The 72089-nt window shown below is 46.7% G+C and overlaps 1 protein-coding gene across 2 annotated transcripts; it reads right to left on the bottom strand.

The window, feature by feature from the left end:
- Positions 1–12391: 12391 nt before the first annotated feature.
- CFAP161 (cilia and flagella associated protein 161) lies at positions 12392–71399 on the bottom strand. Of its 2 annotated transcripts, XM_063925818.1 has the most exons (7): positions 71220–71394; positions 70990–71079; positions 61757–61995; positions 49872–49953; positions 43661–43819; positions 29856–29929; positions 12392–12673 (listed from the first exon to the last, which is right to left on the bottom strand). In XM_063925818.1, the coding sequence occupies exons 1-7, from the start codon at positions 71286–71288 to the stop codon at positions 12496–12498; spliced, it is 891 nt and encodes a 296-aa protein (XP_063781888.1). In that variant the 5' UTR covers positions 71289–71394; the 3' UTR covers positions 12392–12495. The 2 variants fall into 2 exon arrangements, with proteins under 2 accessions (XP_063781888.1, XP_063781889.1); XM_063925819.1 differs by lacking the exon at positions 29856–29929 and having other exon boundaries at positions 12560–12673; positions 71220–71399.
- Positions 71400–72089: the final 690 nt, after the last annotated feature.

Below are 72089 nucleotides of genomic sequence, written 5' to 3'. Positions count from 1 at the left end.
TGTAGGATGCAGCCATTTATTTTCCCTGCAGAATGTCAAAATCTTTTATACACAGCTGTAAACTACAGGGCTGTTTCTAGCCAATTTGGCTCCCAGTGCGAGATTTAAAAATGCGCCCCCCCATGACATAAAAAAAATGTGCCCCCTCCCCCCACACACCTAGATTTAAAAAAAACTTGCGCGCGCACCCGACAAGGGGGCGTGGCCTCATCTAAATGGGTGTGGCCTCATTTAAATGGGCATGGCCTCGTCTGAAAAGACTAACTCACAATCCAGTTTTTGACCCTGCTCCAACAGATCACAACCACCACAGGAAAAAAAAATTCTACCATATTAAGCCCCACACAGTAATGCCCCCTGCACCATATTATGCCACACACCGCAATGCCCTTGATACATTAAATCCCCACACTACGGCAGGCAAGAGTCCCCATTTCACACATTACGGCAGGTGTCCCCATTTTACACATTGAGAGAGAGAATACTTACAGAGGCGATTACCGCTCTTCGGGCCGACTCACCAGTCGCTCCTCGCGCCGGCCTTTCCCTCTTCCTAACTTGGATCCCCCTCTGTACTCCGCTCGAGGGGAGTGAGTTTCACGGAGTGATGGGGTTGCGTCGTGACGTAACGACGCAACCGCGTCATTCCGTGAAACTCCGCCCCCCGAGCGGGTTACTCGGGGAGAAATAGGAGGGGGAAGCAGGGAGTCATAGTTAGTGCCGCGGCGGGCGCCCAGTGCGGTTGCACTGCTCGCCTGCCCCAAGAAACGGCCCTGGTAAACTACTATGTATTTATAGTGTAAGATAAGCTACAGCTGACTTAAAAATATTTCTTTTTTTCTGCATTTTACCAGTACTCTCTTCATACCTCAGTCAAATGTGGTTTTCAAGGTTCCAAACACAGAATACCGTGAAAGTGTGACCAAGACTTAGGGAAAGCAGATGTTTTTTTAGGGCATAGTGAAGAAAACTGGAGCAGAGCTTTCTGCAAGCCTTGTGGAAATAACTGAATTGCATCATACATCCTGTTAACTCCTGTTTCAATTGGGAAAATGTGAATCCCTGATTTCAGAGGAAGTTGTGCATTTGACAATAATAATATGATTTTACTGTCAGGATATAGGGCTAATAAGAAAAGTATTGTCTCTAATTGTTGTTATTAAATGATTTATATAGTAGACACATATTACAGTGCTCTTTACAGAGAATGGTCATTCATGTAAGTCCCTGTCCCAGTATAATGTACAATCTATGGTGGATTTTTCTAAAACGGCTGCAGAGTCAGTGGAGGATTTCCCACTAGGCATGTGAGGCACCTGCCTAGGGGTGACACTTGCTGGGGGGCGGCACAGCAACCTCACATGCATAAGAGCCATGCTAGTCCCATGGCCAGGTGAGGCCAGGTGCTTCTTTGTTTTTGTCATTACAACTTATTTTATTTTGTAACTGTTGAGAGAGGAGGGGGCAATGGTCAGTGGAGGACGGGGGTGACATTGGTGCTGCTTTGGCAGTTGGGAGGCCCCAACATGAAGGGGGCAGTAACATGATGGGGGAGGTGACCGATAATGTTGTGCCTAGGAGCAGCCTGACCCCTAAATTCGTGCCTGTGCAGAGATGACCCCTCAGTAAAAATCCACCACTACCATTGAGCCCCCAGTGTTTGCAGTGGCTTCCCACTGGAAACACTATCTGCTAATCACATGCTGGACAGGCTGTCTGGACTGCAATTAGCAGACAGTGGTTACAATGGGAAGCCACACCCCTGCCTTTCTGCCAGCTCTACAATATACAGAGCTTTAGGGGCTGCCGCCAATGCAGTCCATAGAAGCCAAGTGCTTGTGCGTATGTTCAAGAACTGTTTCTTTCCTCCCCTTACAGTGCTCTTGCTTAGGTGGTCTTTGGGCAGCAGCAGCCCAACCTTAAAGCAGGAGGTAGGATCTGCCACTGCTCCTTACCACAGTAACAGAATAAGGTTATTTTTTCAGATATCAGTTAACCCACCATTATGTTTTTGAAGTGTGGGAGGAAAACCACGCACACATGGGAAGAACATATAAACTCAGCACTGAGGTCATGAGTTCAATTCCTTGGAGGTGGTAATAATAACCACTACACTAACATGCTGCCCTTATTTTATACAGACCCAGTAGAAAAAAAAATATTTTTGGGGATTTCAAGATATATTTTGCATTTTTTCTTATTGTGTTTGCTGATGTGGAATTATTTTTAATAGTCACAGGAATTTTAAGCAAAGCAATTAATGGAAATATAGTTTATTTTTTGTTTGTTTTTTATAACCAACAATTTTCCAAAATAAGAACTTATTTTTGGCCATCATGTTTCTGGCCATTTTGACTATGACTGGTAGACTACAGTTTACCCTAAAGTCTAAGGCTAGGCCCAGAGAACTCAACTTTCATTGCTATTACCAGATGTATTTGGCAGCTGGTCCTACTCTTCAACCAACATTACTGTGTCCATATTTGTACAGCTGCCCACTGAACTCAACAGTGATTTTGGTTGCCATGTGTTTGACCAAAGGACCTGCTGAGGCCAACTGTCATCATCCTGATCAAGTCAATGCTGCAGAAACGGCTTACTCTATCAACCCCATCCTGGGGAAGTAATGTAGCCTCGGCCTCTTAAAATCACTTGCACAACTTGGATCAATTGTTCCTCCCCTCCAGAGTCGGACTGGCCCACAGGGGAACAGGGGACACCACCGGTGGGCCCCACTTCTTGTGGGCCCACCCCTTCCTTAGGGATCAGGTTCCAGATTGTGCACTTGAACTGTATATTATACATATGTTACATTATACTGCACAGGACTATGGTGTAATTCCTACAGTGCATTGCTGTTAATCAATCTGGTACATTATCATGCAGGCACTAGCAGTATTTGCTATACTGTATATTATGCACTCGCCAATGGTTAGCTAAGCCTCTAAACATGGGCCCTTACCACTGCATCCCCCCAGTGGGCCCTTCATACCCCAGTCCGACACTGCTACCCTCTCTATCTTTACCTACCCTACACATTTATCCACATCTCTCACATATCCACCATGACCTACTGAACTGACTTACTCTCTCCATTACACTGGTGACATCTCACAAAACTCCCACACACTCCCCACAATCTTCTCACATGCCTCAACTTACCTAAAAACTTTCAGTCTACCTAATTTCTCCAGTACCTTCAATCTTATACTGTAGCTCCACTCCCCTTCCCTTTTTTCTATACACTTTGGAATACAAGATCTGTTTTCATACAAAAAAAGAAGAGAACAACTGGATTTATTTTATTTTTACATATATGTAAATATAATGCAGTATAGATGCTACCACTGGGTGAAATAATCAGGCGTTATGGCCTGGTCTACCACTGCTATGCAGATGATACACGATACCTGTTCTTTGCTCTAGCTACTAAGAACCCAATAACAACCCTAAATGTCTGTCTATCTGAGTTCCAGGAGTGGATGAGTGCCAGCTAGCTGCGAGTGAATGCTGATAAAACAGAGGTCATAGTGATAGGACCTCAACATCAAAGGACAAAACTGCAGCATAGCTAACCAACTGGACTTACACTTGGGGGTTCAGAATTACAAAACAGTGATCATGTACGGAAACTTGGTGGTGGGTTGACACTTAAACATCAGATATCAGCCACAACGGGCCTAGTGGTTAGTATTACTGTCTCACAGTCCTAAGGTCATGAGTTGATTTCCCGGTAATGTGCCATCGGTGTAGAATGTGTATGTTCTCCAGGTGTTTGCATGGGTTTCCTCAGGATGCTCTGGTTGATTCACAAAGTCCAAAAACCAGCTGGTAGGTTAACTGGCTTCTGATAAAAATTAACCTTAATTTGTGTGTCCATGTGGTAGAGACCATAGATTGTAAGCTCCAATGGGCAGGGACTGAAATATCCTTTGTATAGCACTGCAGAATATGTGTGTGCTACATGAGGTGGAGGACTGGAGCATGAAAGGACCATAGAGGAATAGAATAATAAAGGCCCACAAAGGATTGTGGCCAGTCACTGGAGGTCGTGTGGACAACTAGACTCTGAAAAAAGTATTGGTATAACCTATGACCCATATATATATATATATATATATATATATATACACACACTAAAAATAGAATAATTTAAAACTCAATTTCAGATGCTGCATATGTACAGTACTGTGCATAGGTTTTAGGCAGGTGTGGAAAAAATGCTGCAAAGTTAGAATGCTTTCAAAAATAGAGTACTAATAGTTTATTTTTATCGATTAACAATATGCAAAAGGAATGAACAGAAGAGACACCTAAATCAAATCAATATTTGGTGTGACCACCCTTTGCCTTCAAAACAACATCAATTCTTCTAGGTACACTTGCACATAGGGGGTCATTCCGAGTTGTTCGCTCGTTATTTTTTTTTCGCAACGGAGCGATTAGTCGCGAATGCGCATGCGCAATGTCCGCAGTGCGACTGCGCCAAGTAAATTTGCTATGCAGTTAGGAATTTTACTCACGGTATTTTCTTCGTTCTGGTGATCGTAATGTGATTGACAGGAAGTGGGTGTTTCTGGGCGGAAACTGGCCGTTTTATGGGTGTGTGCGAAAAAACGCTACCGTTTCTGGGAAAAACGCGGGAGTGGCTGAAGAAACGGAGGAGTGTCTGGGCGAACGCTGGGTGTGTTTGTGACGTCAAACCAGGAACGACAAGCACTGAACTGATCGCAGATGCCGAGTAAGTTTGAAGCTACTCAGAAACTGCTATGAGGTGTGTAATCACAATTTTGAGAATTTTTCATTCGCAATTTTACTATGCTAAGATTCACTCCCAGTAGGCGGCGGCTTAGCGTGTGCAAAGCTGCTAAAAGCAGCTTGCGAGCGAACAACTCGGAATGACCCCCAATGTTTTTGAAGGAACTCGGCAGGGAGGTTGTTCCAAAAATCTTGGAGAACCAGAGATCTTCTGTGGATGTAGGCTTGCTCAAATCCTTCTGTCTCTTCATGTAATTCCAGGCAGACAGGATGATGTTGAGATCAAGGCTCTGTGGGGGGAATATCACCACTTCCAGGACTCCTTGTTCTTCTTTATGCTGAAGATAATTCTTAATGACATTGGGGCTAATTCAGATCTGATAGCATCAGCAAATTTGTTAGCTAATGGGCAAAACCATGTGCACTGCAGGGGGGGCAGATATAACACGTACAGAGATAGTTAGATTTGGGTGGGGTGCTCAAACTGAAATCTAAATTGCAGTGAAAAAATAAAGCAGCCAGTATTTACCCTGCACAGAAACAATATAACCCACCCAAATCTAACTCTCTCTGAACATGTTATATTTGCCCCCCCCTTCCCTGCAGTGCACATAGTTTTGCCCATTAGCTAACAAATTTGCTGCGATCAGATCTGAATTAGGCCCATTGGCTGTATGTTTGGGGTCATTGTTCTGCTGCAGAATAAATTTGGAGCCAATCAGACGCCTCCCTGATGGTTTTGCATGATGCAAATGATAAGTTCCTGCCTGTATTTCTCAGCATTGAAGCAAAAAGAAACAGGCAACGTTGAGGACCACAGACACAGTGGTCAGCCAAGAAAATTTAGTGCATCAGATGAAAGATGGCATGCTTACTTCTCTACAAAATTGGAAGATGCCCAGCAGTGCCATCAGCTCAGAAATGGCAGAAACCAGTGGGCAAGCAGGACGATCTCCCGGGGTGCTGCGGTCTGAGGGCGCGGCCGCAGTCACCCCGCCAGTGCAGTCTAATCTGACGGCTCTTGCCTGCCGCTATTATCGTTATAAACTGTAAGCCTGGCCATGGCAATTAGGAGTTGCTGCTGCTGTGGTCAACAAATGTTAAATAGATTCAACCGTGCTGCCAGGTAGCAGGTCATGTGATCAACCCGGAAGCTGCGTTGAGTTTGTAAATGCCGGCTGGAGACTGGTTGATCACGTGACCCGTTACCCAGAAGCTGCGACTCCTGATTGTCCTGGCTCTCTGCCCTCAGTGCCCGGAGAGGTGAGTGACATAGCTAATGTGGTAAGTGCCTTGGCGGTCAGACGGTACAGTGTGTGGGGGTCTGGGCTGCAGCGGTGCCGGATAGATGGACACACACCTGGAACTGGCTGGGCACCAGGGGAGGTACCAGAAGGAAGGGCTATGGACCAGGTGGGCACAGGGTACGGCAGTAGAGAGGCCCTAGATTTGGCATTTTTCCAGCATGTTGTTACCCCTAGCAACTGGCATTCAATTAGACCATCCTGCCTGCTAAGTATTATTTTCACTTGCATTTGCACTTTATGGACTGTGAAAGCTGGAAATGCCGTGCACTTTGTGACTTTTTTCTAATATGATTAAGTAAACTGACCTTTTGGACTATTCAGTATATACCACATACATATACCCCGTACTGTATATACCACATACATATAACCCTAACTCTTCCCTCCCGCAGTCTAACCCCAACCTCTCCTGCCATCACAAAGCCACATCAACTCATAAACCCAGACCCCCTTTTTTGGAACACACATGCCCTTCTTGTTTTTTGGGGTTTGTAAGGGTGGGTTGGTGCCAATGGAAACTTTTGCCCTGAGCTTCACAAGGTCTAAAACCGGCCCTGACTAAACTATATATGTAATGTTACCTCACATGGTTTATGAACTCCAGGATACAAGGGTAGCCCAGCCCTGTGTAGTGTGCAGGGAAGAAATTGGTATTTATATATACCGTATATACTCGAGTATAAGCCGACTTTTTCAGCACTTTTTTTTGTGCTGAAAAAGCCACCTCGGCTTATACTCGAGTCAGCATTAGGAGGGACACGGAGAGCACAGCGCGCTGCTCTCCTGTGTCCTTCCTGCATCTCCGGCGGCAGCTGCGTGTGTGTGTTAAAGGAAGTGCACGAACCGGCACTTCCTTTACCACACGTCGTTGCCGTCGGAGACGCAGGAGGGACATAGGAGAGCCGCGCGCTGCGCTCTCCGTGTCCATCCTTCAGAAGACAGCGCGGGAGCGACGGAGGGTAAGTATCTAGCACTGTGGGGCATATCTGGCACATCTAGCACTGTGGGGCATATCTGGCACTGTGGGGCATATCTGGCACTGTGGGGCACATCTGGCACTGTGGGGCATATCGGGCACTGTGGGGCATATCTGGCACTGTGGGGCATATCTGGCACCATGAGGTCTGTGTACGGCTAGAGCTGCATTTCCCACCCTAGGCTTATACTCGAGTCAATAAGTTTTCCCAGGTTTTTGTGGTAAAATTAGGTGCCTCGGCTTATATTCGGGTCGACTTATACTCGAGTATATACGGTATGTTATTTTTATGCAGGAAGAGGGGGGGGGGGTGCAAATTAAATGTTCATCCTTAACTCTGCAAAAAAGTCTAGAACCGGCCCTGCGTCTGTACACCATACGACGGGAGATTTTATTCGATGTTGCCTGATTTCAAATCGACCTTAATCGATGTTGGGCTTCCAGGGTTAAAACACACATTTACGAGAAGATGATTTTTTTTTATAGAGGTTGAGTATCCCTTATCTAAAATTCAAAATCCCCAATTTCTGGGTCCCCTACTGAGATAATGACATATATATTATGTATATAACATATATATATATATATATATATATATAAAGTCCAAAAAGAACAGCACTGGAGGCAAAGACCTAAAAATTGGGGATTTTGAATTTTGGATAAGGGATACTCAACCTGTATACATTTTTAAATATTAGTAAATGTGTTTTAACCCTGGAAGTCCAACATCGATTAAGATCAATCTGTAATCGACCAAAATCAACCAAAATTGACCTTTATGCCAAAAAATTTGTCTCTAATGTCAAATACGTTTAAGCTATCTGCATACAAGATATGGGTAGAAGCGGAATTGCAGACATTTGAGTGGTCATTTATAATTACTGAAAACAATATTGGTTCTAAAACAGAGCACTGAATGAGTACACATTTGGTCGTCTAGAATCGGAGCCAGAGACTAACATAACTTGGGATCTTGGGGGGATTGGACTGCACATCCTATTTTTAAACATAATGAAAGCTGCTACCATGCTGAGGCTTCTAGTACTATACAAGATAAAGAAAAATGCTGATAAGAACTAAGAATACTAATAGTCAAAATTATTTGGTCGGCTAGAATTGGAGTTAGAAACTGACATAACTTGAGATCTTCTTTACAAGTAAGAGGAAATACTTTAGTACATACGTTCCAATAACTTACTGTAGTTTGCTCAAAAGTATAGTGTTATCTGCAGTGTCAAAAGCTTTTGCAAAAACTAGCAATATAGCCCCAGTCAACTGTCCATTTTCCATTGCACAGTGAACTTTACTGCAGATTGTTAATATAGTTTGTTGTGGAATATTTTTGCTGAATGAATTAAAGGGTGGGGAATTGTTTCTGACTGTAGTTGAACTAAGAAATCATTTAACCAACTTCAAAAGGAGAAAAAAAACATATATAAAAGACAAAACAGTAAAAGACTGGACTGTAAGGTTGTTGGAAAAGAGTAATCAATATATGTGTCTACTAGGTCATTCAACCTAAGGCCCAAGGTGGTCATTCCGAGTTGTTCGCTCGTTGCCGATTTTCGCTATGCTGCGATTTGTTGCTAAATGCGCATGCGCATGGTACGCAGAGCGCATGCGCTTAGCTATTTAAACTAAAACTTAGCAGTTTTGCTATTGTACGTGTGGCGCTTTTCAGTCACACTGCTGATCGGTGAAAGATTGACAGGAAAGGGGCGTTTGTGGGTGGTAACTGTGCATTTTCCGGGAGTGTGCTAAAAAACGCAGGCGTGTCAGGGAAAAACGCGGGAGTGTCTGGTGAAACGGGGGAGTGGCTGGACGAACGCAGGGCGTGTTTGTGACATCAAACCAGGAACTAAACGGACTGAGGTGATCGCAATCTGTGAGTAGGTCTGGAGCTACTCAAAAACTGCTAAGAATTATTTATTAGCAGTTCTGCTAATCTTTCGTTCGCTATTCTGCTAAGCTAAGATACACTCCCAGAGGGCGGGGGCCTAGCGTGTGCAATGCTGCTAAAAGCAGCTAGCGAGCGAACAACTCGGAATGACTACCTCTGTGCGTCAGTGGATGCTTGTTAGCTTTGGGGTAATTGTGGTAGATGCTCTATCTTCATGGCGTTTTCCTTATGCTTTGTATTTTCTGCTCTAACCATCCCAGCAATTTATATTGCTGGTTTTATTTGTGTCTTCTCCGTGTCCAGTCCTGCTTTAAAAATGTGTTGCTGATCTTGCAATATAATGTATCATGGTCTTGTCTCAGCTCATTGTTTGTTATTCTTATTGTCCTTGTTTCCTAGTTTTTCTTGCCCTGTCACCTTCTGTTTGCCACACTTGTCTTGAGCACAGACCTCAGTAGAATGGCGGCTGCTATAGGCACAAATGGTTACTATTATGTAGTACTGATATGGACGCAGCACACCAAACAAAGTATTAATATAATATGCTGGTTAATATATCTACGACGACAAATTTTCCTTTTTTTCTCATCTTTGTCATCCCTGATTCTGGTGATCAGATAGAAAATATTTTAGGTTCTAAGAAAGTTCATTATAATCTATAGTTTATCATCCAATGAAAAAGCTGTAGTCCTGAGGAATGATCATTAAACATTCACATATGGAATGCTTAACTATACATTTCCAATAAAAACATAAAGATAAGGGTCTCTGGGAAGAGGGCACTACAGTGTTAATGAATTACTATTGTCAATCTTCACCTTGTTCTGACCAGCATTCCTCATAATAATTTTAGGCCCAGATTTATCAAGTCTTGGAGAGTGATACATTGCACGGTGATAAAGTACCAGCCAATCAGCTACTAACTGCCATGTCACAGGCTGTGTTTGAAAAATGACAGTTAGGACGTGATTGGTTGGCACTTTATCACCGTGCAATTTATCAGTCCCCAAGGCTTGATAAATCTGCCTTGATTCTTGCTGGCTTTATACCACTCCTATTCATGTGTGTGTTACATTGCCCACCTGACCTCTCTCACCTCTGCTAGTTGCAGACATATTGGGGGTAATTCCAAGTTGATCGCAGCAGGAAATTTTTTTAGCAGTTGGGCAAAACCATGTGCACTGCAGGGGAGGCAGATATAACATGTGCAGGGAGAGTTAGATTTGGGTGGTTATTTTGTTTCTGTGCAAGGTAAATACTGGCTGCTTTATTTTTACACTGCAATTTAGATTGCAGATTGAACACACCACACCCAAATCTAACTCTCTCTGCACATGTTATATCTGCCTCCCCTGCAGTGCACATGGTTTTGCCCAACTGCTAACAAAGTTCCTGCTGCGATCAACTCAGAATTACCCCCATTGGTCAGCGACTATAGCTATATGTACAAGATTAATAAACTACTGAGTACTTGTAAACAATACTAGGGTAATTAGGGCTGCTACAGATAAATTTAGTGCTATACTGACTGACCTACTGCCATAAATGGTGACCATCACAGTATCATAAATTACAATACAATTAAAAGAAATTGTGTTATGAAGTTGACTCAACCAAGGCAGGATTAAGAGAGGGTAGACAGGGGCGCCCACACAATAGGGGATCCCACACACCGGTGTCTGAACTGGAGTAGTACCCCTCCATCAGCTGATCTGTTCATCACCAGTGGCCGCCGAGGAAGTTGTCTGCATTCATTTAGTACTGTACCACAGAGCCCTGTGCTGAGCAATTCCATTGGCGTTGGGCATAAAAGGCGGCAGGCGCTTCTGGTGCAGCAGCTACTCTTTGATCGTCCCTGTATCCACCATACCGTGTGAGTCACATCCTTTCACAACTGCCCCCCCCCCCCCCCCCCGTATTACTATTTCATCCTCCCCCGGGCGACCCGGACCCCTCTCTCCTTCCCATATTGCCGGCTTCACTGCTATCGTAGCGTCAATCTGTGTTCCTTACTGTCCTCTGCTCCATCACTCTGTGCTCTCTAATCTCTCATCCTCCCATCTCCTTCCCCCACTGCCTTTCCCACTGGTATCGCAGCTCCGGTCTGTGTCTCTCCTAATTCGTTGCTCCCTCTCTCTCCCTGCATTCTCCCCCTACTCTCTTTGCCCCAGGCATTCCACTTCCCATCTACTGACTGCCTACTTAACACTACACCTACTTCCAACACTGCCTCTGCCTTGCCACCTTCCCTCGCCTATCTTTTTCCTTTCTGTCTGCAGATCTATCTCTTCTTTTTCATTCCCTTTCTACCTGTTCTAGGAACCTCCCTCTATCTGTCCAAACACTTTAACTACTGATCTCATCTTTATCCGTGCATTTAAAAAAAAAATTATAATTTATTATAATTATTATTTTTTTTATATTTTTTAATTATTATATTAATTTTGTACTTATATTTTTATTGTCTCTTTTTTTTTTTTTTTCAAACAGAGGGGTGTTGAGGTGATGATGTGTGGTATAATCAGTATAAGGTCACTACTAATGTGTTTATAATATTGTGTAAGGGGCATTACTGTGGTATAGTTTGTAAAACAGACACGAATAATGTATGGTATAATGTGTAAGGGAATAAAGTGTAAGAGGCATTACTGTGTGACATTACATATATAAAGGACATTACTACTGTGTGGCATTATGTTTATAAGGAGCACTACTGTGTGGCATAACGTGAATAAGGTACTACTGTGTAGAGTAATGTGTATAAGGAGTACTACTGTGTGGTGTAACGTGTATAAGGGACACTACTATGCAGTGTAATGTGAGTAAGGGTCATTACTGAGCGGAATAAATAGGATTTTAATACCTACCGGTAAATCCTTTTCTCTTAGTCCGTAGAGGATGCTGGGGTCACTTCAAGAACCATGGGGTATAGACGGGATCCGCAGGAGACATGGGCACTTTAAGACTTTCAAAAGGGTGTGAACTGGCTCCTCCCTCTATGCCCCTCCTCCAGACTCCAGTTATAGGAACTGTGCCCAGGGAGACGGACATTTAGAGGAAAAGGATTTATTGTTAAACTAAGGTGAGATACATACCAGCTCACACCTCAAGCACGCCGTACAACATAGAATTCAACACAACGCAAGTCAACGGCATGAACAACATCAGCAACAGGCTGACTATAAACCAATGCACTACTTGGCACAGGGCACCTACATCTAGTTCTGGCACTGTGTGTGTGTATGTTACACATGGGAAGGAGTGAGGTATGTGGTGTTTATGAGCAATGTTACTACTGGGGGACCCACAGCTTTGCTGTCCCTGGGCCCCCAGCAGCCTTAATCCGGCCCTAGACTTAACAGAGGTGGTATGGTCACAACAAACCTTGGGGTGCCCACATCTGGCCCAGTTGCTGCTAGTTGGACATCTGATAATAGACTCTACAGTATATTTTGGATTATGGGCTTTTATTGAATGGCTACAGACTCAGGTAAGAAACCCTCCAATGAAGCAAAAGGTATTGCCAATGTAGAATGTTGTGCCTCTGCATAAACCTAATGAGCTTTACTTTCAGTCATGTCTTCACTGGGTGGTTTGGGTCTGTCAAACATAGTGTTTATGTCATCACTCGGGTTTCCAGTAACAATAATCCAATGATTTTCATTCTCTTCAACTTTGTGCCCATTTAAATATGTGTGTGCAGTCATTTCACATTCCTTGCCAAACAATGTCCTGAAATGCAAAGAGAACAGAATAAATGTGAGGCACTGAGAATTGCTGGAACCATTGTGACTGTGTCAGTCTTGTTTTCCATATAGTCCTGGGATCAGAAGTCCCGTACAGATGTGCCCTCATACACCTTGCCTCATTACGCCACGTAGTGGGAGATGCCTTGCATGAGTGAGCTGACAGGTCCCGTGCAACTCTGTCAGCATTGGGCGTTTTTAGACAAAAATGCGTCTTATTTGCATCGCTATGTAAATAAGATGGACAAACAGAATTAAAATTAAATGCTGATTACCTATATTCTGGGTGTGACCGCCCCTGTATCTGCATACAAACTGCTATGAAAAACATTGTAGAGTAGCATTTCATATACAGATACAGATACAGCCACAGTCGCACACAGAATATAGGCATGCCGCATATCATGTTTTGTGAATAAGATGCATTTTAATGAAAAAGGTCGCACAAGAAGGCGCTCGGTGCTACAAAGTCACACCACGTCATGGCATAGGCGCCGATTCCGTGGGTGCTCCCGGGCCCGAGCACCCACAGAAAATGATGAGCACCCACGGGGCCAGCCCTATGCAGGTCCTTACAGTCACCACCTGCGCTCACCACGCTGGTGGCTCATGTGGTGAATGTCAGCCTCCAGTTACCCCCAGCATTCACCACATGAGCCGCCAGCGGGGTGAGCGCAGCATAGTCTCGCTGAATACGAAAGAGACCAGGAGGCTGACTGTGAGGTGGAGGTGGAGCCGCGGCTCCCCCCCCAGCTCACAATCAGCCTCCTGGTCTCTTGCATGTGCCGCTGTGGCGTGACGTGATTACATCATCTGGTACTGCGACACCCACCAGCACAAAGAAGAATTGGCGCCCCTGTGTCATGGTATAACTAGAATGGCTGTTTAACGTGCAGGGAGGCCAGATGTAGGTGGACACATCTGATAGCTATTTGAGTGTAAAAAAAATAGGCCAGGGTCCGAGGCTTTAAACCTCAACACAGACGGTGTAATGGTTAGCATTACTGCCTCACAGCACTGAGGTCATGGGTTTGATTCCCACCATGACCCTAACTGTGTGGAGTTTGTATATTCTCCTTGTGCTTGCATGGGTTTCCTCCAGGTACTCCGGTTTCCTCCCACAATCCGAAATATACTGGCAGGTTAATCAGCTCCCTACAAATTAACCTTAGCGTGAATGTATGTGTGTGTACATGCGGTAGGGAATATAGATTGTAAGCTCCACTGGGGCAGGGACTGATGTGCATGGGCAAATACTCTCTGTAAAGTGCTGCGGAATATGTGTGCGCTATATAAATAACTGATAATAATAAGAATTTACTTACCGATAATTCTATTTCTCATAGTCCGTAGTGGATGCTGGGGACTCCGTAAGGACCATGGGGAATAGCGGCTCCGCAGGAGACTGGGCACATCTAAAGAAAGCTTTAGGACTATCTGGTGTGCACTGGCTCCTCCCCCTATGACCCTCCTCCAAGCCTCAGTTAGGATACTGTGCCCGGACGAGCGTACACAATAAGGAAGGATTTTGAATCCCGGGTAAGACTCAAACCAGCCACACCAATCACACCGTATAACCTGTGATCTGAACCCAGTTAACAGCATGATAACAGAGGAGCCTCTGAAAGATGGCTCACAACAATAATAACCCGATTTTTGTAACAATAACTATGTACAAGTATTGCAGACAATCCGCACTTGGGATGGGCGCCCAGCATCCACTACGGACTATGAGAAATAGAATTATCGGTAAGTAAATTCTTATTTTCTCTAACGTCCTAAGTGGATGCTGGGGACTCCGTAAGGACCATGGGGATTATACCAAAGCTCCCAAACGGGCGGGAGAGTGCGGATGACTCTGCAGCACCAAATGAGAGAACTCCAGGTCCTCCTCAGCCAGGATATCAATTTTGTATAATTTTACAAACGCATTTGCTCCTGACCAAGTAGCTGCTCGGCAAAGTTGTAAAGCCGAGACCCCTCGGGCAGCCGCCCAAGATGAGCCCACCTTCCTTGTGGAGTGGGCATTTACAGATTTTTGGCTGTGGCAGGCCTGCCACAGAATGTGCAAGCTGAATTGTACTACAAATCCAACGAGCAATAGTCTGCTTAGAAGCAGGAGCACCCAGCTTGTTGGGTGCATACAGGATAAACAGCGAGTCAGATTTCCTGACTCCAGCCCTCCTGGAAACATATATTTTCAGGGCCCTGACAACGTCTAGCAACTTGGAGTCCTCCAAGTCCCTAGTAGCCGCAGGCACCACCAATAGGTTGGTTCAGGTGAAACGCTGAAACCACCTTAGGGAGAAACTGAGGACGAGTCCTCAATTCCGCCCTGTCCGAATGGAACATCAGATAAGGGCTTTTTTAGGATAAAGCCGCCAATTCTGACACGCGCCTGGCCCAGGCCAGGGCCAACAGCATGACCGCTTTCCATGTGAGATATTTTAAGTCCACAGATTTAAGTGGTTCAAACCAATGTGACTTTTGGAACCCAAAACTACATTGAGATCCCAAAGTGCCACTGGAGGCACAAAAGGAGGCTGTATATGCAGTACCCCTTTTACAAACGTCTGAACTTCAGGGACTGAAGCTAGTTCTTTTTGGAAGAAAATTGACAGGGCCGAAATTTGAACCTTAATGGACCCCAATTTCAGGCCCATAGACACTCCTGTTTGCAGAAAATGTAGGAATCGACCCAGTTGAATTTCCACCGTCGGGCCTTACTGGCCTCGCACCACGCAACATATTTTCGACAATTGCGGTGATAATGTTTTTGCGGTTACATCCTTCCTGGCTTTGATCAGGATAGGGATGACTTCATCCGGAATGCCTTTTTTTTCCTTCAGGATCCGGCGTTCAACCGCCATGCCGTCAAACGCAGCCGCGGTAAGTCTTGGAACAGACAGGGTCCTTGCTGGAGCAGGTCCCTTCTTAGAGGTAGAGGCCACGGATCCTCCGTGAGCATCTCTTGAAGTTCCGGTTACCAAATCCTTCTTGGCCAATCCGGAGCCACGAATATAGTGCTTACTCCTCTCCATCTTACCAATCTCAGTACCTTGGGTATGAGAGGCAGAGGAGGGAACACATACCCTGACTGGTACACCCACGGTGTTACCAGAGCGTCTACAGCTATTGCCTGAGGGTCCCTGTACCTGGCGCAATACCTGTCGAGTTTTTCCCAACGGTTTATAATCATGTGGAAGACTTCTGGGTGAAGTCCCCACTCTCCCGGGTGGAGGTCGTGCTGAGGAAGTCTGCTTCCCAGTTGTCCACTCCCGGAATGAATACTGCTGACAGTGCTATCACATGATTTTCCGCCCAGCGAAGAATCCTTGCAGCTTCTGCCATTGCCCTCCTGCTTCTTGTGCCACCCTGTCTGTTTACGTGGGTGACTGCAGTGATGTTGTCCGACTGGATCAACACCGGCTGACCTTGAAGCAGAGGTTGCTAAGCTTAGAGCATTGTAAATGTCCCTTAGCTTCAGGATATTTATGTGAAGTGATGTCTCCAGGCTTGACCATAAGTCCTGGATATTCCTTCCCTGTGTGACTGCTCCCCAGCCTCGCAGGCTGGCATCCGTGGTCACCAGGACCCAGTCCTGAATGCCGAATCTGCGGCCCTCTAGAAGATGAGCACTCTGCAACCACCACAGGAGGGACACCCTTGTCCCTGGTGACAGGGTTATCCGCTGATGCATCTGAAGATGCGACCCGGACCATTTGTCCAGCAGGTCCCACTGGAAAGTTCTTGCGTGGAATCTGCCGAATGGGATTGCTTCGTAGGAAGCCACCATTTTTACCCAGAACCCTTGTGCATTGATGCACTCTTGGTTCGGTTTTAGGAGGTTCCTGACTAGCTCGGATAACTCCCTGGCTTTCTCCTCCGGGAGAAACACCTTCTTTCTGGACTATGTCCAGGATCATCCCTAGGAACAGAAGACAAGTCGTCGGAACCAGCTGCGATTTTGGAATATTGAGAATCCAATCGTGCTGCCGCAACACTACCTGAGATAGTGCTACACCGATCTCCAGCTGTTCCCTGGATCTTACCCTTATCAGGGAATCGTCCAAGTAAAGGATAACTAAAATTCCCTTCCTTCGAAGGAATATCATAATTTCGGTCATTACTTCAGTAAAGACCCGGGGTGCCGTGGCCCATCCCTACGGCAGCGTCTGAACTGATAGTGACAGTTCTGTACCATAACCTGAGATACCCTTGGTGAGAAGGGTAAATTTTGACATGAAGGTAAGCATCCTTGATGTCCCGAGACTTCATGTAGTCCCCTTCTTCCAGGTTTGCAATCACTGCTCTGAGTGACTCAATTTTGAATTTGAACCTCTGTATGTAAGTGTTCAAAGATTTTAGATTTTAGATTTTAAAATCGGTCTCACCGAGCCGTCTGGCTTCGGTACCACAATAGTGTGGAATAATACCCCGTTCCCTGTTGGAGGAGGGGTACCTTAATTATCACCTGCTGGGAATACAGCTTGTGAATGGCTTCCAAAACTGCCTCCCTGTCAGCGGGAGACGTCGGTAAAACAGACTTTTGGAAACGGCGAGGGGAATATGTCTCGAATTCCAATTTGTACCCCTGAAAATATTACCTGAAGGATCCAGGGGTCTACTTGCGAGTGAGCCCACTGCGCACTGAAATTCATTGAGAACGGTGAACTTGTAAAGCCCTAGCGACATACTGAGGGCTTTGCAGAGGCAGAAAAGGGTTTCTGTTCCTGGGAACTGGCTAATCTCTGCAGCCATTTTCCTCTCCCTCTGTCACGTGCAGAAAAGAGGAACCCTTTTGTCCGCTTGCCAACGAGGACTGCGCCTGATAATACGGCGTCTTATTTTGAGAGGCGACCAGGGGTACATCCCCTTTTTTTTTTTGTAAGGCAATACTTCCAAATGCCGTTTGGAATCCGCATCACCTGACCATTTTACTGGTAGAATTGGACAACGCACTTATACTTGATGCCAGTCGGCAAACATTCCGCTGTGCATCATGCATTTTTTAATTGCTCTATAGGCAATAATATACTGTCCTTATCTAGGATATCAATATTTCCAGTCAGGGAATCCGACCACGCCAACCCAGCACTGCACATCCAGGCTGAGGCGATTGCTGGTCGCAGTATAACACCAGTATGTGTGTAAATACATTTTAGGATACCCTCCTGCTTTCTATCAGCAGGATCCTTAAGGGCGGCCATCTCAGGAGAGGATAGAGCCCTTGTTCTTACAAGCGTGTGAGCGCCTTATCCCCCCTAAGGGGTGTTTCCCAACGCACCCTAACCTCTGGCGGGAAAAGGTATACTTCCAATAACTTTTTAGAAATTATCAATTGTTATCGTGGGGAAACCCACGCATCATCACACACCTCATTTTATTTCTCAGATTCAGGAAAACTACAGGAAGTTTTTCCTCACCAAACATAATACTCCTTTTTTTGGTGGTATTCATATTATCAGAAAAGTGTAAACATTTTCCATTGCCTCAATCATGCAATGTGTGGCCCTATTGGAAATCACGGTTGTCTCTTCACCGTCGACACAGGAGTCAGTATCCGTGTCGGCGTCTGTATCTGAGGTAACGGGTGCTTTAGAGCCCCTGTATGAGACGTCTGGACATGCACAAGCTGAGTAGCCGGCTGTCTCATGTCAACCACTGTCTTTAATACAAAGTTGACACTGTCACGCAATTTCAACAGTACATCCACTCAGGTGTCGACCCCCTAGGGGGTGACAACACTATTACAGACACTCTACTCCGTCTCCACATCATTTTTCTCCTCATACATGTCGACACAAACGTACCGACACACAGCACACACACAGGGAATGCTCTGATAGAGGACAGGACCCCACTAGCCCTTTGGGGAGACAGAGGGAGAGTTTGCCAGCACACACCAGAGCGCTATATATATACAGGGATAACCTTATATACCGTATATACTCGAGTATAAGCCGACTTTTTCAGCACATTTTTCTATGCTGAAAAAGCCCCCCTCGGCTTATACTCGAGTCAATGGCTGCAGCAGACGCCGTGGGCTGTGTGGGCGTCCGCTGCAGCCGGCTCCAGGACAGACACTAGAGGTCATTATTGACCTCTAGTGTCTGTGCGCGTTGCTATGGGAGAGACGTCATGACGTCTCTCCCATAGAGATGATCGGGTGCCGGGGAGCGGGCGGCCGGACGGTGCGGCGGCCGGACGGAGCGAGCGAGCGGACGGACGGAGCGGAGCAGCGCAGCAGCAGAAGATGCGGTCGGGAAGCAGGAGCGGGGCAGTGGTAAGTATTGTTTTTGTGTGTGTTTGTGTGTTTGTAAGCGGCGACGGGGGCACTGCAACAGGGGGCAAAGAAAGAAGGGGGCACTGCAACAGGGGGCAAAGAAAGAAGGGGGCACTGCAACAGGGGGCAAAGAAAGAAGGGGGCACTGCAACAGGGGGCAAAGAAAGAAGGAGGCACAACTACTGGGGGCAATGAAAGGGGGCACAACTACTGGGGGCAATGAAAGGGGGCACAACTACTGGGGGCAATGAAAGGGGGCACAACTACTGGGGGCAATGAAAGAGGGGGCACAACTACTGGGGGCAAAGAAGGGGCATAACTACTGGGGGCAAAGCAACGGCGGCATGTTTTTATCTGGCACTGTGGGGGGATATCTGTTACTGGGGGTATATGTGGCACTGGGGGCACAACCCTAGCAACAAGCATTACCCCCTGGCAACAAGCATAACACCTACCGCATGAAACCCCTGGCAACGAGCATGACACCCTGAGCATGAAAACCCCTGGCACCGTACATTTCCCACCCTAGGCTTATACTCGAGTCAGTAATTTTTCCCAGTTTTTTGTGGTAAAATTAGGTATCTCGGCTTATATTCGGGTCGACTTATACTCGAGTATATACGGTAAGTGTTTTTTCCCTTTATAGCTGCTGTATTGTTTATACTGCGCCTAATTTGTGCCCCCCTCTCTTTTTTAACCCCTTTCTGTAGTGTAGTGACTGCAGGGGAGAGCCAGGGAGCTTCCCTCCAACTGAGCTGTGAGGGAAAATGGCGCCAGTGTGCTGAGGAGATAGGCTCCGCCCCTTTCTCGGCGTCCTTATCATCCGTTTTTCTGTATGTTTTGGCAGGGGTTAAATGCATCCATATAGCCCAGGAGTTATATGTGATGCATTTATTTTAGCCATATAAGGTTTTTATCGATTTATTGCGTCTCAGGGCGCTGCCCCCCCAGCGCCCTGCACCCTCAGTGACCGGAGTGTGAAGTGTGCTGAGAGCAATGGCGCACAGCTGCGGTGCTGTGCGCTACCTTATCTGAAGACAGGATCGTCTTCTGCCGCCGATTTTCCGGACCTCTTCGCTCTTCTGGCTCTGTAAGGGGGCCGGCGGCGCGGCTCCGGGACCCATCCAGGCTGAACCTGTGATCGTCCCTCTGGAGCTAATGTCCAGTAGCCTAAGAAACCCAATCCACTCTGCACGCAGGTGAGTTCGTTTCTTCTCCCCTTAGTCCCTCGATGCAGTGAGCCTGTTGCCAGCAGGTCTCACTGAAAATAATAAACCTAAACTAAAACTTTCACAAAGAGCTCAGGAGAGCCCCTAGTGTGCACCCTTCTCGTCGGGCACAGAAATCTAACTGGGGCTTGGAGGAGGGTCATAGGGGGAGGAGCTAGTGCACACCAGATAGTCCTAAAGCTTTCTTTAGATGTGCCCAGTCTCCTGCGGAGCCGCTATTCCCCATGGTCCTTACGGAGTCCCCAGCATCCACTTAGGACGTTAGAGAAAAATAAATAATATTAAAGCTTTTTCTTAGATTCCATTAAATGTCAAAGAAAAACCTAAAAAAGTTAATTAAAACATGATAATACCCACAACTCAGTAGACTGAATGCAAAAAAAATTATTCTGACAAAAACTGAAAAGAGCTAGTTATAAATATTGATCCTTTTTATGTTCCATATAGTTACAATCGTCAGATCAAGGCATCTATATCAAATAATGTTTATACATTCACATTAGTTAATTAGGGGTCAAGGATCTGCGTGGCAAATCCCAAACTACCTGAGAAAATCTATATTGCTATTGTGAGGAGGGGTGTGGTATGGAAGGTAGATAGTAACTAGGTCGACAGTGTCTAGGTCGACCACAATTGGTCGACAGTAACTAGGTCGACAGGGTCTCTAGGTTGACAGGGTCTTTAGGTCGACAGGGTCTAGGTCGACAGGTCAAAATTAGTAATTAGTGCACCGCTCGGCACAGGTTAGCGTTCCCAATCGTAATCCACGTGGATCGTTAAGTATGAAAAGGTCGAACTTTTGACCTGTCGAGCTAGAACATGTCGACCTAGAAACCCTGTCAACCTAGTTAATGTTGACCAATAGTGGTCGACCTAGATAGTGTCAACCTAGTTACTGTCGACCTAGAGACCGGATTCCGTGAGGAGACAGATACTCTAAAAAGGGTTGGGTACAGGATACAGGCAGTGAGGATGCCGGTGGCCAGAATAACCCTAACCCTCCCCCTGCAACCTAACTCTAGCTTCACCCGCAGCCTAACCCTAACCCTCCCTGGCATACTTACATTCGGGATTCCACCTGTCAGGATTCCGGCATCGACATTCTGACAAGTGTCAGGATTCCGGCACCGATCTTCATCCCGTCCATTGGGATGCCAACTACATACATCTAAAAAGCAGCTGTGCCCATATGCCCTATTACTTATGCCGCTAATTGGTAACAGTGACAGTTTACACTGCTCAGTTTGATCTACCATTGTTACTGCGCCTAAGTGAATTGAGTACATCCCAATGTGCATTGTAGGCACAAAAAAATGTTTTCTGTGTCCATAATTGAAGGTCTCACTGTCTATAGGTGGTCATTCCGAGTTGTTCGCTCGCAAGCTGCTTTTAGCAGCTTTGCACACGCTAAGCCGCCGCCTACTGGGAGTGAATCTTAGCTTCTCAAAATAGCGAACGAAAGATTAGCAGAATTGCGAATAGACACTTCTTAGCAGTTTCTGAGTAGCTCGAAACTTACTCTTCCAGTGCGATCAGTTCAGTGCTTGTCGTTCCTGGTTTGACGTCACAAACACACCCAGCGTTCGCCCAGACACTCCTCCGTTTCTCCAGCCACTCCCGCGTTTTTCCCAGAAACGGTAGCGTTTTTTCACACACTCCCATAAAACGGCCAGTTTCCGCCCAGAAACACCCACTTCCTGTCAATCACATTACGATCACCAGAACGAAGAAAAAACCTCGTAATGACGTGAGTAAAAAACCTAACTACATAGCAAATTTACTTGGCGCAGTCGCACTGCGGACATTGCGCATGCGCATTAGCGACTAATCGCTCCGTTGCGAGAAAAAAATAACGAGCGAACAACTCGGAATGACCCCCATAGTCTCTCACACACATTCTCACAATTAAGATGCTCATATAAATTTATATTGGACTGTGGAAGGAAGTCAGAGTAACAGGAGGACACCATGCACAAACACGAGATTAACACACATGGGGTGGTCATTCCGAGTTGATCGCTCGCTACCGGTTTTTGCAGCGAACAGGTTACTACTGCGCATGCGTATGCACCACAATGTGCACACGCGTCGTACGGGTACAAAGCGGAACGTTGCTGAGCGATAGATTTAACGAAGAATCCATTCGCACAGCCGATCGCAAGGAGATTGACAGGAAGAGGGCATTTATGGGTGTCAACTGACCGTTTTCAGGGAGTGTTTAGAAAAACGCAGGCGTGTCCAGGCGTTTGTAGGGCAGGTGTCTAACGCCAATTCCGGGACCAAAAAGACTGAAGTGATCGCAAGGGCTGAATAAGTCCAGAGCTACTCAGAAACTGCAAAAAAAAAAAATTTGTCCCGCTCGGCTGCACACGCGTTCGCACACTTGCAAAGCGAAAACACACTCCCCCGTGGGCGGCGACTATGCGTTTGCATGGCTGCTAAAAGTAGCTAGCGAGCGATCAACCAGAATGACCCCCATAGGGCCTAATTCAGATCTGATCGCAGCAGCAAATTTGTTTGCAGTTGGGCAAAACCATGTTTACTGCAGGGGGGGGGGGGCAGATATAACGTGCAGAGCGAGTTAGATTTGGGTGTGGTGTGTTCAATATGAAATCTAAATTACAGTGTAAAAATAAAGCAGCAAGTATTTACCCTGCACAGAAAATAACCCACCCAAATCTAACTCTCTCTGCACATGTTATATCTGCCACACCTGCAGTGCAATGGTTTTGCCCAACTGCTAACAAATTTGCTGCTGTGATCAGATCTGAATTATCCCCATAGCTCCTTAACTAAATTGCAAAATGGATAATTGAGAGAGAGTATCCCGCACCAGAACTAATAATAATAGATTTTGATGTAAGGGATTATACGTTAGATTTTAATATGCATACATTCACATACATTCAAACGTTGGTGCTACCCCCTGATCAAAAAATACATATAGAAAAAAAAAATTGTGGCAGAGATCAGTTTGTTTGGGTGCACTCTATCCCCTTCATAAATAAAACATTATTTTATTGAGATAAAGGTGTATTACATTTAGAACATTATACAATATACTATTCGTATATAGGTACAATTATACACTATGGGTGTCATTCCGAGTTGTTCGCTCATTAGTTTGTTTCGCTACGGAGCGAATAGTCGCAAACTGCGCAATGTTTGCAGTGCGCCTGCGCCAAGTAAATTAGCACAAAAGTTTGGTATTTTACTCACGGCCTAACGAAGATTTTTCATCGTTCTGGTGATCGGAGTGTGATTGACAGGAAGTGGGTGTTTCTGGGCGGAAACTTGCCGTTTTATGGGAGCGTGCGGAAAAACGTTGGCGTTTCTGGGAAAAACGCAGGAGTGTCTGAAGAAACGGGGGAGTGTCTGGGCGTGTTTGTGACGTCAAACCAGGAACGAAACTGACTGAACTTATTGCAGTGTAGGAGTAGGTCTGGAGCTACTCAGAAACTGCTAAGAAATTTCTATTCGCAATTCTGCTAATCTTTCGTTCGCAATTCTGCTAAGCTAAGATACACTCCCAGGGGGCGGCGGCTTAGCGTGTGCAATGCTGCTAAAAGCAGCTAGCGAGCGAACAACTCGGAATGAGGGCCTATGTACAAAAATATATGGCAATGAGAATAATATATTAACATTCATAAGAAATATATATATAAACAATTGGAGCTTAGAACATCTATACTCATAAGAGTACAATAGATATACAAGAAATAATAGGCGGCACACAATCTGGTTTTATTTTTATACACAAGACAGAAATCTGTCTAATAAAAACAGGATTTTAATACCTACCGGTAAATCCTTTTCTCCTAGTCCGTAGAGGATGCTGGGGTCCACTTCATGACCATGGGGTGTAGACGGTTCCGCAGGAGCCAAGGGCACTCTTAAGACTTTTCAATGGGTGTGAACTGGCTCCTCCCTCTATGCCCCTCCTCCAGACCTCAGTTATAGGAACTGTGCCCAGGGAGACGGACATTTCGAGGAAAGGATTTACTTTAATACTAATGGTGTGAAACATACCAGCTCACACCTCAACCATGCTGCACAACATGGCATTCAACATAACACACGCCAACAGGCATGAACCAATTACAGCAAACATGCTGAAACTAATAAAATACAACATGTGTAACTCTAATAAACAAAACTGCAGGTAAAGTACGCACTGGGACGGGCACCCAGCATCCTCTACGGACTAGGAGAAAAGGATTTACCGGTAGGTATTAAAATCCTGTTTTCTCATACGTCCTAGAGGATGCTGGGGTCCACTTCATGACCATGGGGTTTATACCAAAGCTCCAGTACGGGCGGGAGAGTGCGATGACCCTGCAGCACCGATTGACCGAACTTGAGGTCTTCATCGGCCAAGGTGTCAAACTTGTAGAACTTAGCAAATGTGTTTGACCCTGACCAAGTAGCTGCTCGGTAAAGTTGTAATGCCGAGACCCCCCGGTCAGCCGCCCAGGAGGAGGCCACCTTCCTAGTAGAATGGGCATTCACCGACGTAGGTAACGGCAATCCAGCCGTAGAATGTGCATGCTGAATAATACCTCTGATCCAGCGCTCAATAGTCTGCTTGGAAGCAGGACACCCAATCTTGTTGGGAGCATACAGGACAAACAGAGCCTCTGTTTTCCGTATCCTAGCTGTTCTAGTGACATAAATCTTCAAAGCCCTAACCACATCTAGAGACTGACTAAGTGAATGTGTCAGTAACTACTGGCACTACAATAGGTTGGTTTATGTGGAAAGATGAAACCAAGTGAGAAATTTCAACTCTATCTCTTGTAGAGGCTCAAACCAATCCGACTGAAGGAACTGCAACACCACATTAAGGTCCCATGGTGCCACTGGAGGCACAAATGGAGGCTGGATGTGCAGAACCCCTTTCACGAAGGTCTGAACCTCTGGAAGAGTGGCCAATTGTTTTTGGAAGAAAATTGACAAGGCCGAAATCTGGACCTTGATTGACCCCAATCGAAGGCCCGCCTCCACACCAGCCTGCAGAAAATGGAGAAAACGACCCAACTGAAACTCTTCCGTAGGAGCCTTCTTGGATTCACACCAAGACACATATTTTCTCCAAATACAGTGGTAATGTTTTGACGTTACTCCTTTCCTGGCCTGAATAAGTGTGGGAATGACTTCCTTTGGAATACCCTTTCGGGCTAGGATCCAGCGCTCAACAGCCATGCCGTCAAACGTAGCCGCGGTAAGTCTTGATACATGCATGGCCCCTGCTGCAGCAGGTCCTCGCGAAGAGGAAGAGGCCGAGGATCTTTTAAGAGCAACTCCTGAAGATCTGGGTACCAAGCCCTCCTTGGCCAGGCTGGGGCAATGAAGATTGCTCGAACCCTTGTTCTTCTTATGATCCTGAGAACTTCTGGGATCAGCGGAAGTGGAGGGAAGACATACACTGACCGGAATACCCACTGGGTCACTAGCGCATCCACTGCTATTGCTTGAGGGTCTCTTGACCTGAAACAATATTTCTGAAGCTTCTTGTTGCGATGAGATGCCATCATGTCTACTTGAGGAACTCCCCAAAGACTTGTCACCTCTGTGAAGACTTCTTGGTGTAGGCCCCACTCTCCTGGATGGAGATCGTGTCTGCTGAGGAAGTCTGCTTCCCAGTTGTCTACTCCCGGAATGAAAATTGCCGACAGAGCCGTTACATGTCTTTCTGCCCAGAGGAGGATCTTTGTCTCCTCTGCCATCGCCGCTCTGCTTTTCGTTCCGCCCTGCCTGTTTATGTACACGACTGCTGTTACATTGTCCGACTGGATCTGCACGAGATGATCTTGAAGAAGATGTACCGCTTGTTGAAGGCCGTTGTAAATGGCTCTCAATTCTAGCACGTTTATGTGAAGGCAGGTTTTTTCCTTGGAAGCTTTCCCCCTGAGTGACAGCTCCCCAGCCTCGGATACTTGCATCCGTGGTTACCAAGACCTAGTCCTGAATCCCGAACCTGCGTCCCTCTAGTAGGTGCGAGCTGTGTAGCCACCACAGGAGCGAAATCCTGGCCTTTGACGACAGGACTATCTTCCGGTGCATGTGTAGGTGGGATCCCAACCACTTGTCCATCAGGTCCCACTGGAATACTCTGGCATGGAACCTGCCAAACTGTATGGCCTCGTAGGCCGCCACCATCTTCCCCAACAACCGAATGCACTGATGGATTGACACACTTAATGGTTTCAATATCTGTTTTACCATTTTCTGGATTTCCAGAGCCTTTTCCACCGGAAGAAATACTCTCTGAATTTCTGTGTCCAGAATCATCCCGAGAAAAGACAATCTCGTCGTCGGTTCCAACTGTGACTTTGGAAAATTTATGATCCGTGTTGTTGGAGTATGGACAGGGAGAGCGTGATGTTCTGTAGCAACTGCTCCCTGGATCTTGCCTTTATCAGGAGATCGTCCAGATAAGGAATTATATTGACTCCTTTTTGACGAAGGAGGACCATCATCTCCGCCATCACCTTGGTGAATACCCTAGGCGCCGTGGAGAGACCGAAAGGCAACGTCTGGAACTGGTAATGGCAATCCTGAACCGCGAATCTCAGATAAGCCTGGTGAAGAGGATAGATGGGAACATGCAGGTAAACATCCTTTATGTCTACTGACACCATGTAATCCCCCTCCGCCAGACTGAAAATCACTGCCCTGAGTGATTCCATCTTGAACTTGAACCGTTTCAAGTAGAGATTCAATTTTTTTAGGTTTAGGATCGGTCTGACCGAGCCGTCCGGCTTCGGAACTACAAAGAGGCTTGAATTGTTGTGACAAAGGTACCAGGTCCACGACCTGATCCTGACATAATTTTTGAATTGCCGCTGTTACTGCCTCTCGGTCTGGAAGAGAAGCTGGCAAGGTCGATTTGAAAAATCGGCATGGGGGAACGTCTTGAAACTCCAGCTTGTACCCCTGGGATACTATCTGCAAAACCCAGGGGTCCAGGCCAGACTGAACCCAACTTTGGCTGAACAGTTTGAGACGTGCCCCCACCCGAGCGGCCTCCCGCAAGGGAGCTCAAGCGTCATGCTGTAGATTTGGCAGAAGTAGGGGTTGACTTCTGCTCCTGGGATCCTGAAGTCGTGGAGGACTTCTTTCCCTTTCCCCTTCCCCTACCTGCAAAGAAGGGAGAACCTTTGGCCTTTTTGTATTTATTGGGCCGAAAGGACTGCATGTGAGATTGATATGTCTTTTTTGCTGGTGCAGGAGCAGAAGGCAAAAAAGTCGACTTACCTGCGGTAGCCGCTGAGACTAACGCATCCAGTACATCACCAAATAAGGCCTCACCTTTATACAGGAGAGCCTCCATATTCTTTTTGGAATCTGCATCCGCGTTCCACTGGCGAATCCACAATGCCCGCCGAGCCGATACTGCCATGGTAGCGGCTGTTGAACCCAAGAGTCCAATATCTTTCATCGCCTCTAGCATGTATGCGGCAGCATCTTTGATATTCCCTAACTTAAAGAGTATCTCATCTTTATCAATCGTGTCAATTTCTGATGACAAGCTTTCTGACAATTTTTCAATAGCGCGACTCACCCACGCGCAAGCAATTGTGGGCCTGAGCAGCGTACCATTGGCAACATAAATGGATTTTAACGTAGTCTCCATTTTGCAGTCTGCCGGCTCCTTTAGTGAAGCCGTCCCAGGTGCAGGGAGAATTACTTTCTTTGTCAACCTGGACAGTGCACTGTCTAACACCGGGGGTGACTCCCACTTTTTCCTGTCCTCTGTAGGGAAAGGATAAGCCATCTGAATCCTCTTGCGAATACGAAATTTCTTTTCGGGATTCACCCACACCCCTTCAAAGAGAGTATTAAGCTCGTGGGAAGGAGGGAAAGTAACCTTAGATTTCTTTTTTTTATAGAAATAGGCCTTCTCCTGAGGTACAGGAGTGGATTCAGTAACCGCCAGAACTTCTCTTATAGCCACAATCATATATTGTATATTTTTCTCCAATTTATGATCTATTTCCCTGGAGTCACTATCGTCGACACAAGAATCAGTGTCCGTGTCGGTATCAGTATTTACAATATTTGCAAACGGTCTCTTATGTGACCCAGAGGAGTCGCCTGCGGATGGAAGAACAGAACCCTGAAAAATCACATCTTTCACAGACTTTCTCCAGCATTCTGCATGAGATTCAGACTTATCTAACCTCCTATTGATATGAGGCATACTATCACGTATTTCTTTCACCCATGCAGGCTCTTGGTGTGCCGGTAGCGCCACCACATTACAAGTCTGTGTCCCTAAAATGGCTTCCTCCGGGGAGGAACTCCCTGCCTCTGACATGTCTTACACACATGCACAACACACACACAGACACACTGGGATTTATAGGGGACAGACCCACAGTAAAATCTGTCAGAGGGACACAGTTTAGGAGCAGCCAGTTCACAACCCCAGCGCCAGTATATAATGCCTGTGAACACAAAATGCCCACTGACATGCAGCGCTGTTTTACACAGTAAACACACTTGTAAAGCACCAAATTCACTTGTCGTCCCCCCCCCTGTTTTGCACCCTGATACTTGTAGTCAGAAGTGGAGGAGGACCAGCGATGTCTCTGCAGCCTGAGGAGAGAGAAAATGGCGCTGAGCAGTGTGCTGGCTGCCTGAGGAAGAAGCTCCGCCCCCGCAATGGCGCATTTTTACCTCAGAGAGTTTTTATAATATTTATACTGGCAGGGGTAGGGCTGTGCCTGGGCATCTTATGCCCCCTTTTAGCCAGTTGATATAGGTATTTTGCTGCCCAGGGCGCGCCCCCCCCCCCCCCCCTGCAGTGCCTGTGTGTGTGGGCAGCAATGGCGCGCTGTGTTCCCGCCGGTACCTCAGCCATCACTTTACTTGATTGAAGATCTATCTTCTTACACTCACCTGTCTTCTGACTTCTGGCTCTGTGAGGGGGGTGACGGCGTGCTGTGGGAGTGAGCATCTAGACACGGCTAGCGTTCAGTACCCTTCAGGAGCTAATGGTGTCCTGTCAGCCAGAAGCAGAGCCATGAAACTCTTCAGGAAGTTGGTTCCTACTTCTGCCCCCTCAGTCCCACAAAGCAGGGAGACTGTTGCCAGCAGTTCTCCCTGAAAATAAAAAACATAAGTCTTTTCAGAGAAGCTCAGTAGAGCTCCCCTGGAGTGCATCCAGTCTGCCTGGGCACATTTCTAAAACTGAGGTCTGGAGGAGGGGCATAGAGGGAGGAGCCAGTTCACACCCATTGAAAAGTCTTAAGAGTGCCCATGGCTCCTGCGGAACCGTCTATACCCCATGGTCATGAAGTGGACCCCAGCATCCTCTAGGACGTATGAGAAAATTTCTTCTTTTCACGTTTTTCTATTTCTATATAAAAAATGTTTTAATATTTTGCTTTCTATGGTCTAATACTTAGGCCATAATAATACCGCATGGGAGATTATGAATGAAGGATAATATTCCATGTGGGTATTGGTATTTCATGTTTGAAAAGATTTATCTAATAATAAATTAATCAAATTGAAGAAACATCACAGATATATATTTATGAAGGGGATAGAGTGCACCCAAACAAACTGATCTCTGCCACAATTTTTTTTTTCAAAATGGATAATTACCAACTGGCCTCACAACTAACATGCATGAAATGACTTACCACAGGTCATACTTCCTGAGGACAGCTAGACATCGATGCGTTTTGCTGTGAACAATAAGCAGTTTGGTGTTTGCCTGTAATTGAAAAGGAGATTTATGGTAGACTTACCATGGTTAAATCTCTTTCTGCAAGGTACATTGGTTCCACAGGGAAACATCTGGGTGTAGAGATGGATCTTAATCCAGGTACCAACAGGCTAAAGCTTTAGGCTGTCCCAGGATGCATTGGGGCCTCCTCTATAACCACGCCTCCAGGCACTGAGAGCTCAGTTTCGTTAACCAGTCCAATGCAGGAGCAGGTAAAAGAGAAGGTAGATATTAGTCACATAGAAGCACGTTCTCACAACAGGAGAAGGGACTAGCGGCTAATGCCACACAAACCCATAGAAGCAAGGTGCGTCAGGGCGGGCGCCCTGTGGAACCAATGTACCTCGCAGAAAGAAATTTAACCATGGTAAGTCTACCATAAATCTCCTTTTCTGCATCGGGGTACATTGGTTTCGACAGGGAAACATCAGGGATTTCCTAAAGCAGTTCCTCATGGGAGGGGCGCGCCGTAGCGGGCTATAAGAACCCGGCATCCAAATGAAGCATCCTGGGAGGCGGAAGTATCGAAGGCATAGAACCTAATGAACGTGTTCACTGAGGACCATGTAGACGCCTTGCACAATTGTTCAGCAGACGCGCCTCGGCGGCCTGCCCAAGAAGGTCCAAAAGACAGAGTAGAATGGGCTTTGATAGTAGTGGGAGCTGGGAGTCGAGCCTGCGCATATGCTTGTGCAATCACCATTCTAATCCATCTGGCCAATGTTTGCTTATTCGCAGGCCAGCCACATTTGTGAAAATCTAAAAGTACAAAAAGGGTATCTGACCTCCTGATAGAGGCAGTACTCTCCACATAAATACGGAGAGCCCTTACCACATCCAAAGACCGCTCTTTGGAGGACAAATCAGAATAGATAAAGGCCGGAACCACTCTTGGTTAAGGTGAAAAGTTGACACTACCTTAGGCATATAACCAGGGCGAGTTCTAAAAACTGAATCATCTGAATAATCAGAAAGGGTGGACGACAGGACAGAGCGCCTAGGTCTGACACCTTCCTAGCAGAGGTAATAGCCAGTAGGAACAGGACCTTGACTGTGAGCCATTTAAGGTCCACTGACTCAAGAGGTTCAAGTGGAGACTCTTGCAGGGCATTCAGGACAACAGACATATCCCATGGAGCCACAGGAAGTACACAGGGAGGCTGAATCCGTAAAACACCCTGAGTGAAAGTAAGAACGTCAGGAATAGACGCAATTTTTCTCTGAAACCACACCGACAACACAGAGATATGAATCTTGAGGGAGGCCAGACGAAGGCCTAACTCCAGGCCTTGTTGCAGAAAAGCCAGAAGTCTGGAAGTACTGAATTTGTAAGCATCGTAATTCTTAGCAGCACACCAGGTGAAGTACGAATTCCAAATCCTGTAATAAATCCGCGCAGATGCCTGTTTGCTGGCCTTCAGCATAGTTTGGATAACCACCTCTGAGAATCCTTTGGCCCTCAGGAGTGAAGCTTCAAGAGCCACACTGTCAAAGCCAGTCTGGCCAGGTCCGGGTAGACACAAGGGCCCTGAATGAGGAGGTCTGGGCGTTGAGGAAGTAGAAGAGGACGCTCTATAGATAGACCGTGCAGGTCTGAGAACCAATGTAGTCTGGGCCATGCTGGAGCGACTAGAAGTAGTATTCCTCCTTCTTGTTTGAACTTCCACAGTACCCTGGGCAGGAGTGACACTGGAGGGAACACGTATGGCAGCCGAAAGTTCCATGGAATTGCCAGTGCGTCCACGAATGCTGCTTGAGGATCCCTGGTTCTTGATCCGAAGACCGGAACTTTGTGATTGTGTCGAGACGCCATCAGGTCTACATATGGTAGGCCCTACTTGTTCACTAGGAGTTGAAAGACTTCCTGATGAAGACTCACTCTCCGGCGTGCACGTCCTGACAACTGAGGCAATCTGCTTCCCAGTTAGGGACTCCCGGAATGAACACTGACGATATTGCTGGCAGATGGCATTCCACCCAACAAAGGATTTTTGACAATTCCATCATTGCCATGCGGCTTCGGGTGCCGCTTTGATGGTTTATGTAGGCCACCGTGGTGGCGTTGTCTGACCGTACTTGAACAGGCCTGTTCTGTATCAGAGGCAGGGAGAGAGACAAAGCATTGAACACTGCCCACAATTCCAGAATGTTTATCGGGAGGAATGATTCTTCCATGGTCCATCGACCCTGGAAAGATTGTTGCTCCACCACCACACCCCAACCCCTCAGACTGGCGTCCGTAGTCAGTAGGATCCAGTTGGGGATCCAGAAGGGACGGCCCCTGCTCAACTGCTGGTCATGTAGCCACCAGGTCAGCGACAGACGAACCTCTGGAGTCAAGGAGACCATGTGAGACCTGATCCGAAGAGGCAGGCCGTCCCACTTGGGCAGGATTAACCTCTGCAGAGGGTGGGAATGAAATTGAGCGTACTCTACCATGTCAAACGCCGACACCATCAGGCCTAGTACTTGCATCGCCGAGTGTATCTACACTCTTGGGCGAGATAGGAAGTATCTGATCCTGTCCTGAAGCTTCAGGACCTTCTCTGGAGACAAAAACAGGCGTTGGCTGTGTGTGTCCAGCAGTGCCCCAATGTGCACCATGCTTTGAGCTTGGACCAGCGAGGACTTCTTCCAGTTGACGAGCCACCCGTGGGCTTGGAGGAAGTTTACCGTCAGTTGCAGAAGACTGAGGAGGATGTCGTGGGAGTTTGCCAGAATCAGCAAGTCGTTCAGATATGGCAGGATCCTGACTCCCTGGCGACGGAGATGAGGAGTCATCATGGCCATAATCTTGGTGAAGATCCGAGGAGCCGTGGCCAGTCCAAACGGCAGAGCCTGGAACTAATAGTGTAGGTTGCCAATAGCAAACCGCAGATATTGCTGATGCGATATGGCAATAAGTATATGTAGGTAAGCATCCTGTATATCCAGGGATATCATATAGTCTCCGGGTTTCATGACCAGTACAAGTGAGCGCAGTGTTTCCATACGGAACTTGGACACTCTCACAAACTTGTTCAGTGATTTGAGGTTGAGTATAGGCCGGTAAGACCCATTGGGTTTCAGTGCTAGAAACAGGGTCGAGTAGTATCCTCTGCCTCTCTGGGACAGAGGTACCGACACCACCACTCCTGTATCCAGAAGGGAACGCACAACCAATTGAAGAGCTTGCGCTTTTAACGGATCCGAAGGAATAACCGTGGTGCAAAACTGGCGAGGGGGACGTCTCTTGAAAGAGACTGCGTACCCGTGAAAGACAACTTCTCACACCCATGCGTCTGAAGTGGTCTTTAACCAGACCTGGGTGAATCGCAGAAGTCGGCCTTCCACCCCGGGGTCCCCCGGGGGAGGCCCGCCCTGTCATGCAGCAGGCTTGTCGTGTTTAGAAGCAGGCTGACGGGCTGTCCAGGATTGTTTTGCCTTGGGCTTTGTGGTTTTGGAAGCACAAGATTGTCTCAGATATGTCTGACCTTTTGCTTTCCCTTGAGGTCGAAAGGAGCGAAAAGTGGTACCTTTAGCCTTCTGTGCAGAAGGAGTAGTATTAGGGAGAAAGGCAGTCTTAGCAGCCGCCAAGTCAGCCACAATTTTATTGAGAACTTTCCCAAATAAGATGTCTCCCTTAAACGGGATTACCTCCAAGGTCTTTTTGGAGTCCAGGTCCACCTTCCATGACCTCAACCACAGAATATGGCGAGCCAGGATGGATGTAGTCGACACCTTGGCTGCCAACACATCAGCCTCAGAGGACACCTCCTGAATGTAATAGGCACTGTGGTAATATGAGACAGGTATTTTCTGGCATTATCAGATATATCCTGGGGCAACTCATCCTCTAATCCCTGAACCCATGCTTCAATTCCTTTTGCAGCCCAATAGGCTGCTATAGTGGGTCTATGCACAGCACCTGTAAGGGAGTAAATAGACTTCAGGCATCCCTCCACACGCTTATCTGTCGGTTCCTTCAGTGAGGTGACAGTAGTGACAGGCAGAGTAGATGACACCACCAGACGGGTAACATGGGAATCCACCAGCGGTGAATTTTCCCACTTGTTACACAACTCTGTAGGAAGAGGATAGCGAACTACCATCCGTTTAGGCAGGGAGACTTTCTTCCCTAGAATAATCCAGGGTTCTTGTCGTATGTCCACTAAATGGTCAGAATTCGGTAATAATGTTTTAGTTACCTTCTGATGTTTAAACTTATCAAGTTTTTTAGACACCGTAGTGGAATCCTCATCAACATCTGATATTTGCAAGATCTGCTTAATAACCATCACTAGGTCAGTTGTAGATTCCTCGTCAGAAGCAGCTGTGTCAGTGTCTGACGGGACAGTGTGCTCCCTGTCCTCTTCAGAAGAATCTTCTGAAAAATTAGTGGATTGTGAGGAGGAAGTGGCCCGCTTAGATGAACCTGTGACACGAGAGTAGCTTGGGGCAGTCTTATGTCTAACCAAAGATTGATTCAATTGCTGCAACTGGGTAGACAAATTATCCACCCAAGGCGCATTTACCATAGGGACAATATGTGACTGCAATAGCACAGGAGGTCCTATAGGGGGCATAAGGCGTGTCACAAGTGTATTTAACATAGTTGAGAACATCGCCCAAGGTGGCTCATGATTGGTTACAGGAGCTGCGGACTGACTGGGAGATGTATGGCCCATAGTACACAAACCATCATACAAAACTTCCCCTTCAAGCAAAGCCTTGGCGCATGCACTGCATGATGCAGGCGCGTCGTCGGATTTCCAGCCCTTTGTGTTAGACATTTTCAGTTATGCAACAACAGAGCGTATTAGTACGATACAGCCAGACAGAGTACAATACCTGCAAATAAATTCCCTAGTATGTGACCGCGGACACAGCACACAACACCAGCGAATAAGTCCGGTATTATGCGACTGAGTCCCCAGTACACAACACCAGCGAATAAATCCGGTATTATGTGACTGAGTACACAGTAGAATACACTTAATCGGTAAATACTGTGAAGCACTATATATGTGACCCTGACGCACCTAGTCCTTTAGGGTACAGAATACAGAGATAGACAAAGCTGGGATACACTGAAAATGAAATCCACACAGCAGATACAGGCACACACAGTTACGGTGACAATGCAGATAATTATTTTAGTAAGACAATAAAACTGCACTGGACTAGTATATGTAAATATATATAACAAAGCGTGGTCTCAGACCGGATGTATATATGGCACAGGTGCACTTGTTCTTAACTAACACTGTCTTAATATTGACATGTAGAATACTTAAGTGTTTGTAAAATCACAGCTCTGATGTACAGGCGGATTTACAAGGGAGACCTTGCCCTGCTGTCTCGGAGACCAGTTGCAGCTATGCTTAGAAGATGGCGCCCAGCTTCTCAGTCAGGGAGTGAGGGAGAGTATGAGGCAGCTCCAGGGTGGGAACACCAGCAGCAGATGGTGCCCTGAGCCTGGGGAGGGGCTACAGGTCAAGCGACGTCTCCCCCATGCTGGTCCTCACCACCTGGTACTATGGAGTGTTATTAAAGTGGGCATTAGTATACCCGACCTGTACTCCTATGCCCTGGTGGATATAGTGGGGTCCCTGCTCGGTGACAGTGTCCACGTCAGCGTCGCAATCCTTCTCCCTAGACTGCGATCGGAACACGATTTAATGGCGGGTCCCACCTGGGAGACCCTCTTACCTCCTCCCGTCGTAGCAGCCACGCGAACCAGGGGAGCGCTGCGACCGTGTGCCCAATGCCGGAGCGTTCCCGCCGCACAGGGACGTGCGGTGAGCTAAATGTCTCAGGAGGCACTGGCTTACCCCAGAGCCAGATTTACATGCAATATATGAGCCTAAGGGTACATCTGGGCATTATACATAGGTGCAGCATTATAAACTCCTGGAAATCTGGTGAGTTTTGATTAGAGATGTGTGGAACGGATACACAGGTGAGGCACTGCCTCACCTGCCATAGACTTTTTACTCCAGAGTTTGGGCTATAACAATTATTAGAATAATGCAATGAAGATATTTCAAACAAATTATCAGTATTTTTCATATATTTTATTCAGTCAAAACTCTGGTTTAAACGTAAGTATGACAGGAAAGGCTCTGCCTCACCTTCCTCACCCCACCGCACGTCACTGCCGCCGCAAGTACCAGGGAATTGAGCCAGCGAGAGTGTGCGACGCCGCTGGGGAGGTGACGGAGCCACAGCATAGAATGTCACCTTAACATGTAAGTGCTGCGGCCCTTGAAGTCTTCAAGTAAAAGCTTTTTCAGGGCTGTCCAGTGCAACTACCCTGTTAAGTGACTTGCTCTGCCGGGCACCAACTCGAAACTGAGCTCACAGTGCCTGGAGGCAGTGTTATAGAGGAGGCTCCAATGCATCCTGAGACAGTATAAAGCTTTAGCCTGTTGGTGCCTGGATCAAGATCCATCTCTACACCCCGATGTTTCCCTGTGGAAACCAAGATACACCGCTGCAGAAAAGTGATTGTCTTTAGTGCCTGTTATTCAATTAACTTTTTCTAGTACTGAGAACTAAACTTACTTTTGTAGAAATAACCAAGGTTATAATGCACAAATGTGAGCTTTATCTTCGTGACTATAAGTTCCACCCATTTCTGCTTTGGCTACCATTATAGTATGTAGTCAAGTAAATCCAGGTGACTGAACACATATAGGCTGCAGGGCTCCCAACCTAACCTCTCCGAGCCTGCAGGGCTCCCAACCAGGGCCGGTGCAAGGTCTCTCTGCACCCTAGGCAAAGCTTCAGCCTAGCGCCCCTTAACCTGCAATCCCCTGCAAAATTTTTGACTTTGCTCACAATATACTTAAATGCCATCTATTCTTTATTACTGTATAACACTGCGTATGGGGTCTGGTTGGCCAACAGCGGTATCCCGACCACCATAATACCAACATTTTGAATGAAATTAATTAAACTTATCCTTTACCTTAGCCCTCCTTCTCTGCAGCCTAACCCTAAACTTCCCCAGCATACTAACATTCAGGATGTTGGGATTTCGGCATCAGCATTCTGACAGGTGTCGGGATTCTAGTGCTGGTATTCTGCACGCTGGCTTCTGGTCCGCCAGGATGGCAACTACATCTCTTCAATTGTATGTGTATACATACATATATACAGTATGCACAGACAGACATATATTTGTATGCTCCTTATTATGTTCCATTCCCCCATCTGTAAGTTCATTACTGACCCGCATACAGTGACATCCTTCAGTTTTTTGCTACATGAATTCGATGGTGCCCTGCAGTGGTTGGCGCCCCTAGGCAACCGCCTAAGGGGTATATGCAATGCGGTCGAATTGCCGCAAATGTCGAAAAACGGGGCATTTTCGACACAATAAAAATAATCAACAATGCAATTCAGTACTTTTCGACAAAAAAACAGACTTTTCAGATTCGACTTTTTGAAATTCGACAGTTGACAAATTTGCATGTCTGCAATGGTAAAAATGCGTTTTTTCGACAAAAGTATATTCAATTGAAGAATGTCGATTCGACAACAGTGCTTTTCGACAGTAAATTCGTCAATTTCATTCCGCCTCACTTTGCTGGAGGATTCTATTAAAAAAATTTAAAAACATGTTTTTTTTGTGTTTTCTTTATTGCTAATAGCATATCTATTTATATTAGAAGGGATTAGGTACTTGGTTTGTCTATTAGGATTTACAACTATTATTTATATATTTTTTAAATATTTTTTTTTTTTTAACTGACTAAAATTGAGAGAGCATGGTTTTCAGTGGGAACGGCTAGGAATGGGTTAAAATTCAGGAAAAAAAATGCGTGGGGTCCCCCCTCCTAAGCATAACCAGCCTCTGGCTCTTTGAGCCGGTCCTGGTTGTAAAAATACGGGGGGGAAATTGACTGGGGATCCCCCATATTTTTTAGAACAAGCACCGGGCTCTGCGTCCGGTCCTGGTGCAAAAAATACGGGGGGACAAAAAGCGCTTTTTGTCCCCCGTATTTTCAACACCAGCACCGGGCTCCACTAGCTGGAGAGATAATGCCACAGCCGGGGGACACTTTTATACCGGTCCCTGCGGCCGTGGCATTAAATCTCCAACTAGTCATCCCGGTGCTGGTGTTGAAAATACGGGGGACCCCTACGCTTTTTGTCCCGCTGTATTTTTTTGCACCAGGACCGGACGCAGAGCCCGGTGCTGGTTCTAAAAATACGGGGGATCCCCAGTCAATTTTTCCCCCGTATTTTTACAACCAGGACCGGCTCAAAGAGCCCGAGGCTGGTTATGCTTAGGAGGGGGGACCCCACGCAATTTTTTTTAGGGTTTTTTAACCATTTTTGTGCCATCTGAAAAGTCGATTCCAGGACGCACTTATCCGTCAATTGGTCAGTTTCTCGACAGCGGGACTGTCGAATCCGTTTTTTATTGAATATGTCGAATTCCGGCACCCGCCGGCCGGAATTCACGGTCGAATTGTGTCAAATTTAAAAACGGGCGAAAAAAAGCCGCAATTCGCCCGGAAATGCATATACTCCTAAAGCTGCCTAATGGAAGAGCCGGACCTGCTCCCAACCTAACCTTTCTGAGCTTGCAGGGACCCAAACCTAACCTCACTGAGCCTGCCAGGACGCCAACCTAACCTCACTGAGCCTGCGGGGCCCGAACCTAACCTTTATGAGCCTGCAGGACTCCCAACCTAACCTCTCTGAGCCTGCAGTGCCCCCAACCTAACCTCATTGATCCTGCCGGGCCCCCAACCTAATCTCTCTGAGCCTGCAGGGACCCCAACCTAACCTCACTGAGCCTGCGGGGCCCCAACCTAACCTCACTTCTGCCTGCAAAAGGGACTTACATGCAGCTCTCCTGGCCTACTCATCCACACAGTATATGTCAACCAGGACACACACATGCAGATACGGATGGCCAATATAGGGCCCGATTCAGACCTGATCGCTGTTGTGCGAATTTGCAAGCCAGGCGATTATTGATCGACTGTGCATGCATATGGAACCTAGCGTGCGCGCGCAATGCCAAACCGCAAAAAAATCCAGCAACTTTTTTGATTGCTAGGCGTACGCAAGTTGATTGACAGGAAGCCGGAGTTTGGGGGGTGGTAACTGGCCGGTTTCTGTGAGTGTCAGGAAAAACACAGACAAGCTGAAGAGTTTTCAGGGAGGGTGTGTGACGTCAGCTCCGGGCCTGATCAGCCTGATTCTATCTCACTGTAGGAGTAGGTCCTGGGCTACGCACAGACTGCACAGACTGGAAAAATCATTCTATAGTGAGTGAGTTAAAAACGGATTTGCAGCTGACCAGCGTTCGCAGAGATTTTCACAAGGCGTACACAGACTTGCATGGGGTGGGTTTTCACTCTGTCTGGGTGGCGACTATCTGATTGCAAACTTCTGCAAAATCGCAGAGGGGCGATCAGGTCCGAATTACCCCCATATATATATTCTACCAAATGATCATGTAGAATGATCAAAATCAAAATTGATTTGAATGATCAGATTGAAAAATCTGATCAGCTGACACTTACCAAAAGTATACATGTTTAAAATCAGACGAGGCTAATTAGTATTTCTTCTAGTTAGTCATACTGACTGCTGAATGATCAGATGGGCTTCATTTGGCTGTGTGCTGCTGTTTGCAAATTGCTCGCAGTGTAATTAGCACTAACACGCAATTGTCGGCTCTCACTATTTGTTTGCAGCTGTTTGTAATCCTTCAAATATGGGTGGTCATTCGGAGTTGATCGTAGCAGTGCTAAATTTAGCACAGCTACGGTCATGAACTCAGACAAGCGGGGGGACGCCCAGCACAGGGCTAGTCCGCCATGCATGTCAGTGCCGCCCCCCCCCCATCCCCTGCAGAAGTGCAAAGGCATCGCACAGCGGCGATGCCTTTGCACTTCAAGAGTAGCTCCCGGCCAGCGCAGCTTTAGCATGCTGGCAGGGAGCTACTCTTCGCTCCCCGGTCCGCAGTGGCTACGTGTGACGTCATGCAGCCGCTGCGGGCCACTCCCCGCAAGGTCCGGCCACGCCTGCGTTGGCCGGACCGCGCCCACGAAACGGTAGCCAAACGCCGCCATTTCGCCCCCTCCCGCCCATCGGCCGCCTCTGCCTGTCAATCAGGCAGAGGCGATCGTAGCGCAGCAACGGGCGGCCATGCGCCGGCACACTGCGGCGCTGGCGCAGTTCTGACCCGATCGCTACGCTGCGAAAAACTGCAGCGTGCGATTGGGTCAGAATGACCCCCCTTGTTATAGAATTATGAAATCACACTTTGATATTGTGGTTTTATAGACATTTATATCTCTTTCATAGCTGAACAAAAAAAGATCATGAAAACTACTGATGTGTTTAGTAGCTGGTAATTATGAGGTTCTATGATGTTTAAAATTAGGTTTGCTATAGTTTTCCAATGTACATGTGCTAAATACAATAGCATATAACGAACTTGGGTACATACAATCAATTAAAATGCAAATTATCAAAACAGCAAAAAGACTTTAGTGCTGGATAATAAAGAACGTAACTTCTATTGCTGTACACCGTAACTAGTGCTAAGGAGTATCTGTTTCTTATACAGTTAATGCGTCTCACTGTTTCAATATCACCTAGTTGGTGATTAATCCTTCTAAGGATGCAGGTAGCGGCGACTCGCTAGTCTGTTCGTGATTTGGTACACTTGTCATTGTGGCCAGTATGGGTCCCGTATTGCCAGCTGTTAATCTTCTGGCGGATGGACTAAGTATCAGGTGTTAGAGGTTTTTTATCCAGGGGCTCCGGTCCCGACCCTCCTGCTACAGTGTGGTAGCCCGTGTTGTATCCTGTCAGGACCATCCACTGGCACCGCAGGCTGCTCGCAAGCGGGTGTCGGTGTGGGGGATGGGGGGTGGGATACACCTTGTGGAACCAGTGGCCGCCTCTACTGCCCCCCTTACAGAGACTCACCTGGTTCCTCTGTGTCCCTGTACTTCGTATGGAGCATATCAATTACAGCTACATTCACTATTACATCTGTCAGCAACAACCAGTTTCCCCGATACCAACGCACCCGAAACCACATTGACGGAGGAGGACGAAGTATGGGGACACAGAGGAACCAGATGAGTCTCTGTAAGGTTCCTCTGTGTCCCCATACTTCATCCTCCTCCGCCGGCGGTCTCCAAGCAAGATCTGCGGTGTTGGTCGGTTCCGGACCGCAATGTGGTTTTCTACAATGTTAGTTACTATGGATTTCAGTCACCTATGGTTTGATTTTCACACATCCAGCCACCCTCGCAGACATGCAAAAGAATCTTACAGCGGCGATGCTTTCTCATGTTTCAAGTAGCCCTACGCAGCCTATCTGCAAATGCAGACAGCTACCCGCCATGTTAAGGGTCAGAGCGGCTGTGTGTGACCCCACAACAAAGGTCCGAACATGCCTCTGTTGTCCGGACTGTGCCCCTTAAACGGAGCGCTGACGCCCACAAAATGCGGCAACAATGCCCCGTTTCCTCCACTCTCCAGGTCTTAAAATGCATTTTGAAGAGAACCCAGTTTAGGACCTTGCATATGCGGATACCGGCATACGCGCATGCACACTGCACAGATGTGAAAAAATCCTCTGAATTAGGCCCTTTGTCCTTTAGTACATTTCTAGATTGTTGCACATGGAGAGCATAGTTTTGATATAACTTCTCCATACACATAGGGCCTAATTCAGAGTTGAACGCTGCAGCAAATTTGTTAGCAGTTGGGCAAAACCACGTGCACTGCAGGGGAGGCAGATATAACATGTGCAGAGAGAGTTAGATTTGGGTGGGTTATTTTGTTTATGTGCAGGGTAAATACTGGCTGCTTTATTTTTACACTGCAATTTAGATTGCAGATTGAACACACCACACCCAAATCTAACTCTCTCTGCACATGTTATATCTGCCCCCCCCCCCCCCCCTGCAGTGCACATGCGCCGCCCCGTTTGCGCCGCCCCCACATGCTCCATCTTCTCCCTGGAAATGGAGCGTTGCCGCCCCATTTCCCTCCCCCTGCGCTCCGCGACCGCCTCTTTCTGATTGACAGGCAGAGGCGATCGCTTTTTCTGCGGCCCCCCCACAGAAAGTGCGGGCGCATGCCATCGTTAAAATTCCAGTTGGATCGCGATTTGTGATCCAACCTGTATTAGCCCCTTACTTCAAAACTGCATCACAGGCCTGGGATCTTATCTCCAGAAAAGGCTGTAGACTAGAAGACAGGTCTGATCTCCAGAAAAGGCTGTAGACTAGAAGACAGATCTGATCTCCAGAAAAGGCTGTAGACTAGAAGACAGGTCTGATCTCCAGAAAAGGCTGCAGGCCAGACGACAGATCTGATCTCCAGAAAAGGCTGTAGACTAGAAGACAGGTCTGATCTCCAGAAAAGGCTGTAGACTAGAAGACAGATCTGATCTCCAGAAAAGGCTGTAGACTAGAAGACATTAAAGCTAAAGCTCTCCCTCTGCTGGTAGTTTTAAATAGAACAATGCAATTTTGCCTGCAAATCATGCTTTATGCTCTACACAACTGCACTGCTATATTATACCCCTTTCAGTCCACCATCTTGTAACACAGGTTATTACACATGAGCGCGCCTAACCCAGGTTGCTGTGTGGTCTGAAAGGGCCCAGGGGAAATATCCCAGTATTTCAGCCCTGGTAGCGACCAGGGTTGAACACGGTTTCAACCCTGGCCGCTGTGCGGTATGCCGGGTCGCACTGTATGAACGGGTAGCGCTTGGAGATCATCTAATCTCCAAGCGCCACTTCAGCGCGCTTCTCCAACATGACAATATGCCGGGTTGGGGACAGCAGTGAAACGGGCCTGAGGCGGGTCGCATCCGGGAAGCACCCGTGTACGGCTCCCGGGTGCGACCCGCCAATAGCTGTCTGAAAGGGGTATTACTGGTTTGTCATAGTGAAGAGGTTAGTACATATATTTAAATACATTTTTGTTATTGATTATATTAATGGGGGTAATTCCAAGTTGATCGCAGCAGGATTTGTGTTAGCAGTTGGGCAAAACCATGTGCACTGCAGGGGAGGCAGATTTAACATGTGCAGAGAGAGTTAGATTTGGGTGTGGTGTGTTCAATCTGCAATCTAATTTGCAGTGTAAATATAAAGCAGCCAGCATTTACCCTGCACAGAAATAAAATAACCCACCCAAATCTAACTCTTTCTGCACGTTATATCTGCCTCCCCTGCAGTGCACATGGTTTTGCCCAACTGCTAACACAAATCCTGCTGCGATCAACTTGGAATTACCCCCAATATGTTTTAGAATATACACACTTTTGAGTATACCCACTTATTCACTGTAGCCTAACAGATCTAATTTATGCCAGTATATTAATTATATACACATCGCTGAGTATAGCCTACTGTGTCTCTGATCTTGTCTTTCCTCCACCGTTCCCTTACCCACTGTTTCTTCCCTTTATCTCTAACCCCCCCATAATGGAAGTTCTTGTGAGCAGGGTCCTCTCTCCTACTGTTACATTCCTCCTCCCAGACCCAGTAACTCCTCAGCCTGTATGCTACATCTCTACCCGTCAATTGCATGTATGTAATCATGTCACTTTGTTGCCTTATTTACCTGGTTTTGTACCTTCACCATGTACAGCGCTGCGGAAACTTGTGCCACCATAAACAACGCAAATAATAATAATTAAGGAAACGACTCGCACTGAACACAATTCCATACATACCGGCACAGGTGAGCCTTCATATTCAAGTCTAAACTGTGGATCCAGGTAAACAATATGCCAGCAGCTCTGATATGAGGATTGATCTGTTAGACTAACCTCTTGCAAGTGAGACTTCTTACTGCATTTTAGGAATGTTTTTTGGTCACTTGTCAGATATAACTGAAAAGAAAAACAGAAGAGACACAAGGTATATTAAACAGGATATTACTACGGGGTAAATGTGCATTTTCTGGTATTCATGTATATTACAATTGTTTTTATACAGGAAGTATTACCTGACAGCCTAGGTCTATTTATAACTTACCAATATGATACAATCCATATACAGTATCACATGTACACTTACTGGCTATGATTTCGGAGTTGGATACAGAGTCTTGGCAGAGGAAGGGTGCAGCTGTCTTCCCTATTTGCAGGGGTGCGTTACTCCTCCGGCTCAGTGTTAACTTGGTGAGTGATCTTCATAAGCTGCTGTGCTGAAAGTGCTGCTGCGGTCACCAAGAGTGGTATTCAGTATGCCGGACGTTGAGATCCCGGCACTCAGTATACCGGCACCGGACCCCGACATAAGGCATACTTACAAATATTCTCCCTCTTGGGGGTCCATGACCACCCTAGAGGGAGAATAAATAGCGTGGCCGCAGCGTGGCGAGCGCACCGAGCCCGTAAGGGGCTCATTTGCGCTCGCCCAGCTGTCGGTATGCCGGCGGTCGGGATCCAGACGCTGGTATGCTGACCGCCGGGATCCCAGCCGCCGGCATACCATATTACACCCGTCACCAATTACAGGACAGCAGTGAGCAGTGTAGAAAGGGAATGAGACTGTTCAGAGCTCTCTTATGCAGCCACAGTGTCAGACATAGTAACGTGAGCTTGCCAGTGACATAACTGTAGCCATTATCACAGCTTGTTTTGCCTGCAGCCTAAGATGGCACCACTAGTAGTTTGGGCAATGATTTTGGAGTAGTGCTGGAAAATCCTGGTCCCTTACTTTGTATGGGAACACAGGAATTACACGGCTGAACAAGACACGGTGCTGGCAGCCAATAAATGGAATAACGGTTAAGACTGCTGAACCGAATTTGGCACAGAGCTGGTATCACTGCTTAGGTGGTACAGTGTTGGTTTACTTGTTGGCGGCATTGATGTGTATAACTTGTAGGGGTATGGTTGGTGGGAACATCAACTTGGTTACAAAAAAAAACCTTGTGCTACCAGGATGCACTTAATTTATCGGCTGTCGGGATCCCGGCGGTCAGGAGATCGACACCGGAATCCCGGCAGTCAGCAAAATACCACCGGTCGGAATCCGGACCTAAGCGCCTACTTTCCACTCGCCACTACCCTAGGGGCCCAGTGGCTGCGCTCGCCACTGGGCCCAAAGCATGGCGAGCGTAGCGAGCCCGCGACGGGACTTGCTGCGCTCGCCACCGGGATTCCGGCTGTCGGGATCCCGGCATCGGTCTCTGGACCTCCAGGATCACGACCACCAGTATTAAATACCGGAACCGTGATACCACTGTGTGGCTTTGTTGATAACTGCATTTAATCCAGTCTGCCATTGCCTAGTGCCAGAACTAACATATATTATAGAAATCTGCATATCAGGGATGAGAAACACTGATTTAACATAACAATGCTCAAATTATGCTATAATAAATAAGTCAAAATTTCTGGATTTTAAAATTAGAAATGCAAATTTCCATTCTCAGGCAGAAGAATGCTACGTACAGGTTTTCCAGGTCTTATTACAATGTACATGTTCTGGGACTACAGCAATGTTTTCTTATGCAGGCATGGCTTGTGGGGTATGAATGAAATATTAATGCCTAGAATCCCTTTCTATACAGCTATTTCTGCCCATGGGTTTAAAGTACAGATATGGGGACAGCTTTGGAAATTATGGTGACGAGACAGAAAATGCAGCACATGCCATTATTTTTGGCAGTTATTTATAAATTCTTCTAGGTACACTTGCAAACAGTTTTTGAAGGAACTTGGCAGAGAGGTTGTTCCAAACATCTTGGATTACTAACCACAGATCTTCTGTGAATGTAGGCCCGCTCAAATCCTTCTGTCTCTTCATGTAATCCCAGACAAACTCGATGATGTTGAAATCAGGGCTCTATGGGGGCAATATCATCACTTTCAGGACTCCTTGTTCTTTACGCTGAAGATAGTTCTTAATGACATTGGCTGCATGTTTGGGGCTGTTGTCCTGCTGCAGAATACATTTGGAGCCAATCAGATGCCTCCCTGATGGTACTGCATGATGGGTAAATACCTGCCTGCATTTCTCAGCATTAAGGACACCATTAAACCTGCCCAAATCCCCAGCTCCACTTGCTGAAATGCAGCCACACATTTGTAAGGAACCTCCACCATCAGGGCCAAAACTAGGATATGTACCACCCGGGGCAAGGCAGTAATTTAGCGCCGACCCCCCCCCCCCCCCCACTCCCCCCACTCCCCCCCCCCAAAAAAAAATAAAAAAAATTTTTTTTAAATAAATAAAAATATAATAATAATAATAATAAATAATAAATATATATATATATATATATATATATATGTAAATAAAATAAAAATTAAGAATAAAATAAATTATTACAGTTTTGACAAAAATACAAGATCTACAAGTTAGTTTATGAGTGCTGTCCTAATATGTGTGTGTGTGTGTGTGTGTGTGTGTGTGTGTATATATATATATATAGAAGTATAGATATGCACATAAATACATATGTATTTGTGTCAAAAAGCACAACAATATATATATATATATATATATATATATCCTTGAATGTTATCCACTTTAGATTATGTGAGCATCTATCTACTTTATTGTGGAATTATTAGTTAGGTGTAATTATTTTTTACTCAGCATCGAGCATTAATGTGCTGTAGCACACAATAAAGTAGATAGATGCTCGCATAATCTAAAGTGGATAACATGCAAGGAGATATATATATATATATATATATATATATATATATATATAAAATATATATATATATATATATATAAAAAAAAAAATATATATATATAAAAAAAAAAAAATATATATATATATATATATATATACACATATATATAACGCCAGGGTACTTAATAACTCCAACTTCCCACCAGACACATACCTGCATTGGGATTGTGAGTGTGCAGTGTCGCAGAACTGGTATATTACTATACGTGGCAGAGGCTGTTCAGCAAACCTCACGTTGTCAATCAGTGTACGATGCTTGGGGTAAACAGTGCTACGTTATTTTTGTCAGCTGGATAAATATCAAGGATTTAGAGTTATTTATTTGACTATAGGACAAGCAAGAACAAAGCATTATAGGAGTTTCCCTAGTGTAATGAACATTTTAAAGGTTGTATAATAGTACAGTAATGTTGGCTAATTAAGCATACATGCAAATTCTGAAAAGAGGTTAATAAAGGGTACCTCAATGGAGAATCAGTGGAGGCAACGCTGCAACAACTGTGCTGCTCGCTGGGTCATGGGCGCACCAGTGCCTCCACTCACACCTTCAGGGAAGTCCCAGGGGAAGCTCCTGATCAACTGTGATAACTACTGGCTGTGCTCCCGGGTGACCAAGAGGAGCTCCTTTGCTTCTTGGTAGCTCCCAGCATGAGCGCTGCCTCCTGCCCCCAGTTACTGCCTAGTTGTTAACATGTGTCTTCACTGGCGGCGGGGGACTGGCGGTGACGAGCGGCTGGAAACTTGCAGGCTTGGGACGGTTAATGACAGCAGCAGCAGGCTGGCTGCCGCTGACTGTCACGGCAGTGGCTGCTGCGGCGCAGTACCGTGTGCGGGACTCGGGAGGCAATCGCGGGTGGCGGGAGAGGAGGAGCAGCTGGACGAGGTAGCCAGGTAACGTTCCCCGCGCCCCCTGACCTCCCGCGCCCGGGGCACGTGACCCCTTAGCCCCCCCCTAGTTACGGCCCTGCCACCATGCTTCACTGTTGCCTGCAGACACTCATTATTGTACCACTCTCCAGCCATTTGGTGAAAAAACTGTCTTCTGTTACAGCCAAATATTAAAAATTTTGACTTGTTAGTCCAGAGCACCTGCTGCCATTTTTGATGGCACCGCTGAACATCTTCCGATTTAGAAGGAAAGTAAGCATGATGTGTCTTTCATCTGATGCACTAAGTTTCCTTGGCCAACCACTGCATCTACGGTCCTCAATGTTGCCCATTTGTTTGTGCTTCAATGATGAGAAATACAGGCAGGTACAGATGGAGCCACGCTCATTGAGCGTAGCTACATCGCAGACGGGGACGCCCGGTGCACGGCAGGCACACAGAGAAGCTCCCATTCACTTTGAATGGGGCGCGTGCGCATTTACAAAGCACGCGCGTCACATTCGTGCACGGGAGTCCGCCTCGCCGGGGCGCACTCAGTCGCAGATGGAGACACGATTAGCGTGGCTCCATCTGTACTTAACCATCATGCAGTACCATCAGGAATGCGTATGATTGGCTCCAAATTTATTCTACAGCCGAAAAACGACCCCAAAAACTTACAGCCAATGTCATTAAGAACTATCTTCAGCATCACTGAGTCTGTCTGGAATTACATGATGAGACAGAAGGATTTGAGCGAGCCTAAATCCACAGAAGATCTGTGATTAGTTCTCCAAGATGTTTGGAACAACCTCCCTGCCAAGTTCCTTAAAAAACTGTGCAAGTGTACCTAGAAGAATTGATGCTGTTTTGAAGGCAAAGGGTGGTCACACCAAATATTGATGTGATTCAGATTTCTCTCCTGTTCATTTACTTTGCATTTTGTTAACTGATTAAAATAAACTATGAACACACCTATTTATTGAGAGCATTCTTAGCAGCATTTTTCCACACCTGCCTAAAACTTTTGCACAGTACTGTGTATGTATGTATATATATATATATATATATATATATATATAACACAATTTTTGAGAGGCACTCCTCGGCTTTGTAAATAATTTCCACAGCTACAACTGCAGTGTCGGTCAAAATTGCTGGATTTTATATATATATATATATATATATATATATATATATATACACATACATACTAGCTGAAGTACCTAACGTTGCCCGGGTTTACATTTTACAGTTATTAAGCTATCAATGAGTTGGATGTAACTGTCAACATATTAAAAAAGAATTAGTAGCTTAGTAGCTCGTCCAGCACACCCATAAGGTGGCTGCCTAGTCGTTTTTGTTTTTGGGGTGTCGCCAGTAGCCCTGATCCCCAGCTTTTCATTCTGTTCTGTTTTATAATCACTTTTCCATTACTAGATGGGTTTAAAGTTTTCCTTCTGTTATCAATGTTGCAATTCTAAGTCTTTTGGGTACACAACATTTTTTGTCTTCCCACCTCCATGTCTGTCAGTTATTTTAGTTCATTGATTTATGGTAAATTCAGTGCGTTATTTCAGGTCATTCAAGTTTTCATCCAAATCCATCAAGTGGAAGGCCCAGAATTGTGTCAAACTTCTGCCCACTGTACACCAACGGGAGGTCCCAACCCCCTAGTATGTCTTCTGGAATCCAGTGTTACCACTTTGTGATTAATTCTTCCAAAACCATACAGTGGAAGACCCAGAACACGCTCAACGGGTAAAAGTTCTTCCCGGCGTATTCCGTCGTGAGTCCGACTGGGACCCTAACCCCCCTAAAACCTGGCCACTATCCAACTGGACCACCTAGCTATGGTTTCATCCCAGCTGGTGCAGAGGTGTCTGAATGCATAACTGGACAGACAAACAAACAGATCAATTAATTTTATATATAAGATATATGGCCCTGGCCAAGAAAGGGGTGGATGTTTTTGTTAAAACCCAGCCAGTATTTTAACCACTTAACTGGCATGGTCAGATTTCATGCAACTGCGCCGTCCCACCCTATCACCCCGTTTTTGACGAGGAGATCCGTTCTGCAGATGTGCATAATATAATGTTTAAATATTTAAAAAAATACTTTTTCAATTTTATTAAATAAAATAAATCTTAAAAAACAATGTTGTTAACGCTTTTGAAGAGAAAAATCGTCAGTTAAGTGGTTTTAAGTTGGATAATGAAGTGTATGTGTACCAAGTGTGGTCCAGATCCATTAAGCCATGTAGGGCCCTTTGAATTACAAACATACATATATACTGTACATATTTTTACTTTTACATATATATATCCACAACACACACACACTCCATATTCACTTACATGACCCATGAATTCATCTGTTGTCTTCAAGGCAAAATTCTGTCCATAATGCAGAGGTTCCCCCTCCTCACTGCCGTCCACACTGTTGCCCAATACAAGTAGACGTACACAGTCACTTTACGTAAAATGGTTTATGAACAAAAGGAAAAATAGGATTTTAATACCTACCGGTAAATCCTTTTCTCTTAGTCCGTAGAGGATGCTGGGGTCACTTCAAGAACCATGGGGTATAGACGGGATCCGCAGGAGACATGGGCACTTTAAGACTTTCAAAGGGGTGTGAACTGGCTCCTCCCTCTATGCCCCTCCACCAGACTCCAGTTATAGGAACTGTGCCCAGGGAGACGGACATTTAGAGGAAAAGGATTTATTGTTAAACCAAGGTGAGATACACACCAGCTCACACCTCAAGCACGCCGTACAACATGGCATTCAACACAACGCAAGTCAACGGCATGAACAACATCAGCAACAGGCTGACTATAAACGTAACACAACATGTGTGTAACCATAACTAATAACTGCAGATACAGTACGCACTGGGAAGGGCGCCCAGCATCCTCTACGGACTAAGAGAAAAGAATTTACCGGTAGGTATTAAAATCCTATTTTCTCATACGTCCTAGAGGATGCTGGGGTCACTTCAAGAACCATGGGGTTTACACCAAAGCTCTAGAACGGGCGGGAGAGTGCGGATGACTCTGCAGCCCCGATTGACCAAACATGAGGTCCTCATCAGCCAGGGTATCAAACTTGTAGAACTTAGCCGCTCGGTAAAGTTGTAATGCCGAGACCCCCCGGGCAGCCGCCCAGGACGAGCCCACCTTTCTGGTAGAATGGGCCTTCACCGATTTTGGTAACGGCAATCCAGCCGTAGAATGAGCCTGCTGAATTGTATGACAGATCCAGCGCGCAATAGTCTGCTTGGAAGCAGGAGCCCCAATCTTGTTGTGAGCATACAGGACAAACAGAGCCTCCGTTTTCCTAAACTGAGCCGTTCTGGCTACATAAATTTTCAAAGCTCTGACTACGTCGAGAAACTTCGATTCCAGCAAGGCGTCAGTAGCCACTGGCACCACAATAGGTTGGTTCAAGTGGAACGACAAAACCACTTTCGGCAGAAACTGCTGACGAGTCCACAACTCTGCTCTATCTTCATGGAAGATCAAGTAAGGGCTCTTGTGAGACAAGGCCGCCAATTCAGACACCCGCCTGGCGGATGCCAAGGCCAACAGCGTGACCACTTTCCAAGTGAGAAATTTCAACTCCACCTTTTGTAAAAATTCAAACCAATGAGATTGAAGGAATTGAAACTCCATGTTCAGATCCCATGGTGCCACAGGGGGCACAAGGGAGGTTGGATGTGCAACATGCCTTTCACAAAAGTCTGAACTTCTGGAAGGGAGGCCAATTGTTTCTGGAAGAAAACCGATAAAACTGAAATTTGTACTTTAATGGAGCCCAACTTTAGGCCCGCATCCACACCGGCTTGTAGAAATGGAGAAAACGTCCTAACTGAAATTCTTCCGTAGGAGCCTTCTTGGATTCACACCACGACACGTATTTTCTCCAAATACGGTGGTAATGTTTAGTCGTTACTCCTTTCCTGGCCTGAATAAGAGTGGGGATGACTTCCTTGGGAATACCCTTTCGGGCTAGGATCCGGCGTTCAACCTCCAAGCCGTCAAACAAATTCGCGGTAAGTCTTGGAACACGCACGGCCCCTGCTGCAACAGATCCTCCCTCAGAGGAAGAGGCAAGGGATCTCTTATGAGTAATTCCTGAAGATCTGGATACCAAGCTCTTCTTGGCCAGTCTGGAATAATGAGGATCGCTTGAACCTTTGTTCTTCTTATGATCATTATCACTTTTGGAATGAGAGGAAGCGGAGGAAACACGTACACCGACTGAAACACCCACGGTGTCACTAGGGCGTCCACTTATATTGCTTGAGGGTCTCTTGACCTGGAACAATATCTCTGAAGTTTCTTGTTGAGCTGAGATGCCATCATGTCTATTTGAGGAATTCTCCAAAGACTTGTCACTTCTGCAAAGACCTCTTCATGAAGACCCCACTCTCCTGGATGGAGATCGTGTCTGCTGAGGAAGTTTGCTTCCCAGTTGTCCACTCCTGGAATGAAGATCGCTGACAGAGTGCTTGCATGTCTTTCCGCCCAACGGAGAACTTTTGTGGCCTCTGCCATAGCCGCTCTGCTCTTTGTTCCGCCCTGGCGGTTTATGTACGCTGCCGCTGTTATCTCGTCTGACTGAATCAAGACGGACCGATTGCGACGAAGATGTTCCGCTTGCAGAAGGCCGTTGCGAATGGCCCTTAACTCCAGAACGTTTATGTGTAGAAACATTTCCTGGCTTGACCATCTTCCCTGGAAGTTTTCCCCCTGTGTGACTGCTCCCCAGCCTCGGAGACTCGCATCCGTGGTCACTAAGATCCAGTCCTGGATTCCGAACCGGCGTCCCTCTAGGAGGTGAGAGCTGTGCAGCCACCACAGGAGTGAGATTCTGGTCTTGGAAGACAGGGTTATCCTTCGGTGCATGTGCAGATGGGACCCGGACCACTTATCCAACAGGTCCCACTGAAACACTCTGGCATGGAATCTGCCAAAATGAATGGCCTCGTAGGCCGCCACCATCTTCCCCAGCAACCGAGTGCATTGATGGATCATTACTCTTGTTGTTTTCAGCAGTTGTTTGACCAGGTTCTGAATTTCCAGAGCCTTTTCCACTGGAAGAAAGACTCTCTGAAATTCTGTGTCCAGAATCATTCCCAAAAAACGACAGCCGTGTCGTCGGAACCAACTGTGATTTTGGCAAGTTTAGAAGCCAACCATGTTGCTGCAGAATTGTCAGGGAGAGTGTAATGTTCTGCATTAATTGGTCCCTGGATCTCGCCTTTATCAGGAGATTGTCCAAGTAAGGGATAATCGTGGCTCCTTGCTTGCGTAGGAGGACCATCATTTTGGCCATTACTTTGGTAAAAACCCTCGGAGCCGTGGACAGACCAAACGGCAATGTCTGAAATTGGTAATGACAATCCCGAACTGCAAACCTCAGGTAAGCCTGATGTGGGGGATAAATTGGAACATGTAAGTAGGCATCCTTTATGTCTACAGACACCATAAAATCCCCCTCCTCCAGACTGGAGATCACTGCCCGGAGAGATTCCATCTTGAATTTGAATTTTTTTAGATAGAAAGTGAGGGATTTGAGGTTCAGGATTGGTCTGACTGAGCCGTCTGGCTTCGGGACCACGAATAGGCTCGAATAAAAGCCTTCTCCCTGTTGCGACGGGGGAACCCTGACAATGACTTGATTGTGACACAATTTTTATATTGCGGCGCATACCACCTCCCTGTCCGGAAGAGAAGCTGGTAAGGCTGATTTGAAAAATCGGTGAGGGGGGACGTCTTGAAACTCCAGTTTGTACCCTTGGGACACTATTTCTAAAACCCATGGGTCCAGGGCCGAACGAGCCCAGAACTGACTGAAGAGCCTGAGACGTGCCCCACCGGTGCGGACTCCCGCAGAGGAGCCCCAGCGTCATGCGGTGGACTTGGCAGAAGCCAGGGAGGACTTCTGCTCCTGGGAACTGACCACGGCCGGTGATCGTTTACTTTTCCCTTTCCTCTAGTAGCAAGGAAGGAGGACCCTCAGCCCTTTCTGTATTTATTGAGCCGAAAGGACTGCATCTGATAGTGGTGTGCTTTCTTTTGTGGTGCAGGCACATAAGGTAAAAATGATGACTTACCCGCGGTAGCCGTAGATACCAAATCAGCGAGGCCGTCACCAAACAACACACCACCTTTATACGGTAGAGACTCCATAGCTTCCTTAGAGTCAGTATCAGCATTCCATTGATGAATCCACAATGCTCTCCTAGCTGAGACTGCCTTGGCATTGGCCCGTGATCCCAAGAGGCCAATATCTCTCGCAGCTTCTTTTAGGTAGACTGCAGCGTCCCTGATATGACCTAGCGTCAAAAGAATGCTATCCCTATCCAGGGTATCCATTTCAGATGGCAAGTTATCTGCCCATTTTTCGATAGCACTACTCACCCACGCAGACGCAATGGCTGGTCTGAGTAGCGTACCCGTGGTGACATAAATGGATTTTAATGTACTTTCCTGTCTACGATCTGCAGGATCCTTTAGGGCTGCCGTGTCAGGGGACGGGAGAGCCACCTTTTTGGACAGCCGTGACAGAGCTTTGTCCACAATGGGGGGTAACTCCCATTTTTTCCTTATCCCAGAGGGAAACGGATACGCCACTACAATCCTTTTGGGAATCTGAAACTTCTTGTCAGGACTTTCCCAAACCTTTTCACAAAGCGTGTTTAGTTCATGAGAGGGAGGAAATGTTACCTCAGGTTTCTTCCCTTTATACATACAGACCCTAGTATCAGGAACAGTAGGGTCCTCAGTGATATGTAATACATCTTTAATAGCCACAATCATGTACTAATTGCTCTTTGCCAGTTTTGGATCTAATCTGGCATCACTATAGTCGACACTTGAGTCAGTGTCCGTGTCGGTATCCGTGTCTGCCAGCTGGGCAAATGAACGTTTTTGTGACCCCGAGGGGGTCTGGACTTGAAACAACACATCCTCTACGGATTTCTTCCAAGCCTGGTTCTGAGACTCAGATTTATCCAATCTTTTATTTATCAGAGCCACATTTGCATTCAAAGCACTCAAAACATTCACCCAATCCGGTGTCGGCGGTGCCAACAGGGTCACTCCCACAGCCGTTTGTGTCCCTAACAGTCTCCTCCTGGGAAGAGCACTCCGCCTCAGACATGCCGACACACATGCACCCACCACACGCAGATACACTGGGCCTATAGGGGACAGACCCACAGTAAAGCCTGTCAGAGAGACACAGAGGGAGATATTGCCAGCTCACACCCCAGCGCCCAAACCCGGTCTGAAAACACTACAGAAAATGTCCCAGACCTGCAGCGTTTTTATAATTATGTATATAATGCACTAAAATCACTGTGCCCCCCCCCCCCCCCCCCCCCCCGTTTTGCACTCTGTTACTTGTACAGCAGTGTGAGGAAGGACCAGTGTCTCTGCAGCCTTGTGGAGAGAAAATGGCGCCGGGCTGTGTGCTGTGAGGACTAAGCCCCGCCCCCGTAATGGCGCTTAAGACCCGCTCTTTTTTAAACTTTTTTATACTGGCGGGGGTCCGGACAGTGCCCTGGCACTTAGTCCGCTCTTGCCAGGTAGTGATGTGAGGTAAAATGCTGCCCAGGGCGCACACCCGCGCCCTGCACCTTGTAGTGCCTCTGAGTGTGGGAGCATGGGGGGTAATTCAAAGTTGATCGCAGCAGGAATTTTGGTAGCAGTTGGGCAAAACCATGTGCACTACAGGGGAGGCAGATATAACATGTGCAGAAAGAGTTAGATTTGGGTGGGTTATTTTGTTTCTGTGCAGGGTAAATACTGGCTGCTTTATTTTTACACTGCAAATTAGATTGCAGATTGAACACACCACACCCAAATCTAACTCTCTCTGCACATGTTAAATCTGCCTCCCCTGCAGTGCACCATGGGGGTCATTCCGAGTTGTTCGCTCAGTAAATTTAATCGCATCGCAGCGATTTTCCGCTTAGTGCGCATGTGCAATGTTCGCACTGCGACTGCGCCAAGTAAATTTGCCATGAAGTTAGGTATTTTACTCACGGCTTTTTCTTCGTTCAGGCGATCGTAATGTGATTGACAGGAAGTGGGTGTTTCTGGGCGGAAACAGGCCGTTTTATGGGCGTGTGGGAAAAAACGCTACAGTTTCTGGGAAAAACGCGGGAGTGGCTGGAGAAACGGAGGAGTGGCTGGGCGAACGCTGGGTGTGTTTGTGACGTCAAACCAGGAACGACAAGCTCTGAACTGATCGCAGATGCCGAGTAAGTCTGGAGCTACTCAGAAACTGCACAGAGATGTCTTTTCGCAATATTGCGAATCTTTCGTTCGCAATTTTACTATGCTAAGATTCACTCCCAGTAGGCGGCGGCTTAGCGTGTGCAAAGCTGCTAAAAACGGCTTGCGAGCGAACAACTCGGAATGACCCCCATGGTTTTGCCCAACTGCTAAAAAATGTCCTGCTGCGATCAACTTGGAATTACCCCCATGGTGTGCGGTACCTCAAAGCCGTCACTGAAGTCTTCTGATCTTCTTCTACTCACCTGTCTTCTGACTTCTGGCTCTGCAAGGAGGGTGACGGCGGGCTCTGGGAACGAGCATCTAGGCGTACCTAGCGATCAGACCCTCAGGAGCTAATGGTGTCCTGTAGCCAAAGAAGCAGAGCCTTTAAACTCACAGAAGTAGGTCTGACTTCTCTCCCCTCAGTCCCACGAAGCAGGGAGTCTGTTACCAGCAGTTCTCCCTGAACATAAAAAACCTAACATAAAGTCTTTTCAGAGAAACTCAGTAGAGCTCCTCAGTGTTCATCCAGTCTGCCTGGGCACAGATTCTAAACTGGAGTCTGGAGGAGGGGCATAGAGGGAGGCGCCAGTTCACACCCCTTTGAAAGTCTTAAAGTGCCCATGTCTCCTGCGGATCCCGTCTATACCCCATGGTTCTTGAAGTGACCTTAGCATCCTCTAGGACGTATGAGAAACATAGTTCTAAATTATTCCAGACCAATGAGACAGGTAACACATGCGTCACAACACCAGAGAGGTGGCTACACACTGGCCTTCATTCAGATGTGGTTGGAGTAGCTATCACTGCTGCTTCCTTGGAATCCTAGGACACAGCATTGGATCACTGTGACACCATTAGGCTTCTTGTGGCACCCATGGGGTCACACAAACCACCTATCTCAGATCCTTGTAAGAGGCCAGGAAATCTCTGTCCAACTACAGAGATCCTGCACTCTTTCCTCCCCCTACATGGGGGTGACATCTCCATTTTCACAAACAGAGACTGTCAGCAAACCCTACCCGCCCCCACGCAGGACCCGTTCATGCAGAATGCGTGCTGCACATGAGCTAAGTATACTTTGCGGCATGGGACGCAGGAGTGACCACATCTGAATGAGGGCCACTGTGTCATATACCATTTACATGACCTTAAAATTTTACAGAAGTTACCAGAATGAAAATTGAGAATTGGTGTATCACATTATAAGTGAGTTACTAGCTTTAGCTTGACTTTTTAGGCAGTTATTATACTAAATTCTATTTTACCATTTTTAGCATCCAAAACTGTGATACAGAAGTTATACCCTTTTTACACTGCCAAAATAACCCAGGTTATTGTTGGGTCACCCCTCAACGTAAAAGGGTCCGTGAAGAAAAACCTGGGTCAACTGACCCAGCTATCCAACCCCGGGTAGCAAGCAGATTGGACCCGTGTAACGAGGCAGTGTAAACGGGTGACTAGGGTCATCCGAACCAGGTCCTGTTTGCACTGTATGGAGTTCCAGCTCTCCGGTGCTTTGAGATGATGTCATCTCCAAATGCTGGCAGTGGGAAGACCCGGCAATAACCCAGGTCCAACCTGTGGCATAAACAGGCTTTCAAGCTGTGACACGGTTTGAAACCCATGTTCAGTGACCTGCGTTGGATCCAGCAGTGTAAAAGGCATATTAATTATCAACATAAAGCATGCAGTGTTCCCAGGTGTACCTTACCAACAGTTGGAGGTAATCAATTCTGACATGGAGACAAGTGAAGGAGGTAGTACTGGTGCTTGTTAATTATGATATATATATATATATATATATATATAAATATAATATAACAGCTTAGTAAAGCAGAAGCCTGCACTCCTTTCTATCTTACAAAGCCAGTGCAGGAGGTTGTGTCTCTCTCATTAACCCATTTACTACTGTTCCAGGCACATGTATTAAAAGCAGAAGTCCTTCCACCAATACAGCACAGACTCCTTCCCTCTACTTTGACACTTGTCATACATATTGTTACTGTGTATTATTACGTTATTTTTGGCCACTGTATGGCTTGAACTATACATGCCTGAATTACTGCTGTACTGCTTTACACTGAAACTGCTTTCCAATAAATTGAAAATTTATAGAACTTAAATAAAATATTTTATTAGACATTCATCTCCTGTGTCCACAAAACATACGTGATTACATTTTTATGGCTACACCCCCCCTTTCCAAACACCATAAATGGATCTGAGACTTCACATTACTTTCACAATTTCCCTTATTAACAGGTGTTTGCTGTTATTTGATAATATTTTCACTTTTTTTCAGCTGTGGGTATCCTACTATGGAGTGAAACTGTTTGGATGCCATATAAAGACTTCCTACAAATAGGTTGGTTACATATACAGGTTGAGTATCCCTTATCCAAAATGCTTGGGACCAGAGGTATTTTGGATATGGTATTTTTCCGTATTTTGGAATTACTGCATACCATAATGAGATATCATGGTGATGGGACCTAAGTCTAAGCACAGAATGCATTTATGTTTCATAAACACCTTATACACACAGCCTGAAGGTCATTTAATACAATATTTTTAATAACTTTGTGTATTAAACAAAGTTTGTGTACATTGAGCCATCAAAAAACAAAGGTTTCACTATTTCACTCTCACTCAAAAAAGTCCGTATTTTGGAATATTCCGTATTTCAGAATATTTGGATATAGGATACTCAACCTGTATCGACCTGATGAGTGGTCCTGTGAGAGTTCCCTTTTTGCCCTCTGTACAATAGGCAGCTAGTCTGCATGCAAAGTCTCTACAGACCAGTCTCTCAGAAGTATACTGTAGCTTCCTGGCCTGGTTTGGCCTCTGACTACTGCAATTTCATATGCACAGTCACCGAGGTTTTATGGTCCTCTCTGCCTCATGCAGATGTGGATACTGGCATCCTGGCCCTTACTGGCCTCCTGGCTAACTGGGCTTCTCCCAGAGAAGAGATAACTAAAATCGGCAAGTATGCACTATGGTGGTCATTTCGAGTTGTTTGCTTGCTAGCAGTTTTTAGCAGCCATGCAAATGCTATGCCGCCTCCCACTGGGAGTGTATTTTAGCTTAGCAGAAGTACGAACGAAAAAATCGCAGAGCGGCTACAAAATTTTTTTGTGCAGGTTTAGAGTAGCTCAATACCTACTCAGCGCTTGCGATCACTTCAGACTGTTCAGTTCCTGTTTTGACGTCACACACACGCCCTGTGTTCGCCCAGCCATGCCTGCGTTTTTCCTGGCACGCCTGCGTTTTTTCGAACACTCCCTGAAAACGGTCAGTTGCCACCCAGAAACGCCCTCTTCCTGTCAAATCATTCTGCGGCCACCAGTGCGACTGAAAAGCCGCGCTAGACCCTGTGTGAAACTACATCGTTCGTTGTAATAGTACGTTGCGCGTGCGCACTGCGCCGCATACACATGCGCAGAACTGCCATTTATTTGCTTCATCGCTGCACAGCGAACGAATGCAGCTAGCGATCAACTCGGAATGACCACCTATAAGCGCTATCCGTGTGTTGTATACAGTAGGTGTGTCTGGTTTTTTAGATCCCTTGCTGCCTGTGGATCTCAGAAACAGTTGCTGTTTTAGTATTGTTAGCACATAATAGGATATATTTTATTTTATATCTTTTATTATATAATGTCTAAGCGCTTAACTAAACATTTGTAGACACCATTGCAACATTTTCTAAGGGCCTACAAGCGGTATAGCTATAACCCAAGGACTTCCACTCCCACCTCCCTTGTCTTCCCACCACATTCATCCCAGGTCTGAGGCTCCACTTTGCAATTGGATGCCTCAATGGCCTAATTCAGAGTTGATCGCAGTAGCAAATTTGTTAGCAGCTGGGCAAAACCATGGCCCTCATTCCGAGTTGTTCGCTCGCTAGCTGCTTTTAGCAGTATTGCACACGCTAGGCCGCCGCCCTCTGGGAGTGTATCTTAGCTTAGCAGAATAGCGAACGAAAGATTAGCAGAACTGCTACTAAATAATTATTTGCCGTTTCTGAGTAGCTCCAGACCTACTCCTAGATTGCAATCACCTCAGTCCGTTTAGTTCCTGGTTTGACGTCACAAACACGCCCTGCGTTCGGCCAGCCACTCCCCCGTTTCACCAGACACTCCCGCGTTTTTCCCTGACACGTCTGCGTTTTTTAGCACACTCCCGGAAAACGCTCAGTTACCACCCAGAAACGCCCCTTTCCTGTCAATCATTTACCGATCAGCAGAGCGACTGAAAAGCGCTGCAGAATCCAGAGCAAATCTGCTAAGTTTTTAGTTAAATAACTAAGCGCATGCGCCCTGCGTGCCTTGCGCATGCGCAATTAGCAACAAATCGCAGCATATCGAAAATCGGCAACGAGTGAACAACTCGGAATGATCCCCCATGTGCACTGCGGGGGGAGGGGGGGGCAGATATAACATGTACAGAGAGAGTTAGATTTGGGTGTGGTGTGTTCAAACTGAAATATAAATTGCAGTGTAAAAATAAAGCAGCCAGTATTTACCCTGCACAGAAACAATATAACCCACCCAAATCTAACTCTCTCTGAACATATTATATCTGCCCCACCTGCAGTGCATATTGGGGGTTATTCCGAGTTGTTCGCTCGCTAGCTACTTTTAGCAGCCATGCAAACGCATAGTCGCTGCCCACGGGAGAGTGTATTTTCGCTTTGCAAGTGGGCAAACGCGTGTGCAGCCGAGCGGGATGAAAACGTTTTTTGCAGTTTCTGAGTAGCTCTGGACTTACTCAGCCCTTGCGATCACTTCAGTCTTTTTGGTCCAGGAATTGACGTCAGACACCCGCCCTGCAAACGCTTGGACACGCCTGCGTTTTTCCAAACACTCCCTGAAAACGGTCAGTTGCAACCAACAAACGCCCTCTTCCTGTCAATCTCCTTGCGTTCGGCTGTGCGAATGGATTCCTCGTTAAATCCATCGCCCGGCAACGATCCACTTTGTACCCGTACGAAGCGCCTGCGCATTGCGGTGCATATGCATGCGCAGTAGTAACCTGTTCGCTGCGCTGTGAAAAACGGCAGCGAGCGATCAACTCGGAATGACCCCAATGGTTTTGCCCAACTGCTAACAAACTTGCTGCTGCGATCAACTCTGAATTACCCCCAATATCAGTGATTTCACACATTATGCTTCAGTTCTTCCCCCATCTCCTTCTACCAGTTTGGTGCGGTCATAGGTGGTTCTCTCGAATACCCTCCATGAAACCTGCACTGTTGCTGCTGGCTCTCACCAGCTGTGGGTCCTATAGCAGCTTCTCAACCCCTGTTTATTCACTTTTTTTCTGGCATGGTGGAAATGTGAACTTACTGTGCTTTGTCTCTGGGCACACTTACTGGAATGATGACTCCTGGGATGACTGATAACTGTACACTATACAATGATCCAACTTCTTTGGAAATGGTTTTATTACACTTTCCAGACTGATGAGCAATAACTGTGTCCTCTCTGAGATCTTGGCAGATGGCTCTTCTCCTTGGCATGGTGTTACCACAAATCTGGAGGCTCCAGTTAGCGCTGCCAAATGCTCTGCTTTTATATAGTGATGGAAGCACTTACTGATGGTCAAATAATGAGGTGCAACTGATTGGCAGCGCCTGGTTCAAATGATCACATTTCTTGATGCAGCGTCAGTACTGGTGTCATTACTTTCTCACAACCGCTTCTTCATATTGCTTATTGCTTGTTTTTGTTGAATAAGTAATGAAAACTAAAACCTATTATGGGTTATCTGTAACATGAGGTTATACTGTATTTGTCAAATGAACATTTTAGGACTTAGTTATTACTAGAACATATATAATTTATAGAAAGTCTACACTGGTCGACTTTATAAGTATGACCACGGCTCACAGAGTAAACATTTTCTACAGACCCCTATAGCGGGGGACGTTATACATACCTTGTAATCACAAAAGCATTTCTCGCACATGTCTTCACATTGCTGCTGGCGCTGACCCCACATGGCGCAGTTAGGTGGCTCCTGAAATTGATTGCGCTTTCATCCGGGTTTGCAGACAGGGTGAAGTTGCCGAATAATGGGGATGGGTTACTCAATGACTGCTCACTATTCTCAGGGTTAAGCAGCATGACCACATCACCAAAATGGAGAAGTCTGTCCTTGGATATGGAAAGCTCAGCCTGATGTAGGAGATGGCAATCATTATTCAGTTCCACGATTAAAAATACTAAACAAGTTATTAGACCTGATGTTCTGGTTTTAGCTCTGGAGACAACACAGTTTTTGGAAGGACTTTCCTTAAACACCATCAGAAAGAGCAATATTTAGCTTGGAGAGAGATAAAGGGATAAATGTATTATCCTCCGTTATGGGGGAGCAGTGGTATCAGTGCATGTTATGTGCACTGATACCGCTTCTCCTCCATGTATGAATCTGGCGGTGTGTGCTACATGTCTACAAGATAGAACGCCGATATGCAGGGCTATGTATGTCGTTGCAGGACAGAACTGTCCCTGGCGGCTGCTAGCTCCGGGCTGCAGAGGAGACCTCGCTAGAATAGCAAGATCTCACGCATGCCCAATGAGTCGGCTGGGGGGAGAGACACAGCGCATAATAACTAAGCTGATGTTCTGTGGGAGGATCTGGCAGGGATCGCTCCGGAAAACGACATGTTCATACGCCTCGTTGCTAGTGCTTCCTGCTTCACCTTGGTGAAGGGGAGAAGCAGGAAACGTTACACTCACACGATCAGCGCGGGTATAATAAGAATTTACTTACCGATAATTCTATTTCTCGTAGTCCGTAGTGGATGCTGGGGACTCCGTAAGGACCATGGGGAATAGCGGCTCCGCAGGAGACAGGGCACAAAAGTAAAAGCTTTAGGATCAGGTGGTGTGCACTGGCTCCTCCCCCCATGACCCTCCTCCAAGCCTCAGTTAGGATACTGTGCCCGGACGAGCGTACACAATAAGGAAGGATTTTGAATCCCGGGTAAGACTCATACCAGCCACACCAATCACACTGTACAACCTGTGATCTGAACCCAGTTAACAGCATGATAACAGCGGAGCCTCTGAAAAGATGGCTCACAACAATAATAACCCGATTTTTGTAACAATAACTATATACAAGTATTGCAGACAATCCGCACTTGGGATGGGCGCCCAGCATCCACTACGGACTACGAGAAATAGAATTATCGGTAAGTAAATTCTTATTTTCTCTGACGTCCTAAGTGGATGCTGGGGACTCCGTAAGGACCATGGGGATTATACCAAAGCTCCCAAACGGGCGGGAGAGTGCGGATGACTCTGCAGCACCGAATGAGAGAACTCCAGGTCCTCCTCAGCCAGGGTATCAAATTTGTAGAATTTTGCAAACGTGTTTGCCCCTGACCAAATAGCAGCTCGGCAAAGTTGTAAAGCCGAGACCCCTCGGGCAGCCGCCCAAGATGAGCCCACCTTCCTTGTGGAATGGGCATTTACATATTTTGGCTGTGGCAGGCCTGCCACAGAATGTGCAAGCTGAATTGTACTACACATCCAACTAGCAATCGTCTGCTTAGAAGCAAGCGCACCCAGTTTGTTGGGTGCATACAGGATAACAGCAAGTCAGTTTTCCTGACTCCAGCCGTCCTGGAAACATATATTTTCAGGGCCCTGACAACATCTAGCAACTTGGAGTCCTCCAAGTCCCTAGTAGCCGCAGGTACCACAATAAGCTGGTTCAGGTGAAACGCTGACACCACCTTAGGGAGAAACTGGGGACGAGTCCGCAGCTCTGCCCTGTCCGAATGGACAATCAGATATGGGCTTTTGTGAGACAAAGCCGCCAATTCTGACACTCGCCTGGCCGAGGCCAGGGCCAACAGCATGGTCACTTTCCATGTGAGATATTTCAAATCCACAGATTTGAGCGGTTTAAACCAATGTGATTTGAGGAATCCCAGAACTACGTTGAGATCCCACAGTGCCACTGGAGGCACAAAAAAGGGGTTGTATATGCAGTACTCCCTTGACAAACTTCTGGACTTCAGGAACTGAAGCCAATTCTTTCTGGAAGAAAATCGACAGGGCCGAAATTTGAACCTTAATGGACCCCAATTTGAGGCCCATAGACACTCCTGTTTGCAGGAAATGCAGGAATCGACCGAGTTGAAATTCCTCCGTGGGGGCCTTCCTGGCCTCACACCATGCAACATATTTTCGCCAAATGTGGTGATAATGTTGTGCGGTCACCTCCTTCCTGGCTCTGACCAGGGTAGGGATGACCTCTTCCGGAATGCCTTTTTTCCCTTAGGATCCGGCGTTCAACCGCCATGCCGTCAAACGCAGCTGCGGTAAGTCTTGGAACAGACATGATCCTTGCTGAAGCAAGTCCCTTCTTAGTATCTCTTGAAGTTCCGGGTACCAAGTCCTTCTTGGCCAATCCGGAGCCACGAGTATCGTTCTTACTCCTCTCCGTCTTATAATTCTCAGTACCTTGGGTATGAGAGGCAGAGGAGGGAACACATACACCGACTGGTACACCCACGGTGTTACCAGAGCGTCCCAGCTATTGCCTGAGGGTCTCTTGACCTGGCGCAATACCTGTCCAGTTTTTTGTTCAGACGGGACGCCATCATGTCCACCTTTGGTCTTTCCCAAGGGTTCACAATCATGTGGAAGACTTCCAGATGAAGTCCCCACTCTCCCGGGTGGAGGTCGTGCCTGCTGAGGAAGTCTGCTTCCCAGTTGTCCACTCCCGGAATGAACACCGCTGACAGTGTTATCACATGATTTTTCGCCCAGCGAAGAATCCTTGCTGCCATTGCCCTCCTGCTTCTTGTGCCGCCCTGTCTGTTTACGTGGGCGACTGCCGTGATGTTGTCCGACTGGATCAGCACCGGTTGACTTTGAAACAGAGGTCTTCCTAGGCTCAGAGCATTGTAAATTGCCCTTAGCTCCAGTATATTTATGTGGAGAGAAGTCTCCAGACTTGACCACACTCCCTGGAAATTTCTTCCCTGTGTGACTGCTCCCCAGCCTCTCAGGCTGGCATCCGTGGTCACCAGGACCCAGTCCTGAATGCCGAATCTGCTGCCCTCTAGTAGATGAGCACTCTGCAGCCACCACAGAAGAGACACCCTTGTCCTTGGAGACAGGGTTATCCGCTGATGCATCCGAAGATGCGATCCGGACCATTCGTCCAGCAGATCCCACTGAAAAATTCTTGCGTGAAATCTGCCGAATGGAATCGCTTCGTAAGAAGCCACCATTTTTCCCAGGACTCTTGTGCATTGATGCACTGACACTTGGCCTGGTTCTAGGAGGTTCCTAACTAGCTCGGATAACTCCCTGGCTTTCTCCTCCGGGAGAAACACCTTTTTCTGGACTGTGTCCAGAATCATCCCTAGGAACAGCAGACGTGTCGTCGGAATCAGCTGCGATTTTGGAATATTTAGAATCCACCCGTGCTGTCGTAGAACTACTTGAGATAGTGCTACTCCGACCTCCAACTGTTCTCTGGACCTTGCCCTTATCAGGAGATCGTCCAAGTAAGGGATAATTAAGACGCCTTTTCTTTGAAGAAGAATCATCATTTCGGCCATTACCTTGGTAAAGACCCGGGGTGCCGTGGACAATCCAAACGGCAGCGTCTGAAACTGATAGTGACAGTTCTGTACCACGAGCCTGAGGTACCCTTGGTGAGAAGGGCAAATTGGGACATGGAGGTAAGCATCCTTAATGTCCAGGGACACCATATAGTCCCCTTCTTCCTGGTTCGCCTTTTCTTTGAAGAAGAATCATCATTTCGGCCATTACCTTGGTAAAGACCCGGGGTGCCGTGGACAATCCAAACGGCAGCGTCTGAAACTGATAGTGACAGTTCTGTACCACGAACCTGAGGTACCCTTGGTGAGAAGGGCAAATTGGGACATGGAGGTAAGCATCCTTAATGTCCAGGGACACCATATAGTCCCCTTCTTCCTGGTTCGCTATCACTGCTCTGAGTGACTCCATCTTGATTTGAACCTTTGTATGTAAGTGTTCAAAGATTTAGAATAGGTCTCACCGAGCCGTCTGGCTTCAGTACCACAAATAGTGTGGAATAATACCCCTTTCCTTGTTGTAGGAGTGGTACTTTGATTATCACCTGCTGGGAATACAGCTTGTGAATTGTTTCCAATACTGCCTCCCTGTCGGAGGGAGACGTTGGTAAAGCAGACTTCAGGAACCTGCGAGGGGGAGACGTCTCGAATTTCCAATCTGTACCCCTGGGATACTACTTGTAGGATCCAGGGGTCCACTTGCGAGTGAGCCCACTGCGCGCTGAAACTCTTGAAACGACCCCCCACCGCACCTGAGTCCGCTTGTACGGCCCCAGCGTCATGCTGAGGACTTGGCAGAAGCGGTGGAGGGCTTCTGTTCCTGGGAAGGGGCTGCCTGCTGCAGTCTTTTTCCCTTTCCTCTACCCCTGGGCAGATATGACTGGCCTTTTGCCCGCTTGCCCTTATGGGGACGAAAGGACTGAGGCTGAAAAGACGGTGTCTTTTTCTGCTGAGATGTGACTTGGGGTAAAAAAGGTGGATTTTCCAGCTGTTGCCGTGGCCACCATGTCCGATGGACCGACCCCAAATAACTCCTCCCCTTTATACGGCAATACTTCCATGTGCCGTTTGGAATCTGCATCACCTGACCACTGTCGTGTCCATAAACATCTTCTGGCAGACATGGACATCGCACTTACTCTTGATGCCAGAGTGCAAATATCCCTCTGTGCATCTCGCATATATAGAAATGCATCCTTTAAATGCTCTATAGTCAATAAAATACTGTCCCTGTCAAGGGTATCAATATTTTCAGTCAGGGAATCCGACCAAGCCACCCCAGCGCTGCACATCCAGGCTGAGGTGATCGCTGGTCGCAGTATAACACCAGTATGTGTGTATATACTTTTTAGGATATTTTCCAGCCTCCTATCAGCTGGCTCCTTGAGGGCAGCCGTATCTGGAGACGGTAACGCCACTTGTTTTGATAAGCGTGTGAGCGCCTTATCCACCCTAGGGGGTGTTTCCCAACGCGCCCTAACTTCTGGCGGGAAAGGGTATAACGCCAATAATTTTCTATCGGGGGAAACCCACGCAACATCACACACTTCATTTAATTTATCTGATTCAGGAAAAACTACCGGTAGTTTTTTCACACCCCACATAATACCCTTTTTTGTGGTACTTGTAGTATCAGAAATATGTAACACCTCCTTCATTGCCCTTAACATGTAACGTGTGGCCCTAATGGAAAATACGTTTGTTTCTTCACCGTCGACACTGGAGTCAGTGTCCGTGTCTGTGTCTGTGTCGACCGACTGAGGTAATGGGCGTTTTAAAGCCCCTGACGGTGTTTGAGACGCCTGGACAGGTACTAATTGGTTTGCCGGCCGTCTCATGTCGTCAACCGACCTTGCAGCGTGTTGACATTATCACGTAATTCCCTAAATAAGCCATCCATTCCGGTGTCGACTCCCTAGAGAGTGACATCACCATTACAGGCAATTGCTCCGCCTCCTCACCAACATCGTCCTCATACATGTCGACACACACGTACCGACACACAGCACACACACAGGGAATGCTCTGATAGAGGACAGGACCCCACTAGCCCTTTGGGGAGACAGAGGGAGAGTTTGCCAGCACACACCAAAACGCTATAATTATACAGGGACAACCTTATATAAGTGTTTTCCCTTATAGCATCTTAATATGTAATAATATCGCCACAAAAATGCCCCCCCTCTCTGTTTTAACCCTGTTTCTGTAGTGCAGTGCAGGGGAGAGCCTGGGAGCCTTCCCAGCAGCAGTTCTGTGAGGGAAAATGGCGCTGTGTGCTGAGGAGAATAGGCCCCGCCCCCTTTTCGGTGGGCTTCTTCTCCCGTTTTTCTGACAACCTGGCAGGGGTTAAATACATCCATATAGCCCCAGAGGCTATATGTGATGTGTTTTTAGCCAGCATAGGTACTTTCATTGCTGCCCAGGGCGCCCCCCCCAGCGCCCTGCACCCTCAGTGACCGTTGGTGTGAAGTGTGCTTGAGAGCAATGGCGCACAGCTGCAGTGCTGTGCGCTACCTTAAGAAGACTGGGAAGTCTTCAGCCGCCGATTTCTGGACCTCTTCTTTCTTCAGCATCTGCAAGGGGGCCGGCGGCGCGGCTCCGGTGACCCATCCAGGCTGTACCTGTGATCGTCCCTCTGGAGCTAGTGTCCAGTAGCCTAAGAAGCCAATCCATCCTGCACGCAGGTGAGTTCACTTCTTCTCCCCTAAGTCCCGCGTTGCAGTGAGCCTGTTGCCAGCAGGACTCACTGAAAATAAAAAACCTAACAAAACTTTTACTCTAAGCAGCTCTTTAGGAGAGCCACCTAGATTGCACCCTTCTCGGCCGGGCACAAAAACCTAACTGAGGCTTGGAGGAGGGTCATGGGGGGAGGAGCCAGTGCACACCACCTGATCCTAAAGCTTTTACTTTTGTGCCCTGTCTCCTGCGGAGCCGCTATTCCCCATGGTCCTTACGGAGTCCCCAGCATCCACTTAGGACGTCAGAGAAAATACATTTACCCCAAAGTACCATCCAGTCAGCGCCTGTCATTTTTCATACACTGCCGTTAAAGTGACAGGCGCTGATTGGTAAGTACTTAGGAGGACATGTACTAAGCAGTGATAAATGTGGAGAAGTGAGCCAGTGGAGAAGTTACCTATGGCAACCAATCAGCATTGACGTAACATTTATAATTTGCATACTATAAAAGTATATAGAGCAGCTGATTGGTTGACATGGGCAACTTCTCCACTGGCTCACTTCTCCACTTTTAACACTGCTTAGTACATGTCCCCCTTAATCTCTTTCCAAGGTTTGATATATCAAACCTTCAGTTAGTTACATTTATGATAAAAAAAACAACCAGCTGATATAGGGGGTAATTCAGAGTTGATCGCAGCAGCAAATTTGTTAGCAGTTTTGGCAAAACCATGTGCACTGCAGGGGAGGCAGATATAACATGTGCAGAGAGAGTTAGATTTGGGTGGGTTATTTTGTTTCTGTGCAGGGTAAATACTGGCTTCTTTATTTTTACACTGCAATTTAGATTTTAGTTTGAACACATATCTGCCCCCACTTAGGGGGTGATTCCGACTTGATCGTAGCTGTGTTAAATTTAGCACAGCTACGATCAAGAACACAGACATGAGGGGGTTCGCCTAGCACAGGGCTAGCCCGCCCCGCATGTCAGTCCCTGCCCCGTCGCTGAAGTACAAAAGCGCTTTTGTACTTCAGGAGTAGCTCCCAGCCAGCGCAGCTTTTGCGTGCTGGCCGGGAGCTACTTGTCGCTGCCCGTTTCGCAGCAGGTGCTTGTGATGTCACGCAGCCACTGCGGCCCGCCCCCGCATGGTCTGACCACACCTGCGTTGACCGGACCGCGCCCACAAAATGGCGGCCAAACACCGCCTTGCCGCCCCCTCCCGCCCAACGACCGCCTCTGCCTGTCAATCAGCTAGGCAACGACAGCGGGCAGTTGTCTGCCATGTGCCGGCGCACTGCGGCACCAGCGCATGCGCAGTTCTGACCTGATCGCTGCACTGCAAAGAACTGCAGCGAGCGTTCAGGTCAGAATGACCCCCATGGTTTTGCCCAACTGCTAACAAATTTGCTGCTGCGATCAACTCTAAATTAGGCCCATAGTCAGATCCAAAATAAAAATCTAATAAATAGCAGTACCAGCGCCATTAATAAACAATAAAAAAGCCTTTATTGACACTGATTGCATTCAAAAGTGCACAACATAGTGCATACAGAAGGTACACAATGAAGGGCTAGGATGTTTAACTGAAAAGCACTGACTCAAAAAAAAAAAACCATTGACAATATATCAAATAAACATGAAAAGCAAAACCAAAAAAATCAAATACAGTGCCAGGATATAATAAGAAATAAATTAATAGAAGCATAAATGTTACCTGTTTGCACTTAAACTTGTATCACTAGAGTGTAGGTATAGACGTATCTCTCTGCTGTGAAATATTTGTGGGTTTTTTCCCTTTGTGCCATTTTGAAACACAAAAATACTATAACATAATAATATAGCAGCTCCAACAACAAATACGAAGCCAGCGGTCCTCTGCAGCGCACTCGCACATAATGCATAGCCAATTCATAGATGTAACCATCCAAACAAGAACATCTTCAGTCATGCAGGACAAACTTAGTATGACATGAAATAATGTATCTTGGGCCTGATTCCGATGTGGGTGCTAATGCAATCACAGCTGCATTTGTTTACGCAGCTACCTTGCTATAATATGCTAATGCCACAGGTGCCTGGAAATGTACTGTAATGCCCACTGGTGGCCTCACAGGTCCAGTAACTGCATAGAAAAACCTGCAGCAGTAGTCGCAGATCCATTGCGCATGTATGAATATGCCACCGAAGGCATCTTGTAAAAAGACACCCACTGGAGGCTTTTCTTATCCGCTGTCTTCATCCAAAGACGCAGCATTGACTCACCATTGCGCACATCTGCCAGTCCCTCAGAAGTGTGAGAAACCCCATGGTACCCCATCAGTGGCAAACGCAGGATTTCTAGAGGGGGGTTTCCAAATGCAATCCATAATCTCCCACTCTGTGGAGCAAGTGCAGGAGTCTGGGGGGAGCAGTAGAAGAACCTAGTAATGACCCTGAACATTGGTACTTTTTATATATTGGTACTTTTTATATATTGAATACTGTATGGAATTCAGTATTAATATTTAACGCTATAGATTGTCTATAGTATAGGCTGTATCAAACATATTTAAACAATATAAATAAGATAAGTGGTCAGGAAAAAGTTAAACATACCATACTAAACAAACAAACAAACAAACAAACATAATACAACCAGTAGTAGACAGAAGTGCACTTTCCAAGCACACATTGATTCTCCCACCTCATGGAAAGGCTTCTGTCTCTTCTTCCTGGCAGCTACCTTCATATTATATACCATTGCTACTGTTGTTATAATTTGAGTAACTTGCCAAGAGGAGGGGGGTTTCCAGGCAACCGGCGTTTGCCTATGCCCATGGTCCGCCAAAACTTACCTGCAGCAGCAAAAAATGCAGCTCATCGATCAGATCTGAATTGCCCCCTATACCTCAAGCCACTGCTTACCTTTTTTAAAATATTTTTCTTGAGATTCCTTGATTTCTGTAATAAGAGTTCACCCTTCTCTCTCTTCTCTAAGAAGTCTTTCAAAAGATCCTAGAGGCATAAAAATAGTATTTGAATAAAAAAAGAAACAAAAAATGTTGTACTTAACTTTTTATGTTATCAAGAATTCCTATTGACATAATCTGACCCACCACTGGGGCATATGCAATGCTCTCGGATACTGATCTCACCTCGTCTAGGGCCACATCCTCATTCCAGTTCCCTATTCGCACTGACGGGTTGAAGGTGCGGACGCTCATGCTGATTGCTCGGTGCCGACCGGTCCTTGCTGGGTACTGGGCTGCTGTTGCTAGGGGAACGCCGGTTTGTTTCTAAATCGCCATGGAGACCGTGACGGTGTCGATCACATTTCAAACATAACGTGATGACGCGCGGTGTTACGATGCCATCTTGTGAGTGGCAAGCGTTGAAACTGGTGAGGTGTTAGTGACATCTAGTGGCAGCAACAAATATTGCATACCGCTTTTATCTGAGCGCGAAAAACGTACATAAATACATTTTAAAAAAGACCACCCGTTTCAAAAGCTCTAGAGAAAACCATTTATCAAAGTAGTGAAAGGAAATTGATAGTTACTCCAATTTCTGCTTACCAATCATCTGTAGTAGATAATTGCAGTGCTGTATCTGGTTGCTATGGGCAACATTAACATTTTCGGAGTAAATGCAGAGTGAGAAGAGATGTCAGATTAGATACCTTCACCTCCTCTAACGCTCGACCTGGGGCTATTTATTAATCACTACATTTACAATGCAATCAGGGTATAATGTTAGCACCCAAGATCCTATTGCACAATGCGCATACATTGGCTAGATACAGGGCCGGGTTCATGAAGGGGCTTGGTCAGTTATGCCCCCAGTAGAGTTGTTGTGCCCCGAGTAGTGTTGCCCCCAGTAGAGTTGTGCCCCCTAGTTTGTGCCCTCAGTATTGCCCCCAGTAGAGTTGTGCCGCTTACAAAAAAAAAGAAAACAGAAATACTTACAATCCCCGCTCCTGATTCCTGACTGCTGCTGCCCTCCGTCTTCAGCCGCCGGCGCCGCTC

This window comes from Pseudophryne corroboree, chromosome 6 (assembly GCF_028390025.1).
Source record: "Pseudophryne corroboree isolate aPseCor3 chromosome 6, aPseCor3.hap2, whole genome shotgun sequence".
Lineage (NCBI taxonomy): Eukaryota > Metazoa > Chordata > Amphibia > Anura > Myobatrachidae > Pseudophryne > Pseudophryne corroboree.
The sequence above is the reverse complement of the archived record's forward strand: the minus strand, read 5'-3'. Positions and strand labels throughout refer to the sequence as shown.

Coding starts and splice junctions, on each gene's coding strand:
- CFAP161 (XM_063925818.1), bottom strand. CDS start 71,288: ATGAGCGTCCGCACCTTCAACCCGTCAGTGCGAATAGGGAACTGGAAT. Junction 43,820..49,871: donor CAGATGAATTCATGGGTCAT/GTAAGTGAATAT, acceptor TTTTCTTTTCAG/TTATATCTGACAAGTGACCA. Junction 29,930..43,660: donor ATGAAGGCTCACCTGTGCCG/GTATGTATGGAA, acceptor TTTCAATTACAG/GCAAACACCAAACTGCTTAT.